The following is a 72,089-nucleotide window of genomic DNA, read 5'->3' on the forward strand; positions in this document are numbered from 1 at the left end:
CGGCCATTGTGGAGATCACTGCTAAAGGGGCGGGCACTGTTAAAGGGGCGGGCAGTGTGAAGGTCACTGTTAAAGGGGTGGGCACTGTGGAGGTCACTGTTTAATGGGCAGGCACTGTGGAGGTCAATGTTAAAGGGGCGGCCACTGTGGAGGTCAATGTTAAGGGGGTGGCCACTATGGAGGTCACGGTTAAAGGGGCAGGCACTGTGGAGATCACTGTTAAGGGGGCAGCACTGTGAAGGTCATTGTTAAAGGGGCAGGTACTGTAGAGGTCACTGTTATGGGGAAACTGTTGATATCTTTTTATGACACACAGAAACATAAAATGAAATAGATGAAATATACCAGTGCGAAGCCAGGTCCTTCTGCTAATATATATATATATATATATATATATATATATATATATATATATATATATCTTATATTATAAAAATGAGTTTCTGTCTGTCTGTCCTGGTGTCTGTCTTTCTGTCTGTTCTTTATGCGCGACCAAACGACTGGAGCGGTCTTCACCAAATGTGACACACAGGTACACCAGGTGTCCGTGAAGGTTTTAGATCAGGTCACAGCTCTCTAAGCCATACCGTTCCTGAGATATTCCCAAAATATGAACTGCATTAGCCAATACAAGCCTGCAAGTCTTTCTCTTCATATCCCAACTGCCATACACACGGTCACATGTCCCTTATCAGCCAATAGAAGCTTGCATGGATCTTAGTCTCCACATACACACAGTTTTACTCCAGGTTTCCATAACAACCCAGCAGGGGCGTTACTACCATGCAGCTGCTATGGGGCCCATGGCAAGAGGAGGCCCAGTTGGGATCATCTCCCCTTCTACTGGGGGTGAAAACTTGGTCAGGACTCTACCCTCTAAAGCAGGGGTGGCCAACCTTAAAGACACAAAGAGCCAGAAAAAAAAAAAAAATGTATGACTGCCAGGAGCCACAAGCTATACATTTACACAAATATGTGTGCACACGACAGTATTACTGCAATTGAGTTTTCAAACATTTCAAAGTGTATTTAAACCACTTTTCCTACTTGTAAAGTAGACAGCTTTAGTGAGACTTCTGGCAATCTTTGTTTTTCACAATGTGTTTCAAGATTTCTCAGATGATCACCCCATGCACAGATGACCGCACCATGCACAGATGACGGCCCATGCTCAGATGACTGCCCCATGCACAGATGACTGCCCCATGCACAGATGACTGCCCCATGCACAGATGACCGCCCCATGCTCAGATGACTGCCCCATGCTCAGATGACTGCCCCATGCTCAGATGACTGCCCCATGCTCAGATGACGCCACATGCTCAGATGACATCAATGGTGGATTACTATTGATCCTTCTCCTCACACATGCCCAGCCCACAGAGTTTTTGACCATCAAAATGGTGGATTATTAATCCTTGTATCATACAGGGATTAATAATCATCATTTTGATGTTCAAAAACTTGGTGTGCTGGGCTAGGCACCTGTGAAGAGAAGGATTAATAATAATCCACCATTTTGATATTCTAACTAACACTTGGAGTCCGATTAATAATCCTCCATTTTGATGGTCAAACACACTTAGTGAGATGGGCAGTGGCCCCTGTGAAAAAAAAAAAGGCAGAGCAGCAGTGGCAGAGAGACTGAGGCCAGCAGCAGCCATTTCAGTCAGATTAGAGGCAAATCTGCAGAGTGGCTGTGATCTGACTAAAATGGCTGCTGCTGGCCTCAGTGAGTCTCTCTGCCACTGCTGCTCTGATTGAGTGCCCACTGCCATGCCCTGCTGCTCATCATTAGCATTCATAAAAATTTACTATGAATGGAGGCTTGCTGCGCCACTTCTTGCCACCCTCACAGACCCAGCCTGCGGTCTGATGAATCTGGCTGCTGGACTGGCACTAAGAAGAAGGGGGCGGACATTAGATCACACACAGACACACTCACAGATGGGGGCGTGGGGCCGTGGGCGGGCACATGGGCAGCTGGCGGCAGGGGTAAGCACTGCAGCTTCGCCTTCTGTGCCGGAGGAGGAGGCGGAGCTGCAGTGACTTACGCGCCCGCTCTCGGTGCTCTGAGTCCTCTGCACTCTTCCGCCTTGTTCCAGCTTTCCACCGTGGCGCTGACGGGGGTGGGACCTGGGCCGGCTGTTACTGTCTGCAGCAGGCAGCGCGCAAGTGAAGCACTGCTGCTGCAGTTTATTAATTTGCTATATGTTACTGGTGGCACAAAATGGGGTGTTTGGGATGGCAAATCTGCATGGGCCCTTCACTCACCATGAGCCCGGGGCTGCCGACCCAAATGCCCCAGTTATATTCTGACACTGATGTAGACAGAACACTGCAGAGCGAGACGCAAATGAAGGTGAAAGGAGCCGAATGAAGCTCGCGAGCCGCGTGTTGGCCACCCCTGCTCTAAAGGAACAACTTTTAGCAAATGAGGCAGTAGAAAAAATGGCCCAAGGGTCATTGAAAGGGGTTTAAGTGGAAACCCTTCTGTCCTGTGTGGGTGGCCTGGTTTGATCATTGCTATGGGGCCCTTACTTTTTTATGTACACCACTGCAACCCAGCCATTTTTCTTGACTGCTGTAGGTCAGCTTTAGGCTGATCTACAGGGATACAATAAGTCGCACGACACATAGTGGAGGTCACTGTTAAAGGGTTGGGCATTGTTGAGGTCAGTATTAACCCCTTAAGGACACAGCCCTATTTCACCTTAAGGACCAGGCCATTTTTTCCAAATCTGACCAGTGTCACTTTAAGTGCTGATAACTTTAAAACGCTTTTACTTACCCAGGCCGTTCTGAGATAGTTTTTTCGTCACATATACTTCATGACACTGCTAATATTGGGTCAAAAAGTTAATTTTTTCGCATAAAAAAATACCAAATTTGCCAAAAATTTGGAAAAATTAGCTTTCAGTTTCAGTTTCTCTACTTCTGTAATACCCCCAAAAATTGTGATGACTTTACATTCCCCATATGTCTACTTCATGTTTGTATAATTTTGGGAATGATAATTTATTTTTTGGGGATGTTACATAGCTTAGAAGTTTAGAAGCAAATTTTTTAATTTTTCTGAAATTTTCCAAATCCCACTTTTTATGGACCAGTTCAGGTCTGAAGTCACTTTGTGAGGCTTACGTAATATAAAACATCCAACTACACCCCTCAAGGTATTCAAAACTGATTTTACAAACTTTGTTAACCCTTTAGGTCTTCCACAAGATTTCATGGCAAATGGACATAAAATGTAAGAATTTAGATTTTTGGGGAAAATTTTCCAATACAATCAATTTTTTCCAGGAACAAAGCAAGGGTTGACTGCCAAACAAAACTTAATATGGGTTGCCCTGATTCTGTAGTTTACAGAAACACCCCATATGTGGTCGTAAACTGCTGTACGGGCACACGACAGGGCACAGAAGGAAAGGAATGCCATACGGTTTTTGGAAGGCAGGTTTTGCTGGACTGGTTTTTTGGACACCATGTCCCATTTGAAGCCCCCCTGATGCACCCCTAGAGTGGAAACTCAAAAAAATTTACCCCATTTTAGAAACTACAGGATAGGGTGGAAGTTTTGTTGGTACTAGTTTAGGGTACATATGATTTTTGGTTGCTCTATATTACACTTTTTGTGAAGCAAAGTAACAAAAAATAGCTTTTTTGGCTCCATTTTTTTTTTTGTTATTTACAACATTCATCTGACAGGTTAGATCATGTGGTATTTTTATAGAGCAGGTTGTCACGGACGCGGCGATACCAAATATGTATACAATTTTTTTTATTTATGTAAGTTTTACACAATGATTTCATTTTTGAAACAAACAAAATCATGTTTTAGTGTCTCCATAGTCTGAGAGCCATAGTTTTTTCAGTTTTTGGGCGATTATCTTACGTAGGGTCTCATTTTTTGTGGGATGAGATGACGGTTTGATTGGCACTATTTTGGGGTGCATATGACTTTTTGATCGCTTGCTATTACACTTTTTGTGACGTAAGATGACAAGAAATGGCTTTTTTTACACCGTTTTTTTTTTTTACGGTGTTCACCTGAGGGGTTAGGTCAGGTGATATTTTTATAGAGCCGGTCGATACGGACGCAGCGATACCTAATATGTATACTTTTTTTTATTTATGTAAGATTTACACAATGATTTCATTTTTGAAACAAAAAAAATCATGTTTTAGTGTTTCCATAATCTAAGATCCATAGTTTTTTCAGTTTTTGAGCGATTATCTTGGGTAGGGTATGATTTTTTGCGGGATGACTATTTTGGCATACATGCGACTTTTTTGATCACTTTTATTACCTTTTTTGGGAAGCAAGGTGGGCAAAATTTCTATTTCCTCATAGTTTTTATTTTTTTATTTTTATGGCGTTCACCATGCGGGGAAAGTAACATGACCGTTTTATAGATCAGGTCGTTACAGACGCAGCGATACCTAATATGTGTAGTGTATTTTATTTTTTTATTTTTTATTCAGTGATAAATGTGTTTTTTTTATCTATACTTTTTTCACCTTTGTTTTACATTTTTTGACCCAGACCCACTTGGTTCTTGAAGATCCAGTGGGTCTGATGTCTGTATAATACAGTACAGTACACTATATACACTATGTACACTTTGTCTGAACAGATCTATGCCTTTAGCACAGATCTGTTGCCATGGGAACCTTCCCCGTGTGCCACAACTGAGCAGATGGGGAAGGGGAAGGAGGGCTCCCTCCCTCTGTGACACTATCCTGTCTGGGGGCTGCAAAGGCACAGCAGCCCCCCAATGGGAGAGGGAGGGAACTCCCCGACTGTTAACCTTTTCCATACAGCGGTCCGCACGGACCGCGGTATGGAAAGGGTTAAACGGCTGACATCACAGCACAGATGTCTGCCGTTTATACCAGAGTGTCAGCAATGTGCTGACACTCTGGTATACCCACTGGACACCATTGAATATTGAAGAGGAGGCAGGCGGGGGATCGCGATCCCGCCTACCGCACCACCCGCCTCCTGCACCGCCCGCACCGCCTGCAACCCCCCCCTGCACCACCCGCCGGCATAAAATCATTCAGGGGTGAGGGGGGGGGGGTGAAAATTCTTTATTTTGGGCATTTTAAAGTTTCTGATCAGAAACTGCAGAAAGCGCTGCAAACCGCAGGTCTGAGTTGACAAGACACCCCCCCCCCCCCCTTCGCGCATTTAGCCGAGGTGCCTGCTCAATGATTTGAGCAGGCACCTTGTTCCGATCACCGCCCGCCGGGCGGCGGTGATCGGAACATTACATGACGTACCGGTACGTCATGTGTCCTTAAGGACTCGGCAAACATGCAGTACCGGTACGTCATGTGTCCCTAAGGGGTTAAAGAGGCGGGCACTGTGGAGGTCACTGTTAAAGGGGCGGGAATTGTGGAGGTCACTGTTAAAGGGGCAGGGCGCTGTGGAGGTCACTGTTAAAGTGGCGGGCACTGTGGAGGTCACTGTTAAAGGAGAGGGCACTGTGGGGTCACTGATAAAGGGGAGGGCATTGTGGAGGTTACTGTTAAAGGGGCAGGTGCTGTGGAGGTCACTATTAAAGAGGCGGGCACTGTGGAGGTCACTGTTAAAGGAGTGGGCACTATGGAGGTCACTGTTAAAGAGGCGGGCACTGTGGAGGTCACTGTTAAAGGGGCGGGTGCTGTGGAGGTAATTGTTAAAGAGACAGGCACTGTGGAGGTCACTGTTAAAGAGGCGGGCACTGTGGATGTTGCTGTTAAAGGGGCAGGGAGCTGTGGAGGTCACTGTTAAAGGGGCAGGGGCCACTATTAAAGGGGCAACTGCTGTGGAGGTCACTGTTAAGGCAGCAGGGTACTGTGGAGGTCACTGTTAAGGGGGCAGGCTGCTGTGAAGGTCAAAGTTAAGGGGATGGGTTGCTGTGGAGGTCCCATTTTAAAGTAGAGGGGCTTTCCGACATTGAGTTCCGTCATAGGGGTTCAATACCGGGAAAAAAACGCATCAGTTTGTCCTAATGCATTCTGAATGGAAAGCAATCCGTTCATTATGCATCAGGATGTCTTCCGTTCCTTTACAGTATTTGGCCGGAGAAAATACCGCATGCTGCGGTTTTTTCTCCGGCCAAAGTTCCAAATTTCCGCATTGACGAATCTGGTTTTCCGGTCTGCGCCTGCATCGGGATATAGGGGGATCTGGTTGCGCAGCTTCCTGTTTGCCTATTTACTCGAGCCTGCGAGTGAGAAGGCAGCACGACATTGAAGGTGAGTATTACGTTTTTCTTGGTTGTGCAACAGTAGAAAAATGAAATATAAGCAGCTCCTATGTACTTATACATGGGAGCTGTATGTTATAAGTACATAGGTGATGCTAGGAGTAGTAGTACCTAGGACTACTACTGCTTGCATCCACTATGTACTTATACTACCTGCAGTCCCTATGCAAAAGTACATAGGGACTGCAGGTAGTAGAAGAACATAGTGGATGATAGTAGTTGTCCTAGGTACTGGTACTCCTAGCATCCACTATGTACTTATACTACCTGCAGTCCCTATGTACTTTTGCATAGGGACTGCAGGTAGTATAAGTTAATTGTGGATGATAGGAGTAGTAGTCCTAGGTACTGCTACTCCTATCATCCACTATGTACTTATACTACCTGCAGTCTCTATGTAAAAGTACATAGGGACTGCAGGTAGTATAAGTACATAGTGGATGCCAGGAGTAGTAGTCATACGTACAAGAATATGACTACCACTCCTTTTATTTAAAAAAATTGATAAAAATTAAAAACAAACCTGGCATACAGCCTACCAGCCGGTCACATAACACGACCGCCCGCCTGACAGCTAGACCACCTGACAGCCCGCCTGCCTGACAGACAGCCTTCCAGCCTTCTAGATAGCCTGCCTTTATTCTTTTGGCAAAAATGACAAGTAAGTAATATTTACGTGGGTCTGTTGTCTTGTGTAAAATTCACTTTTTTTTATTTTTATATAGCCATATCTTCTTCAAGTGAGGCTGGGAGCTCTCCTCCTCGACAACGTCGCCGACATAATATGGTATGTCAAGTTGGATAGCATTCCCAACTTTAATATTATTCTAATTATATATTTTTTTTCTTCTCAGTCATCAGTTGTGGAGGAGATGCATCCCGGCCAAGAAACTGCTACAGAGGAGGAAATCGGGGGTGGAGGACAGCAATCGGTAGATGTTAAAAAAAAAATTCTCTCTCAAAAATACATTTATTTTATGTTGTTAAATTATATATTTTTTTGTATTTTACAGCCATCTCGTCCCATTGCCTCTCAGAGAGGTCGTCGAGCCTATGCCAGAGGAAGTCGGGGAGCACGCGGTGGTCGGAATCGTGTGAGTATTTTCAATCAAAGTCTTTGTAATTTAAAAAGTTTCAAACATTATGTTAATGTTTTATTTAATTTTTTTAGGGTTCCCGAGTATCTACCAGAATGGATGAGGAGGACGTCGGCAGTTTTTTTTTATCGACAATGACCTCCTCATCCAGATGGTGGAGGAGCATCCACCGTTGTGCGATCACACTGACCACCGCCACGCAGACCACCAAGCAACCCAGCTCCTCTGGCACGAAATATGTGAGGCAATTGTGCCAAATTGGGAGGACCTCAGTGACAGGCAATGGGATCAGTGCCGTAAGTATACAGTATTTCTTGCTCAGAAGTAGTTTACCGTCTTGTTGATATGGATCACTGCCACCGATAGTTTAACAACAAATTTATTGTTGTTGTGGCTATATCAATTAAATAGTAAACCATTTTTGATGTCAACAAATAATGTATTTTAAAGACTAACCTTTATTTTTTGTTGTTGTTTTCTTTGTTCCAGGGTCGACAATCATGGTTCGGTGGTGGTCCATCAGGGACCGCTACAAGAAAGACTTTAACGAGGAACTTCGGAGCCTGAGTGGTTCGGGAGGAACCTCAAGGCGGGCATATCGATATACTGCCGCTTTGGGGTCCCTACAAAGAACCCTAGAGCTGCGAAGGTAAGATATTTTGTTTATAGAGATTCTGAATTATGTTATCCAATCTATGTGTATGGCCCAGGCAGACTGTCATTTGGCACTCTGTCTTGGACATCAACATAGTATTTTGAGCGAAGCGTGATTCAGATTATACATCTGAAGTTGCTTTCACAAAAAAATTCATACTGTACATAGAAACTTCTCTGTACACTATATATATGGGCTCTATCTATGTACACTATTTGTATGAAATTTTTTTGCAATGCAACTTCCTATGTAGCATCAGAATTCGCTTAGCTCACCTCTATGCAAAGGTTCTCCACTGAAATACAATTGTTAATTGTGTTTTTTTTTTTTTTCTTTGCTTTACAGAACATCAAGCAGTGCTCGGGCGCCCAAAGTTCCCCAGGAGGCGGTCCCTGATGAGCCGGACACCGTGGGTCCCTCTCATCCAGATCAAGCAACTGGTCAGGACTTCAATGTTCCCCTAATTGTGCCCTCTGGCAATGCAACGATGGCCCAATTAGTGTCGCCATAGGACAGGTAGGAGTCATCAGGCGGACTACCAGGATCTCACAAGGCTCATTTGCGAGTCCTTGATGGGATTCACAAATAGCGTTGCCACTTTAAAGGATAATTTGCAGGCATCTTCAGGAGGGGGCGGTGTTGACATCGCAAATGAGTCCGGTGCATCACTATTTGATATCGTTACTCCCAACGACTGTTGAGGCCAGAAGACAAGTGAACTGCGTCTTGTGGCAAGTGCAACACATCCCTTCCCAGACACCCCATCCCCCTTCCCAGCCTACCCATTCCCCTTCCCAGCCACTCCATCCCACTTCCCATACCCCATCCCAGTCCCCATCCCAGTCGCTCCTCCAGCGTGGGGAGATTATGTTGACAAGCAGTAGTGTGTAGAATAGAGGTCTGACATAATCTCCCAGCGCAGGAGGAACGACACAAGTATTATTCGCTTCTCCAGCGCGGGGAGAGTATGTTGCCAAGCAGTATGTGTAGATGAGAGGCCTGACATAATCTCCCAGCGCTGGCGGAGCAACACAAGTGTTTGTCGCTCCTCCAGCGTGGGGAGATTATGTTGACAAGCAGTAGTGTGTAGAAGAGAGGCCTGACATAATATCACAGCGCTGGCGGAGCGACACAAGTATTTGTCGCTCCTCCAGTGTGGGGAGATCAATATATACAACAAAACTCAATGTATGGTTTTAAAAAAAGTTTATGAAACAAACTAATTTTACAAAAAAGGATTTAAAAAACAATACACAGTACTGTATCCACCCACCAACATAACCACGCAACCAAACTGCAACAAGAATATATTCAAATTGACTTAATTTTTCATGAAAAAAAAAAATTGTCATTTAATTAATTTGGTCCTACCATGCCACTCTTCCTGCATCAGAGCAGAAATATTCAGCAAAGGTGTCTCTCACCCTGGAAACTGCTACAGTGGTCCGTGGTCCAAAACTTTCAATACTGGACAACTCGCTGTCTTCAGGAATCTCCTGGACATTTAGCGGTTCTTTTATGAGGAGGTAGTTGTGTAACACTACACATGCCTTTACTACCTCATCAACAGTTTCTATTTTCAGTTGAATTGGTTTGGTGAAAATCCGCCATTTAGCTACCAGAATGCCAAATGTGCATTCCACCATTCTTCGAGCCCTAGTCAGGCAGTAGTTAAATACTCATTTGTTCCGGTTTAAAGGGTTTCTACCACTTCGTTTTCACATAATTAGCTTTCAGACACTAGCGATCCGCTAGTGTCTGCTCTACCAAACCATCCTAATATAATAGCTTTTTGTGCAGCCGTTTCGCTAAAAAACGAACTTATATTGATATGCTAATGAGCCTCTAGGTGCTATGGGGGCGTCATTAGCACCTAGAGGCTCGGTCTACCTTCACAAAATGCAGCCGCCCAGCGCGTCCCTCCAGCCCACCCATCTCCTCCAGAATGCGATCCTCCCTGTGAGCCAGCGGACGAATTCTCGCGCATGCGCCGTGCGCGTCTGTATTCGGCGCATGCGCAGTGAATGTTTGACCGCTCCCTGCTCAGACATCTCCACTGCGCCTGCGCCGATGACGTCATAGTACTCCGAGGAACAGGCGCAGTGGAGATGTCTGTGCAGAAAGCGGTCAGACATTCACTGCGCCTGCGCCGAATACAGACGCGCACGGCGCATGCGCGAGAATTCGTCCGCTGGCTCACAGGGAGGATCGCATTCCGGAGGAGATGGGCGGGCTGGAGGGACGCGGTGGCGGCGGCATTTTGTGAAGGTAGACCGAGCCTCTAGGTGCTAATGACGCCCCCATAGCACCTAGAGGCTCATTCGCATATCAATATAAGTTAGTTTTTTAGCGAAACGGCTGCACAAAAAGCTATTATATTAGGATTGTTTGGTAGAGCAGACACTAGCGGATCGCTAGTGTCTGAAAGCTAATTATGTGAAAACGAAGTGGTAGAAACCCTTTAAGCCACAGCTGGAATAAGGTTTAATTAGATTGCCACACATCTGAAACGCCTCATCACCAACCAACACAAAGGGCATGGGGGGAGCATCAGTACCTGGTAGAGGTTGAGGTGGTGGAAAATCAAATTGTCTATTGTATAACCTTCGCCCCATGGAATCATTGGTTCGGCCATAAGCCCCAACATCGATTGCCACAAAACGCTACTGGGCATCAGCTATGGCCATTAATATAATTGAAAAATATTTTTTAGAGTGAAAGTACTCAAAACAAGTGCCTTGGGGCTTGATAATACGTACAGTGGATATAAAAAGTCTGCACACCCCTGTTAAAATGTCAGGTTTCTGTGATGTAAAAAAAATGAGACAAAGATAAATAATTTCAGAACTTTTCCACCTTTAATGTGACCTATAAACTGTACAACTCAATTCAAAAACAAACTGAAATCTTTTAGGTAGAGGGAAGAAAAAATATAAAAATAAAATAATATGGTTGCATTAGTGTGCACACCCTTAAAGGGCTTATGTCACCCCACTAAACATTTTTATTTTTTTTTGGTTACTTATAATCCCTATACTGCGATTTTTTGCATACATACTGTAATTAATCATTTTGGTTCAGCAGATTATGTTAAAAACGTACTTTTAAAATATGCAAATTACCTACTACTTGCTGGTAGCAGCCGCATCCTCCTATCCTAAAGACGCCCCCTCCGCATGTTGATTGACAGGGCCAGCGGATGGGATCTCTCTCTGCTGGCCCTGTTTGCATTCAAAATCTGGCGCCTGCCCCGTACCTGTCTTCAGTTGGTGCAGGCGCACTGAGAGGAGGACGCTCTCTCGGCCGCTCCATCCTCAATGCGCCTGCGCCGATGACGTCACATCTACACCCGGCGCAGGCGCATTGAGAAGGGGGACGCTCGCTCGGCGCTTAACATAATCTGCTGAACCAAAATGATTAATTACAGTATGTATGCATAAATCGCAGTATAGGGATTAAAAGTAACCAAAAAAAAAAAACTGTTTAGTGGGGTGACAGAAGCCCTTTAAACTAATACTTTGTTGAAGCACCTTTTGATTTTATTACAGCACTCAGTCCTTTTGGGTATGAGTCTATCAGCATGGCACATTTTGACTTGGCAAGATTTGCCCACTCTTCTTTGCAAAAACAATCCAAATCTGTCAGATTGCGAGGGCATCTCCTGTGCACAGCCCTCTTCAGATCACCACACAGATTTTCAATCCGATTCAGGTCTGGGCTCTGGCTGGGCCATTCCAAAACTTTAATCTTCTTCTGGTGAAATCATTCCTTTGTTGATTTGGATGTATGCTTTGGGTCGATGTCATGCTGAAAGATGAAGTTCCTCTTCATGTTCAGCTTTCTAGCAGAAACCTGAAGGCTTTGTGCCAATATTGACTGGTATTTGAAACTGTTCATAATTCAGATGTGTTTTTGCAAAATGTAGCCTGGCTTGGATGTTTTTCTTCGTAAGAAAAGGCTTTCGTCTTGCCACTCTACCCCATAGCCCAGACATATGAAGAATACGGGAGATTGTTGTCACATGTACCACACAGCCAGTACTTGTCAGATATTCCTGCAGCTCCTTTAATGTTGCTGTAGGCCTCTTGGTAGCCTCCCAGACCAGTTTTCTTCTCGTATTTTCATCAATTTTGGAGGGACGTCCAGTTCTTGGTAATGTCACTGTTGTGCCATATTTTCTCCACTTGATGATGACTGTCTTCACTGTGTTCCATGGTATATCTAATGCCTTGTAAATTCTTTTGTGCCCTTCTCCTGACTGATACCGTTTAACAATAAGATCCCTCTGATGCTTTGGAAGCTCTTTGTGGACCATGGCTTTTGATGTGGGATGCGACTAAGATATTTTCAGGAAAGACCAACTAGAGCAGCTGAACTTTATTTGGGGTTAATCAGAGGCACTCTAAATGATGGCAGGTGTATGCTGACTCCTATTTAACATGATTTTGAATGTGATTGCTTCATTCTGAACACAGCTACATCCCCAGTTATAAGAGGGTGTGCACACTTATGCAACCACATTATTTTAGTCTTTTTTGTTTTCTTCCCTCCACCTAAAAGATTTCAGTTTGTTTTTCAATTGTAAAGAGTTGTACAGTTTATAGGGTCACATTAAAAGTGGAAAAAGTTCTGAAATTATTTATCTTTGTCTCATTTTTCTACATCACAGAAACCCGACATTTTAACAAGGGTGTGTAGACTTTTTATATCCACTGTATATGCTTCCCGTCTACTGCCCCAAGACAATTTGGAAACTGGCACACCTCCCCAAATTTTTCTGAAATTTCAATCCACTGTTGCCTATTTGGATGTGGGATAAATTCCGCATGCAACTGCTCCCACAAAGCAATGCACGTATCCTTAACCACTACAGGACCGCCGTACGCAGGATTGCGTCCTGGCGGCGGCCCTGTCATTCCTCCTGGACGCGCCGGCGCGTCCTCTCACGAAGGTAAACGAGTGGATCTGCAGCCTGCCAGCGGTGATCGTTCGCTGGCAGGCTGTAGATGCGATTTTTTTTAACCCCTGAAGGGTATATTAGACGCTGTTTTGATAACAGCATCTAATATACCTGCTACCTGGTCCTCTGGTGGTCCCTTTTGCTTGGATCGACCACCAGAGGACACAGGCAGCTCTGTAAAGTAGCACCAAACACCACTACTCTACACCCCCCCTGTCACTTATCAACCCCTTATTAACCCCTGATCACCCCATATAGACTTCCTGATCACCCCCTGTCATTGATCACCCCCCTGTAAGGCTCCATTCAGACGTCCGTATGTGTTTTGCGGATCCGCAGATCCACGGATCCGCAAAACACATACGGACGTCTGAATGGAGCCTTACAGGGGGGTGATCACCCCATATAGACTCCCTGATCACCCCCCTGTCATTGATCACCCCCATTTCTCTCACCCAGCATGGGTATATGTAAAAAGACACCCCAAACACATTGCCCAACTTCTCCTGAGTACGGCGATACCACATGTGTGACACTTTTTTGCAGCCTAGGTCGGCAAAGGGGCCCAAATTCTAAAGAGCACCTTTAGGATTTCACAGGGGCATTTTTTACACATTTGGAATTCAAACTACTTCTCACGCATTAGGTCCCCTAAAATGCCAGGGCAGTATAACTACCCCACAAGTGACCCCATTTTGGAAAGAAGACACCCCAAGGTATTTTGTGATGGGCATAGTGAGTTCATGGAAGTTTTAATTTTTTGTCACAAGTTAGTGGAATATGAGACTTTGTAAGAAAAAAAAAAAAATCATCATTTTCCGCTAACTTGTGACAAAAAATAAAAAGTTCTATGAACTCACTATACCCATCAGCGAATACCTTAGGGTGTCTACTTTCTGAAATGGGGTCATTTGTGGGGTTTTTCTACTGTCTGGGCATTGTAGAACCTCAGGAAACATGACAGGTGCTCAGAAAGTCAGAGCTGCTTCAAAATGCGGAAATTCACATTTTTGTACCATAGTTTGTAAACGCTATAACTTTTATCCAAACCAATAAATATACACTTAATGCATTTTTTTTTATCAAAGACATGTAGAACAATAAATTTAGAGAAAAATTTATATAGAAATGTCTTTTTTTATTTAAAATTTTTTTACAACTGATAGTGAAAAATGACATTTTTTTTTCAAAAATTTCGGTAAATTTCGATTAATAACAAAAAATTAAAAAATGTCAGCAGCAATGAAAAACCACCAAAGGAAAGCTCTATTAGTGAGAAGAAAAGGAGGTAAAATTCATTTGGGTGGTAAGTTGTATGACCGAGCAATAAACCGTGAAATTAGTGTAGTGCAGAATTGCAAAAAGTGGTCTGGTCATTAAGGGTGTTTAAGCTAGGGGAGCTGAGGTGGTTAAGACCTCATGCACACGGCCATTGTTTTGGTCTGCATCCGAGCCACAGTTTTGACGGCTCGGATGCAGACCCATTGACTTCAACGGGGCCGCAAAAGATGCGGACAGCATGTGTGCTGTCCGCATCCGTTGCTCCATTCCGTGGTCCGCAAAAAAAATATAACCTGTCCTATTCTTGTCCAGGCTTTGCGGACAAGAATAGGCAGTTATATTAAAGGCTGTTGGTGCCATTCCACAAATTGTGGAACGCACACGGACGCCATCCGTGTTTTGAGGATCCGCGATTTGCGGACCGCAAAACACACAATGGTCGTGTGCATGTAGCCTAACAATCAAGAAAACTGTGGATATTCCGAGACGAAACTGATAATAGAGGGACATCAAACTTTCTCCTGTTGCCAGAAATCTATCAGAAGAAAAAAAAAAAGTGTAAATAAAGATGAGCAAATATGTAAAAAAAAATGCACAAAAAAACAATACAAGCTATATTATTTGGATGGCCTTGTTTGGGACCTTAAAACTCGACATACCACCGTTAAATGCTCAAATGCTTTACTTTGTTCTGTGGTCATTTTCACAGGGCAAAGGACATTTTTTTTGAAAATCCAGTGATGTAACGGGCTCACCATGGAGAACGATAGGCGTTTTGTTCTGGCTAGCATTGCTCACAGTGCTGTTAACGTCTCTAATGGTCGAGATAGGGGTAAATCCTGACCATAGGAGTCGGAGAAGTCACAGTGAACAATACTAATGTAGAGCCTCCAAACCTCTTGGCCTGCACAATCAAGAGCTGCTCTTGAGTACAGTATCAAATAAAGAAAATTTTTGTACCATGGGGTATGGAAATATATCAGGTTTCAGCTTTGAACCCAGAAAAGCTACATTAAAAAATTATACAAAAATAACAGCTAACATCAAAATCAAAAAAAATTTAAATGATTACCTTATGGTTAGCATTAAGCGTTCTGCAGGTGAAACACTTTGACGAAAGTGTTGTCCTGTCTTTCGATGAGATGAGACACCCTTTGTAGCAGATCGTCAAAACTGTCGACGCTCATCCGTAAGTAGTTATGAAACTTGTCTGGATAATTCCGCAGTTCGGGAAGCAGAACTTCAAATGCCCTCCTTCTCATTCTGGCAGAAGTAATCGGATGCACCCAATAGCGATGGTGCCATCTGGCTTGAAGACGTCTTCTCCAGCGGGAAACAAGGATTAGAACCTGAAATCCAAAGCGAATGTGGTCCGGCATCATCTTTGCTATCTTCTGAGGCAGCATCTGAGGGGTATGTGACCTTTGTTTGTCTTTTATAGCCACTGTACAATTTTCATGTGAAATTGGTTCTTTTGATGTTTGAAAATTTAAATACCGGATCCGTTATTCTGTCTGAAACCGGATGATAACGGATAAGACGGATCCGTTATTTCACTGGATCCGTCAGATGGATCAGACAAAAAAGATTTCTGTTTACATACGGTTTGCCGGATCCAGCAGGTATTTCCGGCAACGGACTAACAGATACAGGGGGGAAAAACTATCCGTTTGCATGCGGTTTGACTGATCTGGCAGGCATTTCCGGCAACAGAACTGCCTGCCGGAATCCAACAACGCTAGTGTTAAAGTACCCTTAAAGAGTGGGGGACTGTGGAGTTCACTGTTAAAGGGGCGGGGTGCTGTAGAGGTCACTCTTATGGGGGATACTGGCGATATCTTTTAAAGACACACACAAACATGAAATTAAATAGATGAAATATACCCGTGCAAAGCTGGGTCCTTCTGCTAGTTTCTTCTCTTATATTATAAAAATGAGTTTTGGTCTGTCTGTCCCAACGTCTGTCTGTCTGTCTGTCTGTTCTTTATGCGCGACCAAAAGACTGGAGCGATCTTCACCAAATTTGGCACACAGGTACATCAGGTGTCCGGGAAGGTTTTAGACCTTTTAGTCACAGCTCTCTAGGACGTATCGTTCCTGAGATATTCCCAAAATATGACCTGCATTAGCCAATAGAAGCCTGCAAGTCTTTCTCTTCCTATCCCAACTGCCATACACACGGTCACATGTCTCTTAGCCAATAGAAGCTTGCAGCCCCTTAGTCTCTACATACACACAGTTTTACTCCAGGTTTCCATAACAACCCAGCTGTAGGTCAGCTTTAGGCTAGGGCTACAGGACGACAATAGGGCTACAGGACGACAATAAGTCGCATGACACATAAGGCACAACTACGCTCCTACATGCATCCATCTTGAATGGATTTTTTGCAACTGTCGTGCCGCAGTCACAGCATGTCACATGTCGCAGTGCGACACCATAGCCTATCACTATAAAAATTGTTGAGACAAAATGTTGCGCGACACATGTCGTCGTGTAGCCCTAGCATTAAAGAGGCAGGGCGCTGTGGAGGTCACTATTAAGGGGGCAGGGGCCACTATTAAAGGGGCAGCTTCTGTGGAGGTCACTGTTAAAGGGGCGGGCACTGTGGAGGTCACTGTTAAAGGGACGTTCACTGTGGAGGTCACTGTTAAGGGAGCAGGACGCTGTGGAGGTCACTGTTAAAGGGGTGGACACTGTGGAGGTCACTGTTAAGGGGGCAGGGGCCACTATTAAAGGGGCAACTGCTGTGGAGGTCACTGTTAAGGCAGCAGTGTAATGTGAGGTCACTGTTACGGGAGCGGGGTACTGTGAAGAGGTCACTATTAAGGGAACAGGGTACTGTGGTGGTCACTGATAAAGGGACAGGTGCTGTGGAGGTCTCTGTTATGGGGCAGGGAACAGTGGAGGTCACAGATAAGGGGACAGTCAGTCAGTGTTAAGCGGCAGTGTGCTGTAGAGGTCACTGTTAAGGGGACGGGCCCCTGAGGAGGTCACTGTCAAGGGAGTGGGGTGCTGTGAAACTCATTGTTAAAGTGGGGGGGGTGCTGTAAAGTTCTAAGTTAAGGGGATAGGCTGCTCTGGAAGTCCCATTTTAAGGTGGCGGGGCACTGTGGGGGGCTCAGTGTTAAGGGGTGGGGGACTGTGGAGTTCACTGTTAAGGGGGCGGGGTGCTGTAGAGGTCACTGTTATGGGGGATTCTGTAGATACCTTTTAATGACACACACAAACATTAAATGAAATAGATCAAAATATACCCACTAGTATATATATAACAAAAGCAATTCAAAGCGGCACCATCAGTAAAAAAAAAAAGAGAAGGAAGGAGTGCCAGCAGTCTAGATGTACCCAATGATCGATTCATCAATAATAAAGAAAATGTCCACGGCACTTCCACTAAGTAAAAAAAAATGTGTAGTCCTTTATTCACCCGTGCGACGTAACGTTGCAGGGATGAATAAATGACTACACATTTTTTCACTTAGTGGAAGTGCCACGGACATTTTCTTTTATATATATTGTGGCAATGTGAACATTGATGTGTTGTTTGCACCAGGAGCGTGTTACCAAGGGGTCCGGCCTTGGTGGAGTAAAAGCCCTAGTCCAGGTGTCTACTAAAGTAGTTGGGGGACACCATATAGATAGTGTAGCTGGTTCAGCTATTTCAGGGCGGGCTTTTACTGGGAACAGGCAATGTGTTGGGTGGGTACCTGTTCCCCATGCTCCAGTCCGGGACTTAGGGCATGCTCATGTCCAGGGATCCTATTTAATCCTGCTACTGGATCTTGGGTGTGGCTCACTCTGGAGTGTCTTGTGAAGCAGAGTCCTGGTGAGGCTCTGTGTGAGTGGTCTCAGCCGGATGGGCTGAGGGGCCACGAGGCTAGGCGATAGCCTGAACTTTGGGGGACGCGGTGACGCCTGTGAAACGAGGATCACGAGGCCAGAGTCGGGAGGACTACTGGACCACAATCCCCCAAAAGGTATTAAAGTGTCACAGCCTGGAGGTTGCTGGACTGAATGGCTGAGGAAAGCCACATTTGTGTTCCATGTGTGAACAGGGCTCTCTAGGTGAGTCAGGGATACGCTTATGTGTTTAGTTAGAGCCTAGCCAGGCAAGGGTTTGTTATTTTGTGTGGATGTCACACGTGATAAGTTGAAGCTGCGACTTCTTAACCTGTGCTTTGCTAAAGTGTCTGAAATAAAGCAAGAGTTTGGACATTATAATCGTGTCTGCGAAGATATCTATGAGTGTGATCCCCTACAATTGGTGTCGGATGCGGGTAAGTTGTCCATGAGAGAAGGGCAACGGTCGGTTGCTAGGGGCAATGCTGAGACTGCAGGTGCTGCTAAAAGCAGTTTTTTTGGCGTGTGTGGAGTTAAAGGGCCGGAAGCTTTTTTTTTGTCCAGTGGAGCAGGTGCTGCTCATAAGAGTGTGGACTATTTTGCTGTGGTGCAAGTAAAACTGCAGTGAATTAAAGGGCCAGTAGCCCAGCAAAAGTGGACTTGTTGCTGAAAGTTTTTCCTGCTACCATGGGTCTCGGGGAAGAGTACGTCCGGCGGCGCTGGCGCATACAGCAGGCAGAAGAAATGGCCATAGCAATTGGCTACACTAAAAATGAATTGGCGAAATTTGATGCAGAGCGAGAGGCTTTGGAGGCACAGTTGCAGCTGGCCTTGAGAAATGGGTTCTCAACACTGTATGGACCCTGTACAAAGTTCGAAGAGGTTGGTGGTGTGCCGGTACTATCGGGGGAAAAGCAAAGATATGCCGTTGCCAAGGGCAACCGTCGGGAAGATGAAGATGGGGAGAGCTGTTCAGCTCTCAGGAGGTCGAATGTTCCCTACCAGTGGAGACAGAGTCCTAGAGAGGATATGCCGAGGATCTGCAAGGCTGTTGCTAAGGGCAACCAACCACAACAGTGTGTGGCTGCCCAGCAGTTATGGAGCGGAGCAAGTGGCTCATATTCTGTGGCTGGAGATCCCAAGGACAGGTCTCCCGAGAGTTTGACTCTCCATCTGGAAGGAGGATGGAGTCACGGCGTTTCTCGTAGCAACCACTGCAGTCAGGATGTAGTGTCCCACTAGGTAAAGGTGGGCACTACACAAGGGTTAACATGTCTTTTGCATTAATGTGATGTTTAATATGTATTTCCCTGTGTTATCTGGTTGTCAGGCCTGTTAGGGTGTAGTTTAGCCTCCTAGACGTTAGAGGGAGCTAGAGAGCCCTAAGTATATATAGGTAGGCCCAGACAGGGGGAGAGTTAGTTCATTCCAGGTGGCTAGAAGAGTAACCTAGTCAGCCTGAAGCTCCTGAGGCTAAGCTTAGTTCAGTAGAGTCACCCCAAGAGAAGAGATGTACCTCCTGGGAGAAACCTGCAGCTTCCCTCACAACAGGAACAATACAACCAGCTCAGATAAGTAAGCTGAGGGGCAGAAGTGCTATAACATAAAAGCAAGGGTCAATACGGGAGGAAGATTTATTTACCAAGGATTAAAGCCAGCATTTAGGCATCTGGGCCTTGGGATACAGCCAGCCAGAATAGCTGTGGAGATAGTGCAGCAGGGGCTGTAAAGCATTAATTGTATTACCCTCCAAGTATCTTGCAAGATTATACCTGCCATATTAAGAAATAAGCCTGCTTGTGGAATATTGTTATAAGGGACTGCACCATCATTATCTACTGTATGTACAAAGTTGGACTGTTCAAAGTAAAGCAACGTTTGGTTCACTATACCACCTGTGTACCTCACTTATTGCTCCTACAAACCGGTGTGCCACCGTTACAGGCACTGGAGTCACGATCCTTAAAGGGACCTTGCCCCAGGCACTCAAAATACCTGCAACATCCAGGGCACCTCATCCACCATCAGGTCTGGTCCCTACATCCAGAGTGTGCCCCAGAGGAACTTGTGTCTACCTCTCCTTCACTGCCGCATGCCTGCCCAGGGTTCTCCTCCAAAAAGTGAGTAACCCTCGATTGCCCATAACCGTGACCTCACTATCGCAATACCCTGCAGGTCTGGCGTGCTGCAAGGAGGCTTCAGGTGATTTTGTAATGGAGGATGCTGGAGTAACCTTGGATTCTGGGACTGCCGAACCCGTGACATCGCTGGGTAAGATCGCTCCTGTTATTAATTATGTGACAGACCCAGTGACAGTGAGCCGGCGGCAGGTGATACCTGCTGGGACGGTGAGTGATAAATCACAGAGGCGAGGAACTGTCTCGGAAGTGTGTGACATTGGAGAAAACGCAGGGTCTGAACAGGCGGGTAAGCCTGTTGCGGTTGTTCCCTTGCAGGACTTTGTGGGGGAGAAGGTTGTTGTGTTGCCCAAAATGCCCGTGACCAAGGCTAGGCATGGGGTGGAGAAAATTAGAGACTCTATGATGGCCCAGGTAAGAGGTAGCACAATATGGAAACCTGAGATAAATAAAGTGATAAATATGCTGGACAGACATGCGGTTAATGAGGACTGTCAGGTAGTTCTCACTGAGTGTGAGGCTATAGTTACAGCTGGGACTGATGGACTTGCTGCCGTAAATTCGCCCTTACATGAGAGAAGGTTGTTCCGTGATTTTTGGGGTAGAAACACTTCTGCGGTCGGTCACGTAACTCCCGCAGAACTGGTACCTAGCCCATTAAATGAAGTGACCATTAGAAACAGTGGAGCTGATAAGGTGCAAAGTGATGGTACCATGTTTGCCGAAATGCATAATGGGAATGTGATGTCATGTGAAATATGTGATAATAATGACATGCCTTTTCCTTTGCAGGTTGTGATTGGTGAAGAAGCTCCCCCTGTTGGTAAACATGTGTCTGATGTAAAAGTGTTGATAAATGTTGAAGGAACACCGCTAGTAGACTCCATTCTAGAAAATATGGCGGGGCTAGAGTATGTACCACGCGTACCAGAAGTGGGTATGCAGTCTCCACGGGGTTCTATGGTTACTATGGAAATGTCCAATGTGGGGATTAGCTCGTGTGTGCCCCTAGAAGTCAGGGATGATAATGACAAGAGTGGGACACATGATATATGTAATGTGGCTGATAGCAGCTCAGAGAGTGAGGCTGCCATGTCAGTTTCTGGTGAAACTAAGGTGGTTACTAGTAGCGACCAGATGACAGTTATACCTGACGGGACGAGAGCTGACTGGGGAGACAGCAGCCTATTGTCTGAGACCCATACCCAGGCAAGGGTAGATGACCTGACAGGTCAATACAGCTACAAACTTGAAGATGTTTTCCCTCGCTTCACACAGTCCCTAGATACACTAGAGAAGGGACTAGCGGCAATCGCAGAGCAACTGCAGAAAGCTCCACGGGAGTCACAGGAAGAGACTCAGAAAGAGATGAATGAACTGAAGGATCTAGAGTCACAAATAGAAGCGGAAATTCTCCAACTTCAAGAGGAACTTGTAGCTTCTGAGTGATCCAGACGTCATGCAGAGCAGGAAAGGGATGAGCTGGCTGATGAGGTCTTAAACAGCGCCTCAGAAAAATCTGCTCTCTTGGAGGAAAAAAGACATTTGGAAGCCAGGAGTTGCGTGATCGGATGGTGGACCTGGACCACCAGAGACAAACTGTGTCTAGATTGAAGAAGAAACAGAAGAAGTTTGACCAGCTCCTGGTTGAAGAGAAATACTTATCGGCTCGATATACCAAAGAACGTGACCGAGCGGAGGCTGATGCTCGGGAGAAGGAGATCAAAGCCCTCTCCTTGGCCAGAGCCCTTGGAAAAGTGCTTGAGGAGCGAAATAAATTTGGGAGGCTGAACAGGCAACTCAGAGCAGAGATGGAAAATCTCATGAGCTCAAAAGATGACGTCGGGAAGAACGTCTTTGAGTTGGAGAAATCTAAGCGTGCTCTCGAGCAACAGGTGGAAAATGAGAAACCTGAAGAGGAGAGTCCTCTGAAAGACATCAAGAAGTATAAGCCAGAGCCTGTTAAGAATGGGACTGGAGATGGTGGCGCCGTGGTGCCGGCCGAGGCAGAGAAGAAGATAGAAGATGTATCTGCTGAACCAGTTGATGGGGCTGATGTGGATGCAGAAGACAAGAGATTCATGGCAGTGTGAGGCCAGGACCTGGTTATGAAAGACATTTCCTCTGCTGTCAATACCCTCCAGAAAGCCAGCAGTCTTCTGGGGAAGAAATACGGGGAGATGGATGACCAGTATGAGGATCCTGTCTACTACAATAGACTGGCTCTCCTGAATCCTGCCCGAAAGGAGAACAATATCCTGGGTGATGAGCCTATGGAGAAAATACCAGAAGACGACGAGTAAGTCTAGTGAAGACCCTGGTGTCCCCAGTACCTCCAACCTTGATGAGAAAGAGGAGGAGGGGTTTAAATTGGAAGTATATGATGCCATGTCTGAGAAGGATGAGAAAGCTAACAAAGTGAATGAAGACTCCAAAGGAGACTCAAAGGCTGAAGAAGCTAAGGCCGATGAGTTGGAGTGGGAGAAATCCTCAGATGTTCCAAAGACCAAGGATAAGACTGAAGAGGGGTCTGCCGAAGTGGGGAGAGCCACTGAAGAAGCAGAAGACTCTGATACTGAAGCCAAACCTGAGGTAACCCCTGTGGGGACTAAAGAAAAAAGAGAAGTACTATCTGGTGATAGATTAAAGAAACAAAGTGAGTGGGAACACCAGGTGACATTAGAGCGGCTGAAGGGTGGTTTAAAACTGACCAACCAGATCTCCAACAAAAGGAGGAGGCGGGAGCTCCCCGTGGAAAACGCGGCTGTAAAGGTTGCGGAAGTTAAAGTTTGTGGGCCTATGAAGAAATCTAGAAAAGAAGCAAGCCAGAAAGCTAAGTTCTCCAGCGGAGAGGAGACGGAGGAGGCCCTTAGACACTGTAGTCTAGGTAGGAAGGCAGTGTTAATGACAAACCAAGCTCTGATAGCCTGGGTCTGGCAAAATAAAGTGAAGCATGTGACGCTGGCCATCTCTTCTAGGGGGAATGTTGAGCCGGAAGATGGCAGTATAATGCGGATGCCATGTCACGAGCATCCAGTTGGTACATGTGTTCATCCCCACAGGTTTGAACAGAGGGGGGGAATATGTGGCAATGTGAACATTGAGGTGTTGTTTGCACCAGGAGCGTGTCACCAAGGGGCCCGGCCTTGGTGGAGTAAAAGCCCTAGTCCAGGTGTCCACTAAAGTAGTTGGGGGACACCATATAGATAGTGTAGCTGGTTCAGCTATTTCAGGGCGGGCTTTTACTGGGAACAGGCAATGTGTTGGGTGGGTGCCTGTTCCCCATGCTCCAGTCTGGGACTTAGGGCATGCTCATGTCCAGAGATCCTATTTAATCCTGCTACTGGATCTTGGGTGTGGCTCACTCTGGAGTGTCTTGTGAAGCAGAGTCCTGGTGAGGCTCTGTGTGAGTGGTCTCAGCCGGGTGGGCTGAGGGGCCACGAGGCTAGGCGATAGCCTGAACTTTGGGGGACGCGGTGACGCCTGTGAAACAAGGATCACGAAGCCAGAGTAGGGAGGACTACTGGGCCACAATCCCCCAAAAGGTATTAAAGTGTCACAGCCTGGAGGTTGCTGGACTGAATGGCTGAGGAAAGCCGCATTTGTGTTCCATGTGTGAGCAGGGCTCTCTAGGTGAGTCAGGGATGCGCTTATGTGTTTAGTTAGAGCCTAGCCGGGCAAGGGTTTGTTATTTTGTGTGGATGTCACACGTGATAAGTTGAAGCTGCGACTTCTTAACCTGTGCTTTACTAAAGTATCTGAAATAAAGAAAGAGTTTGGACATTATAATCGTGTCTGCGAAGATATTTATTTTATATATATATATATATATATAATATATATAAGAAATAAATTAACCATTTGAAGTTTGGTTCGGGCTGAACCAGATTGGCTCTAATTGCACTGATTGGCTCTAATTGCATTAACGAACAACATGATTAAAAATATACCACTGGCACGCGTTCTGCTTTTCCATATTCCAAAGTTCCAAAAATTGTCCCTTATCGGGGGCAGATGGTGTTTAAACACACATGGTATTATATGATAAACAAAATTTAAAGCTTCCAAAAATGATGCCTTGACAGGGTCAGAATGCCTTCGCATACGATATAAATGTTAATTGTCAGAAGAAAAAGTGGCTTGTTGTGAATGGGCCTAGAAAAATTCTCCCTTTTGAATGGAAGTAGCAACAATGCAGTGTGGATTTGGAAAGTATATGGATATGGGGGGGTCATTTATCAAACTGTTGTAAAGTATAACTGGCTTAGTTGCCCATAGCAACCAATCAGATTCCACCTTTCATTTTGGACAGTTCTACTTTACACTAGCTTGATAAATGACTTCCATAGTGACACGCGGCCACAATAGTAGTAGCAGCAGAAGCAGCATAGTATGGAACATACAAGGTGTAAGGAAAATTTACTCTCTTCCCTAACGGTGTGTCCCTAACACATGATTTCAGTGGCCAGCTTGAATTAAGCCTTACCGGTACCGGGAGAATGAAGAAGATAGACCACATGAACACATGTCTATTTCCAATCCATTCTGGTTTATTCACAGCTGGCAAACAGTTTTAAAAGAGGGGGTTGAGCTTCCTTTACATCCAATCATATGTTAGCATTAGTATTTGACCAATAGTATGGTCACACATAAGCTCTGCATTAACATCATAGCTGACTCATAGTAACAGCATTTGACCAATCAGGTATATACACATAAGCTAGCATACAGTTGAACGAGATGTCCTTTTATGGCTAGAAGGCTGTTCATACTTTCAAACTGTATGGATTTCATGAAACAGTTTAAGGAAGTGTCTCACATTCCATAGGGGGGAGGGAGGTTTTGTAGTGCACTAACCAAATGTAATACACGTGGCTAAATGAGACAAAATGGAGTCACATATATCCCATCAAATCCCCTCTTAGAACCTTATATATATACCTTATACTATATGGTTCTTTCTCTGCTCTTCCTTGGTTTGCTTATAAGCCTTTAGGTATTCCATGTACCCTTCAGCAGTATAATCCTCAGGTTTTGTTGAGGTTGGGTTTACCTCTTCTACCTCTACCGGAGTATAGAGGAATGTTGAGTGTACCCCTCTTTCGGCCACATTTTTTTACATATGGCTAGAAGGGAGGGCACACACTACAGACAACAGCAGAGACCCACTATTGCAGCGACCACGGCGAGTGCCACTCCTAAAACATATCTTATTTGACCAAAGTCAGGTATTCAGCCAAAAAGCCAGTCCCACCAACCTTGGTCAACATCCTGTTTTATATGTTTCCTCATCTCCTCTAATTGGCCTATTTTATCTTTTATTCCACGGGAGTGATCTAATAAATTGAAACAACACATCCCTGCGAACGCTGAGCATCCTACACCATGTTGGGGCAATAAATAGTCAATAGTTGCCCTATTCTGCAAGATAGCCTTTTCATACGATTGTATATCCAGCAGCATATCTTGCAGAACTGCACTAGTGACATTTATCTGTTTTATCATAAAACAGGCAAGTTTTGATATTGTCCTGTGGTTATATATGGCCAACCCTGGTACTCCTATCAAAGATACCCCTAAACTCATATATTCTAATCTAGAGAGGAGATTCACATTATAATCACAATTTTCTGGTAGCTGTAGGAAAGTGTCTCTCGTGTGTCGTGTCTGCATTGCTGGAAATAGTGGTAACATTGCTAATGTCAGCCTAGCTATTGTACAGGGTCCCTCTGTAATATTGGCCGGTATGTATGTGTAACTAGTATTCCCACAGGCCAATACCCATCCTGTTGGTAGAGGTACATGTTTGTCTAGGGATGGTACTGTTTTTGTAATATTACATTGCATATTCTTTCCTGATATTATCTTTTTACAATTACCTAAATCTCTATCACAAATATTTGGCTTAATCTTATTCTGCATTTTTGCTTGTATGCAGGGAGGCAATAGTGTCTCATCACAGGTGAAGTTATAACATATTTCTGCTGCTGTGACAAGACCTGTAATTACTTCTATCATATTACTCTGCAGATTCTCATATGTAGGACAGTCATAACAAGCATGATAAGGATTTACATATCCATATTTAACATCATGATCCTCCATATCTGCGTCATTCCATTGGGAACGTAGGAGCTCCGTCCATACGTCTAGTGGGGTGGGGACTGCTACCAGACATGTCTCCAAAATGTTAGATGCCGATAAAGTGGTTTGGAGACAAAAGTCAGTTAAGTTCAGAGTTTTGGCCAGGTACAGCCATAAGTTCTCCTTTGTCTTGCATAGACTGTCTTCCCCTCTGCATTCTGTTTCCAGGTATATCTGTCTCTGGGCCTCGTTGGAGGTCAGGGCTGTCTGCCCCCGTTAGTACCTCTCTTTTCTTCACCAACTTAATCCTTGTGGCGTGGATCCACGTGGGCGATTGTTCAGTGAGGACCGCTGTTCTGGTGATCGCGACTACCTCGGTGGGTTGTCCGTAGGTGAAACTTCCTGGTTCCTTTCCCTTCTTTAAGATCTTGATCATCACCTGGTTGCCTATCCGGAATGGACGGGTTGATTCCTGTGAAAGAGAAGGAGACTTACAAGCAACTTTTTCTTCAGTTTTACTTAGGACTTTGATCAGATTAGTACTTCTCTCTGATCAGGTCCAAGTCCCCTTCCTGTACCACCAGGGGGCGTCTTGCCCATGGTGTGGGGAAAGGCCTACCCATGAGTATCTCAATGCTGTTTATGTCCTACTCTGTGGAATGTCCCACTCTGTGGAAATGTGCTACTTAAGATGGAAGCACTGTGTTGGGGTGTTGGGGAATGCATAACTTCCCCTCTTCGCAGACTAATCCTATCTCAGGATTTTTCTGCAATACTGGATAACACCAGTCCTGCTGTTCCTGTTCAGTGACATACCACTGAAGATCAGTAAGTATTTGCAGCATCTCAGGGGTTGGAGATGCCAAACATGGCATCTCCCAATGGTTATACAAACCTGTGAGGTTGCTTTTGGCAACTCATTTCGCCATCTTAACTGCCAGCGCATTGCCCTGTGAGACATGATCCTTACCATCTGCTGCCGTAAATCCTCTCCTCTGCCAGATAATACCATGGTCCCACACTACCCCATGTGTGTACCTACTCTCAGTATGAATGGTGACAGGTCTATCAGCATGTAGAATACATGTCCTAGTGAGTGCAATAAGCTCAGCTGCCTGCTGTGTTGAGTGCGGATGTCCTTGAGTAGGCCTACAACATCATGAGTGGTGTGCAAAATGGTGTAATGTCACATTGTGAAAGAATTTGCCGACTCTACCATCATAGCACAGGCTGCAAGAGAACGCAGACATGCCGGCATCCCCTGGACAGAGGTGGGCATTACCTTCGAGAAAAACACACAAGGACGCAACTTGCCTCCGTTTTCTTGTGTCAGTACACCCGCCATGGTTTTACAATTTTGGCGTGCAAACATGTGGAAGGGCATATTATAGTCAGGGAGGCCCAGCCCTGGACTCGACATGAGCGAACATTTCAGATAATCAAATGCATTGTACATTTCAGAAGACCATTTAATCAAATCTGGATTTCCATCCAGAGTGGCTTGCCTCAAAACATTGTCAATAGTGGGAGCAACCAGTAATCCATTGTCTACCGTTTATCATACCAAGGAAAGATAACATTTCTTTCTTGGTGTGCGGGGCGACCAAACCCGCAATAGACTGGACTCTTTCTGCGCTGATTCTCCGTTCACCTTTTGTGAGTACAAAGCCCAAGTATTCAACCTGCATTTTACACCATTGCATTTGCTTAAGTGTCACTTTGTGACCACATCCTGACAACCATTATAACAGTGATAAACCATCCTGAATGCTGGCCTCCGCTGACATGCTACACAGTAATAAATCATCGACATATTGCAGCAGCACAGAACCTTGGGGGGATGTACCATGACTCTAACATCGCTCGGAGGACTATGCTGTACACTACAGGTGAATCAGCATATCCCTGGGGCATCTCTGCACCAGGTCAGTTGGCGTCTGTCAAAGGAAAAAGCAAAAAGTAGTCTGGTTATCTTATCAACTGGGATAGAAAAGAAAGCATTTTTCAGATCTATCACACTGAACCAAACAGCGTCTGCTGGAATGGCAGATAATAATTAAGTGACATCAGGTACAACAGGGGCTATAGGCACAATGATGTTGTTGATGGCCCTTAAATCCTGTACAAAGCGGGCAGCACCATCTGCCTTTGTCACTGGATTCACGGGCGTGCTGTAGGGTGAAATCACCTCTTCCAGGATTCCCTTTTGTAGGAATTCTTCTATCATTGGCCTAAGCCCATCAAGTTTCTCTTTTAACAGCAGGTATTGTTTCTGGAACACTGAGATGACACCTGGTTTCACAGTAGCTGTGTAATGTGTGCAATCTATGAATCCTGTGTCATATTCATTTGAGGACCATAATGCAAGGTTAATGTTATTCTGGGTGGTCCTGTATGTTTGCAAGAATCAGTGGCACTGGTGTAGAGACTGGAATGAGACCTGAGTGTACTCTTATGTCCTGATTCTTTGCTGATACCTGCAAGTTAAGCCTAATGAACAAATCTCTCCCTAATAGGCTGACTGGGCAATCTAGTATAATGCTAAATACATGACATGATGTATTCCCTGTCCATGGTTTCTACTGGTAAGGAATCTGTTCTGTATGTCCTTGTCAGTACCCCATTTATTCCCATAGAGGGCTCACATTTCCTTCCTGACACTCTGAGTCACCTAAGTCCGCCCCTTTTGGTGGACGCTTTGGTCTGTCTTCTGTTCTGCCATTAGTATCTTAGCTGTCCATACGAGCAGAGCTCTGATGTTAAGCACAACACTGAACATGTAACATGTAACTGCAAACATTGAAACAAACAGATCTGACAATACAGACATGAGCACACAAAGGGCCCATAAAAACTTTTCATTGAAATAAAAATGTACAGCTTGATCAATGCTGTTGGTACCAATAAAAAACCCAAAAACTTCCAATAAAATAAAATAAAATTCTTAATGCGCATATTTAAAAACAAATACCGTATTCCATACGCATTCATATACATTTTCATGTACTCATCTTCACAAACCAGCTCATAACCACGCCCTTATACATAAAATATGAATTACACACACAGCTCTGCTACGTACATATAACTCAGAGCCACACCCATTCACATTCCACTGAATCATGTAACTTTCACCCAATCACACAATCTCTTTGTTACATCCCAAAACTTGCAGCACAGACAAACACAGCAATTGCTGATGGTCTGTCGCTGTAAAACAATATACATGTTAATCATACAGTCATTTTGTTAAAATTAACAAATCATCTTATATGCCATGTCGTTTTTTTTTTTTTTTTTTTTTTTTTTTTTTGTGTTACACACATCGCCACTTATTGTATATAACTAACACTTCCCCCATTTCCTCTGCCTTGCGTCTCCTATTTCAGGAGTGTTGAAACAGGGGAAGTAAAGCAATACATCAAGGACATTCAGCTGTACCACATGTTCCTCAAACTTTTACTCACATCTGAATAAGAACTTATTGGGTGCAACCTTAGATTGATACGAGTGGACACTTCTAATTAGCATCATCACTGCAGGCACATTTTAAACCATCGGAACATACAATTTGGAAAGATACAATCAATACTGGAGCCCTGTCTGGAATATCTTATAGATAACACAGGTTAGTATCTTCACATTGCTGCTTATGCATTACCAATTAGCAGCCCCCCTCCCCCCTCAACCCCCATATGAAATTCCTGAGCAGAGGAGAGGGGTGAGATGGGAGGGAGTTCTCTCTGAAAACACATCTCAAACAGGACAGGAAGAAGTTTTTTTTTTTGTAGTACTACAAGTGACATTTTGGAATGTGGTGGGGGGGAGGGATGCCTCATGGCAACCTTTGTTCTCTATAGGATTCAAAATCCTCCATCTTGAAATAAGAAATGCTGCTCATTTCATTTCTCTAACTTCAAGTTCTCTCAGTCACTTCCATATACACTTTTTCACCATTACTCAGCTTGCACCAGGCTATTATTATCCTTTAACAACTTCTCTCTTCAACTATCAATACACTTATGCATTAACTGTCCATCTTTTAGTGCTGTAATCTCTAATTCTAGGACTATAAATCGTCACTATTTAAACACACACAGATCATTAGGGCAACAAAACTTAACCAGTTCATTTCTGAACGTTTAACACAAGCCCTTTCTAATTGCAAACACTGAGACACTTTTTCCCTTGCCATGAATTAACTTCCTGACTCTGCTGTGTCTTGTCACTCACTATAGCCCCCCTTCACAATCACAGGAGCTCTGATGTACACTGTCTGTAAGCTTCTAACAGATTTTTTCTTTTTTTGCAGCCTTTCATCCCTGCCAGCCTAGCATAACATTCTGTTTCACATTTTAACTGTCAATTCTCACATCTTGCCCAATTGTCTACTCATGTGTTAACTAGGAAATAATTTGTGGGACTAGACCGTGCAACAAAGTTTACATGTTGGCAGTGATAGAAACAGAATGATTTCAAAGCGGGATGCGACCGTAAACTTACCACCCGGCCAACATCTCACACAGACAGATAATCTTAATACTTCTAAAATACTTATACTATATATACATAAGAGTTAATTCAAGCTTGTATCCTTCTGTTCCCGGAACAGATATCCTTATATAGTGCACTATCTCTTAACGATATGGACTTACTAAGCCTCTTATAATCAACATTTTTACCTAACGATATGGACCCTATAATATGAGCCGCTTAAAATCAACAAGCTCCCTGAGCTTTTGCGCGTGTCCCAGACATCGCAATCCACTGAAATCATAAATAGATGGTTCGACTTACTTGAATGGGATTTTTGGTCATTGCTCGCAGGTCCAAGGCGGACAAAAATTGATGTCTTTCACGGTAGACCTGAAGAGTTGACCCTCCCAATCCCGGACGGAGTCCCCAAATCTGTAAGGAAAATTTACTCTCTTCCCTAACGGTGTGTCCCTAACACATGATTTCAGTGGCCAGCTTGAATTAAGCCTTACCGGTACCGGGAGAATGAAGAAGATAGACCACATGAACACATGTCTATTTCCAATCCATTCTGGTTTATTCACAGCTGGCAAACTGTTTTAAAAGAGGGGGTTGAGCTTCCTTTACATCCAATCATATGTTAGCATTAGTATTTGACCAATAGTATGGTCACACATAAGCTCTGCATTAACATCATAGCTGACTCATAGTAACAGCATTTGACCAATCAGGTATATACACATAAGCTAGCATACAGTTGAACGAGATGTCCTTTTATGGCTAGAAGGCTGTTCATACTTTCAAACTGTATGGATTTCATGAAACAGTTTAAGGAAGTGTCTCACATTCCATAGGGGGGAGGGAGGTTTTGTAGTGCACTAACCAAATGTAATACACGTGGCTAAATGAGACAAAATGGAGTCACATATATCCCATCACAAGGCAGTAGGACGGCTGTCTATGGGAAGTAGTAATAGTGGTAGCAGTGGCAGATGCATTGCGTTAGAAGTGGTGTCAGTAGGGGATTAGCAGCGAGGAGCAGCAGCTGAGGCGGAATATAATGGTAGGCAGGCAGCAGCAGTCTCATGATGGCGGTAGTGGCTTGATGTAGGTAGCAGCATCAGTGTTATGGAACATGATGGTAGGCAGGCTGCAGCTGTGGCATGAAGAAAGCAGCAGTTGTACGGAACATATTGGTAGGCAGGCAGAAGCAGTGACATGAAGGCGGCAGTTGCATGATGCAGGTAGCAGCAGCCATACAAAACATGATGGAAGTTAGGCAACAGCAGTGGCATGAAGGCTGCAGTGGCATGATGGAGACAGCAGCAGCCGTACAGAATATGATGGTAGGAAGGCAACAGCAGAGGCATAAAGGCAGCCTTACGGAACATGATGGTAGGCAGGCAACGTAATGGTAGGCAGGACAGCAGGGAGACAGCAATAGTGGCAAGATGGGCCACAATCGGCACGGCCAGATCTCTTCATTGGCCTCAGCTGAAGGAATGTGAAAATCCTCCCCAATCCAGGCTTGGTTCATATTGACAAAAGTGATGTTTTGGACCCTGGCAGAGGACAACTTGGTCCTTTTGGGGGTCACCACGCAGGACCAGCCCACTTCTGCCCAAAAGGGGGATAATAGAATGTTAAGTTCCATTCTATCTAAAAATCTCTCTCTGTCTCTGCCAGATACCATGCCACCTGCTGGTGGAACAGGCACATTGCATGAACATAACTGTTTCATCGCCCTTATGATATTGATCTAGGTGTGCAGGTCCACCCAAGCCATCCAACAGATGTAAAAGAACTTTGAGGTTTACTGGTTCTCAGTCAGATGAGAGCTGGTTTGGAATATCTCATAGTGCACAAGGCTGCCATTGTAAGGTATGCTGACTAAGCCTGTCACCTGTCTCATGGATAGATTGATGGCTTGCACATACTTGGCTTTTGGCATACAGCCTTTGTGTGGTTGTCTATTGTATACAGACATAATAGGAGTCTAAGACACATCCAGCTATCCTCATAATGCTGTTTCCAAACCATTTTAATGGGGTTTTCATCAATTTCTAACCTTTTTTTATGGACCAGGCCCCCTCCCTTCTTCCGAGCAGGGCGTGCCTGGTTGTCTCCCATTGCCTTCTATTATACTCGGGTGCTCGGCTGAGCACACGATTATAGCAATGTGTTCGGGCTGAACACCCGAACACCCAAATACTTGGGTGCTTTCTCATCGCTAGTTATTTCCTCTAGGTTTTTGCGCCCATTTTCGCTGACTCCTTTTGCCTAGCTGGAGTCGGCGGGGTGACAGCCAGAGGGATGTTTGCTGTCTGATGTACTTTACAAACTTGCAACGCTTGACTTGACACATTTGATAAGAAAGAGGGCGAATGGGAGCAGGAGCAAACCTGTGCCTTGCTGCTGTTCGGGACAGGAGAGTGCCTGGTGTGGGAGCCTGATCAATGCAAATCTTGTGGGGGTCAAGAGGACCTGGCCTTTAGAGATGAGTAAATCGAGGTTGATGAAGTGGAATTCGATCCGAATTTCAGGAAAAATTTGACTGTTCCTGAAGTCGCATTTCCTCGCGCTTCGTGGTAACGAATCACATTTTTTTCTAAAATGGCTGCTGCACATGTTACAAAGTAAAAATAAGAAGCCCGGGAACGAGGGAGCACCCACAATACCATGCAGACAGCTAATCAGACAGACAGCCCCTGTGATGTCACAGCCCTATAAAAAGCCTCCTCATGCCCAGTCTCATTTTACAGTGAACTTAGTACAGGGAAGAGACGTTATAGGCATTAGGGACAGTGTTTAGAAAAGACTTTAATAAAAAAAAATAAAACAATGATTGAGCCAATCCCCGGCACCCGCGTCCCTCCGGATCAAAACATCTGGAGGGAGCAGCCAATAACAGACCGCGACAGTGACCAGCCTCCCTAGCATCTCGGGAAGCTGGTCACCGTCTCAACCTGCTATCGGCTGGACGTGCAGCAATCCGGAGGGACGCAGTGCTGGGGACCGAGTAAGTATCGTCTATAGAAGGGACCCGAGATATTTTTTTTTTTGGGGGGGGTAATTTTACTACTGGATAACCCCTTTAATCCAAAAAAAAAAACTGTCTAGAGATGCCCTGACACTGATTTCGGACTAGTAATTCATTTTTTCATTGAGATTTCAAATGCTGTCTATCTTCTGGTCTGGAGGGTAAAACACGTGTTGTACATTTTGAAGCCCCCCCCCCCCCCCCTTCTCCCATTGCCCCAAAAAATGTATTTCTGTTAAAATGGCCAAAAATGAAAAGAAATGTCCTTGCAGGTAGCTGCTTTTGATGTCCTGCAGCAGCAGCAGCTGTAGCTGTGTTAATTGGCAGTAATTGCAGCTAGAACATACTGACAGGCACACCCAGCCTCAGCATCTCACTCCCTAGCTGACAGCTTTCCTTGCCTTTCCCTATTCTACAGAATTCTTTTTTCTTCCTTCCCTATTCTACACAATTCTTCATTCTAGCCTTTCTTCAGTGTCCCTGACAGCAGAAGAGAAGTTACACTGTCCCTAGGATCGTTTTCTGTCACACACTGCAAGACCGATCCACCCTCATTCTCAGCCCAAAACACAAAATAACGTTCTGCTCATCTAGGCTGTCTGTCAGCCTGTCAGCCAATCAGGGCAAGCCCTCCCCCCACCACATCCTCTAAGGGTCATGAGAGCATACTTCTTCTTCTTCCCTAGTGCTTTTTTCCATCAACTTGTGTGGTTACTGGATTTTTCCAAAACAAACAAACACCAATGACAAAGTTAGAGGTAGGTGGAGCCACACAAGAAAGGCAGCGGGAGATTAGGGAGGCTAACAAGTGGCTCAAGAACTGGTGTAGAAAGGAGGGTGTCACAGACGTTCCCGTGGCAGGTACTAGGAGATCGGAGAGACTGGCAACTCGTGGGTTAAAAATACATTCCTGTATTTGCTATTGATTCTGCCCCTCTTACTCAGAGGTGCTTGTCGCAAGTTTTGCATGATATCAGATTAAGAGTGGGTGACTCATCAAGAAGTTATCTCGTCTTTTGTCTTGGAAGGTCTCCCTGCACCTATGGTTCTGGGTTTACCGTGGCTTACCAAGCATTATCCAACTATCGATTGGCAAGCTAGACAGATTCTGGATTGGGGGGACTATTGCATTGATAATTGTCCCAATACATCCTTTTCTGTGCTTACTACTAAAGCTGTACCCTCTTTTATATCCGAGTTTGCCAATGTGTTTTCTGAGAGTGAATGTCAGGATTTACCTTCCCATCGGGAATATGATTGCCCTGTCAATCTTATTCCCGGGGCTAAATTGCCTAAATCTAGGTTGTATAATCTTTCTGAACCTGAAAGGCAAGCCATGAGAGAATATATTGCCGAGAGTTTGAAGAAAGGACACATAAGACCTTTCAAGTCTCCAGTGGCTGCAGGGTTCTTTTTTGTAAAAAAAACAAACCAAAAAAAAACGGATGGAGGTCTTTGGTCATGTCTGGATTTTCATGAACTCAATCAGATTACTATCTGTGATCCTTACCCTCTTCCTTTGATTCCCGATTTGTTTAACCAGATTATTGGTGCCAAGGTGTTCTCCAAGTTGGACTTAAGGGGGGCATATAATCTGGTTAGGATCAAGGAAGGGGATGAATGGAAGACGGCTTTTAATACTCCTGAGGGGCACTTGGAGAACCTGGTCATGCCTTTCGGGTTGACCAATGCCCCGGCGGTCTTCCAATATTTTGTGAATTACATCTTTCATCACCTGGTGGGGAGGTTTGTAATCATGTATTTGGATGACATTCTTATTTATTCTCCTGACTAGTGTTGAGCGAGAATATTCGAAAAGCAAATTCTCAAATATTTAGAATATAGTGATATATATTCGTAATTTCGAATATTCTAGATTTTTTTTTCCCCATCAGTGACCTCCCTTCTTGTTGTAGGCCAATGAGAAGGCTGCAATGTCTTTGTCTGAGCTTAGCAACATCCCTAGCAACCAATTGAAAAGTTGCCTACTCCTTACTATATAAGAACCTCCCCAGCAGCTTTTTTCTAAAGTTTATTGCAGTTATGAAAGAGACAGCAGTGGCATTGCTGTGCTCTGTGCGTTGCTGTATTACATTAGACAGTTAACATATATATATATATATATATATATATATATATATATATATATATATAAGTTATCATTCAGATAGTTAGGGGGAGATAGTAAGTGTAGGTTAGATTGATCTATAGTGTAGTTGATAGGTTCCAGTGCAGGGTGTTAGACAGAGTGATAGGTTCTGCTGTCCATACATGCATGCTTCAGACATAGTGCTGTGATGTCACAAGTTGCACGTATTGCAAAAAAATATGTGCATCATTAATTGCTGAAAATTCGCAAGAGCAAATATATTGGAGCACTCTATCTGCATATAAAGCTATTCTAATGTTCTGCCGTGCCAACCACTTTCTCCAGTCTCAGGAAACATATACCAGCTTGAAAAATGTAGAATAAGTGACCCACGCCTGTATTTCACGCACATTACGCGAATATTACATTGCCGTTTTTCGCAAATAAGAATATAATCTTGAATTTGCTAATATATGACGAATATTCGCAAAATATCACAAATTCGAATATTGCCCCTGCCGCTCATCGCTATTTCTGACATGGAAACACATCAGAATCATGTGAGACAGGTGTTACAGATCCTAAGGAATAATAAATTGTTTACAAAATTAGAGAAGTGTGTTTTTGCGGTACACAAGGTGCAGTTCTTGGGCTACCTGCTGTCATCTTCGGGTTTTCGAATGGATCCTGAGAAAGTCCGTGCTGTATTGGACTGGGATCGATCCGAAAATCTGAAGGCTCTTGTGCGGTTTTTAGGATTCACCAACTATTACCGAAAATGTATTAAGAATTATTCGACAATAGTAAAACCCTTAACGGACATGACTAAGAAAGGGACGGATGTCTCTGTATGGTCTGATTTGGCGTTGCAAGCCTTTTCTGCGATTAAGGAATGCTTCTCTTCTGCTCCCATATTGGTGCAGCCAGATGTGTCACAACCGTTTATTGTGGAAGTGGATGCATCCGAGGTGGGGGTAGGAGCAGTTTTGTCACAGGGCCCATCACCTGGTAAATGGCAACATGTGCATTTTTCTCGAAAAAACTATCCCCCGCTGAGAAAAATTATAATGTGGGTAACAGAGTTCCTGGCCATTAAATTGTCTTTTAAAGAATGGCATCGTTGGTTGGAAGGGGCGATTCACCCGATCACGGTATTCACTAATCACAAAAATCTGGCTTATCTAAAGTCGGTGAAATAACTGAACCCAAGACAAGCCAGATGGGCCCTGTTTTCCACCAGATTCAATTTCACTTTGACAGATTTAAGTCACCTATCGTCCTGGGATTAAGAATGTCAAGGCGGACGCCTTGTCACGTTGTTTACCTAGAGGTGGTGATTTTGAAAACCTGAGTCCCATACTGTCTAAAGGAGTGGTGATATCCGCTTTTTACCCTGACCTTGAGGTGAAGGTGTTAAAGGCTCAGGGAGATGCACCGGACTCATGTCCCTCTAGGAAACTATTTGTGCCATCGGAATTGCGTCACAAGGTGTTGGAGGAACATCATTGTACGGTTCTTACAGGACATCCTGGGAGTAGGTCCACTACCAACCTCATATCTCATAGATTCTATTAGCCGGGGTGGCGTAAGTGTGTCATGGACTATAGGTCAGCCTGTACTACCTGTGCACGTGCCAAGGTGACATATACTCGACCTTCTGGATCTTTTCTTTTACCCTGGATCAGTTTGCCTCCGCATCGTGAGGCGGACACCAAAGCGGAATGGAGGCGGAACAGAGGCAAACTGATGCATTCTGAACAGATCCTTATCGGATCCATTTTGGACCGCTTGTGAGAGCCCTAAAAAAACGGATCTCACAAACGGAAACCAAAACGCCAGTGTGAAAGTAGCCTAATTCTTCAGGAAAGACAGTTATTCTGGTGGTAGTTGATCGCTTTAGTAAAATGGTACATTTTATTGCATTACCAGGCCAACCTAATTCTAAAACCCTTGCACAGGTATTTGTTGACAACATTGTGAAACTCCATGGCATTCCCGCTGGCTCTCTGGATCGCGGCACTCAGTTTGTTTCCAGGTTCTGTACTTGTCTGGAAATTCAACTGTCCTTTTCTTCGGCTTTTCATCCTCAGTCGAATGGACAGATGGAATGCACTAATCAGAGTCTGGATACTTACTTGAGATGTTTTGTATCTGAGAACCAGGAGGAGTGGTCTTCCTTTTTGTCTTTGGCAAAGTTTGCCATAAACAATCGTAGTCAGGAGTCCACTGGTGGGGTCGCCGTTTTTTGGGGCCTATGGATTTCACCCGCAGTTTGGCACATTTTCTGGTTCTAATACTTCTGGTATCCATGAGGTAGAACGTTTTTCGTCATCATTGTCATCGATATGGTGAAAAATTCTATATAACTATATAAAAACTATATATAACTATATAAAAATATGGGCAACAAATATAAACGTGTGGCTGACAGGTCCGGACCATTTATACGTTTCCTAAGTGTGGTTGATTCTGTGTGGCTGTCCACAAGAAACATTAAGTTGAAGGTACCTTCCTGGAAGTTGGGTCCAAGGTTTTTCGGCCCATATAAGATCACAGCCATTATTAATCCTGTAGCTTTTCGTCTTGAGCTTCCTCAGGCCCTGAAAATTCATAATGTGTTCCATAGGTCTTTGTTGAAAAAATATGTGGAACCTTTACAGCAATCCTCCTTGCCACCTGCTCCGATCATGGTGGATGGTATTTGGGATTCAAGATCGCGAAAATAGTTGACTCTCGAGTTCTCCGTAGATCCCTTTAATATCTTGTCCACTGGAGAGGTTATGGACCGGAGGAGAGGATGTGAGTGCTGGCATCCGAAGTTAATGGCAATCATTTAGTGAATGCCTTTCATAGATCTCACCCGGATAAGGTCGGGCCTGGGCGCCCTGAGGTTACCCGTAGTAGTGGGGTACTGTCACGGACATTCCCGTGGCAGGTACCAGATGATCGTAGAGACTGGCAACTTGTGGGTTAAATTGACAAGTTCCCTGTGGATCTTATTTTGTCTGTGTTTTGGTGAATGCCACACCCCTTGCTTCAGGTGTTGCTTGTTGGTTATTTACCTTTCCCATAAGTATCCGCTTCTCACTCTTGGAGGTGCGGTTTATAGATTTTCTTCCGTTCTTCTAACTAGCTGGTCGGTTGTACTCTGTGGTGCTTCTGGAGTTGCCAGTTTTCTACTTTCAGCTAAGTCTTGTCTTTTCTTATTGGATTGTGTTTGTTATATTCCCTGTTGTTTATATCTGGGCCTGAAACAGAGACTTTCATTCGTCCATCTGGGGAGGAATTGGTTGTCTCTGGTCCTAACCTCATTCCAGGGTCTTATAAGGATATAAGTGCCTAGGTATACAGCTTATGAATATTCCTACCTTCAAGGTCTATTCATATTGATAGGTAGCTAGGGCCCGGATTAGGGTTGTTTAGGAGGTGACCTGTTCCTTCCCTAGTTTCCAGGCCCAGTTACTGTTCCCCTTCGCTCCTGTGTTCAGTGTGGAGTTTTACCCCCACACTGATTGTGACAGAGGGGTTTTGGTTTCTGGAGAACTGGGCTGACTTCTCTGTCGGGTACAGGCTCTATCGTAGGAATGGGCTGCACCTCAATGGGGAAGGGGCAGCTGTGTTGGGGGAGAATATAGCTAGAAGGTTGGAGGAGTGTTTAAACTAGGGACTGGGGGAGGTTAACTACGTTACAGGATGGGAAGATAGTGCAGATAGAGACTGTGTGTGAGGTAATGGAACTGGGGGAGGAATGGAAGGAGGGACTAGAACAGTTCAGAAGGAAAGGTGTAGGGTAAAAAATATATATATATCTCTTAATTGTATGTATACTAATGCCAGACGCCTGACTAATAAAACTGGGGAACTGGAATTAGTGATGTGTGAGGAGAACTATGACATAGTGGGAATAAATGAGACATGGCTGGATGATAGCTATGACTGGACAGTTAATGTACAGGGTTACAGTCTGTTTAGAAAGGATTGCCAAAACCGGAGAGTGGGAGGGGTCTGCCTTTATGTAAAGTCCTGTCTAAAGCCCACAGCCGGAGACGATATAAGTGAGGGACATGAACATGTGGAGTTACTGTGAGTAGAAATGCATGGAGACAAAAACAATAATAAAATACTAATAGGATTTTATTATAAACCACCTAATATACCAGAGTCCACAGAAAATCTACTACTAAACGAGATAGACGAGGCGGTAGATCATAATGAGGGCATTATTATTTGGGACTTCAACTACCCCAATATAGACAAGGAAACTGAAACCTGTATATCTCATAAAGGAAACAGGTTCTTGGCAATAGCCAAAGACAATTACCTTTCCAAACTGGTTCAGGACCCTACTACAGGGACAGCCATACTGGACTTAGTATTAACCAATAGACCTGACAGAAAAACAGATGTGCAGGTCGGGGGACACCTGGAAAATAGTGACCATAAAGTAATAACCATCTAATTGTCATTCAAAAGAGTGTTTCTTCAGGGAGGAACAAAAATACCAAACTTCAAAAAAAGCTAAATTTAGCCAACTAAGAGAGGCCATAAGCCTAACTACTGTAACTGGGACAAAGTCCTCCAAAAATTTAAATACAGCCACAAAATAGGATATTTTTAAAAGCATCCTAAAATCTAATTGTGAGATTCCTTAATGGAATAAAAGATTAAGGAACAAGAAGAAAACTATGTGGATAAATAGAAATGTAAAGAAAGCAATAAATGACAAAAAGAAAGCATTTAAATCACTAAAACAGGAGGGTAGCGAGGAAGCACTGAAAAACTATAAGGAAAAAAATAAAATATGAAAAAACAAATAAATTTATTGCCAAAGAGCGCAAAACTAACCCTAAAATGTTCTTCAATAAATATAAATGGTAAAAAGTATAAATCTAAAGGTGTCGGCCCTTTACAGAGTGATGAGGGGGGAGTTGCAGAGAGCGAAGAGGAGAAAGCACTGTATTCACTAAGGAAAATAAACTGTCAGATGATATGCAGAATGTAAAAGTAAATTTCCCATTAAAAGTGCCCTGTCTGACCCAGGAAGAAGTACAGCAGCGTCTTAAAAAAGATTAAAATAGACAAATCACCAGGACCGGAGGGCATACACCCCCGTATCCTAAGAGAATTAAGTAATGTCATAGACAGACCCTTATTTATAATATTTAAGGACTCTATACTGACAGGGAGTGTTCCACAGGATTGGCGCATAGCAAATGTGGTGCCAATATTCAAAAAGGGTCCAAAAACAGTGCCCGGAAACTATAGGCGAGGAAGTTAAACATCTGTCGTGGGTAAACTATTTGAAGGTTTTCTAAGAGATGCTATCTTGGAGTACCTCAATGAAAATAACCAAATAATGCCATTATAGCATGGCTTCATGAGGGATCGGTCATGTCATAAATCACTGCGAAAGGTGCACCGCAATGATATGCAACTGACAACACTGGCTAATCCCTCAAGCTGATGTTAAGAACTGAGATTTTAGCCGATGTATTCCAGTCAGGAACACATTGGGCTTTTTTGCACCACCGTCAAGGTATCTCCGCGTGGCATGGGTTCCTACCACTAAACTACCTACGGAGTGTGAACACGGTCTGAGAGGTGCTAAGATACAACCTACAGCCAAGCTCCCACATACCTCCATAGTGAGATCACTCTGGCAGTGGGAGAGATGATAAGGCTGTAAGCCCCACCTATAACAAGCCATGTGACACAGGCTACCAGGTGCAACAGAATGCTACCAGCAGTACGCAATGGCACATTCTAAACATATCAAGAAAAATAACTGTAATAAAGTGGCCTAAATAGGAGGAAATGCTCAAAAACCCCAAACACTGTGGCGTGGAACCCATGCCACGCTGAGATACCTTTACGGTGATGCCCTGATGTGTTCCTTGTGTAGGATGCCATTGTGGTGCATGTGGTCCGCTGCCGACATCCTCCATTGTATGCATTTTTGCTGGGGATTACTGTTGGCAACGGATCACATGCGGAGGAATTGCTCCCCCGGTTATAAACACACCACAGTGTATGGTGTTTTTGAGCATTTCCTCCCATTTAGGCCACTTTATTCAAGTAATTTTTCTGGATCGGTCATGTCAAACTAATTTAATCAGTTTCTATGAGGAGGTAAGTTCTAGACTTGAATCAATGGATGTCGTATATCTGGACTTCTCCAAAGCATTTGACACTGTACCACATAAAAGGTTAGTATATAAAATGAGAATGCTTGGACTGGGAGAAAATGTCTGTATGTGGGTAAGTAACTGGATCAGTGATAGAAAACAGAGGGTGGTTATTAACGGTACACAGTCAGATTGGGTCACTGTCACTAGTGGAGTACCTCAGGGGTCAGTATTGGGCCCTATTCTCTTCAATATATTTATTAATGATCTTGTAGAAGGCTTGCGCAGTAAAATATCAATTTTTGCAGATGACACTAAACTGTGTAAAGTAATTAACACGGAAGAGGACAGTATAATGCTACAGATGGATAGATTGGAGGCTTGGGCAGAGAAGTGGCAGATGAGGTTTAACACTGACAAATGTAACGTTATGCCTATGGGAAGGAATAATGCAAGTCACCAGTACATACTAAATGGCAAAACACTGGGCAACGCTGACATGGAAAAGGACCTAAGAATTTTGGTGAACAGCAAACTAAGCTGTAGAAACCAGTGTCAGGCAGCTGCTGCCAAGGCCAATGAGATAATGGGTTGAATCAAAAGGGGCATAGATGCCCGTTATGAGAACATAGTCCTACTACTTTACAAATCACTAGTTAGACCATACATGGAGTACTGTGTACAGTACTGGGCTCCTGTGAACAAGGCAGACATAGCAGAGCTGGAGAGGGTTCAGAGGAGGGCAACTAAAGTAATAACTGGAATGGGGGGGACTACAGTACTGTGAAAGATTAGCAAAATTGGGGTTATTCACTTTAGAAAAAAGACAACTGAGGGGAGATCTAATAACTATGTATAAATATATCAGGGGTCAGTACAGAGATCTTCCCCATCATCTATTTATCCCCAGGACTGTGACTGTGACGAGGGGGCATCCTCTGCTCCTGGAGGAAAGAAGGTTTGTACACAAACATAGAAGAGGATTCTTTATGGTAATAGCAGTGAGACTATGGAACTCTCTGCCTGAGGAGGTGGTGATGGTGAGTTAACTAAAAGAGTTCAAGAGGGGCCTGGATGTATTTCTGGAGTGTAATATTATTACAGATTATAGCTACAAAAGATGGGTCGTTGATCCAGGGAGTTATTCTGATTGCCTGATTGGAGTCGGGAAGGAATTTTTTTTCCCCTTAACCCCTTAAGGATTCAGGGCGTACCGGTACGTCCTAACTTGAAATCGGTATTCCGGCGCCCCAGGGGTTAATCGGAACGGGATTTCGGCTGAAATCATTCAGCTGGCATCCCGTAACAATGCAGGGGGGGGGTCATTTGACCCCCCCCCCCCCCGCATCGACGATCGCAGAAAACCGCAGGTCAATTCAGACCTGCGGTTTTCTGCGTTTCCGGTCCATTCGGGTGTCCTGTGACCCGATGAACCGGAAAAAGGCTGCGATCGGTGGCGTAATTATACACCACCTATCGCAGTCCGAGGATTTGGAGAGGCGGTGCTGGCCCTGGTGCTGAACACTGCTGTCCAGGGTGCTGATTGGTGCAGGGGAGAGAGGCACGAGATTCAAACTTCCTGCGCTCCTCTCCCCTCCTCTTCCTGTCCAGCACCCTGACCGTGCAGCACCGTTCAGCACCAGCTCCTGTGTCCCCCCTAATCGGCATCCATCACCCTCCTGCACCCATCGCCATCCAGGTAGGTTAGGGTCAGTGAGGGAGAGGCACCGTTAGGCAGGGAAAGAAGGGAAAAGTTAGTTAGGAAAAAAAAAATACTTTTATTCCAAACTTTCTTTGATCCATCCATCAGACCCCCAGACCCCCCCTGCCACTTGCCCCCCACCCACCCCCCTTCCCCACCACCAGCCCCCCCCCCTCCCCTGACCACCAGCCCCCTTACCACCACTTTTTTTTTTTCTGCGTGCGCTGACTGGCCGGCACTTTTTAGCGTCCGTCCACTGTTAGCGCATCGCCCGCCCCACCACCCCACCGACCGCTGATCAGCGTTGTACCGCTGATCAGCAAGTTTGAACTTTTTTTTCCTAACACTTGCCCTTTTCTTTTTTTGCCTTTTTTAGTATGCGAACACCCGTTGCCCCCACACACACGCACATATAATAAAGTTTGCCACACACGCACACATACACGCACACACACCCATGGCCCGCCGGATGTTCTCGGCCGAGGAGGCATACGCCCAGATTGCCTCCGACTCTGAGAGCCCCAGTGAGGATGAGGATGACCCCACGTTCCTTTTATCATCCGCATCCTCCTCATCATCATCTGATGACGATGAGCCACCAAGCCAGGGGCCCCACATGCTAGGGATCATGTGGCCCACCCTAGTACGAGCCGCCCTGGGGTTCGTACTGGTTTCCCGGCCCACCAAATAAGCCCACCGGAGCCCCCTGCCGATGAACTTAGTTGGTGTCCCCCAGTGGACTTTGAGCCTGAGATTCCGGATTTTGCTGGCAATCCTGGAATCCAGATTCCCACAGTGGGGTTTACTGAAATTGACTATTTTAGTTTTTTTTTCAGTAACCCACTGGTGAATCTGATGGTGGAGCAGACGAATCTGTACGCCCAACAGTTCGTCGCTCAAAACCCAGTGCAGCCTAGATGAGGACATTTTGGGGCCTCGTGCTGCATATGGGTCTAGTCCAAAAACCCAGTGTCAGGCAATACTGGAGTGGGGACGTCCTATACCAGACCCCACTGTACAGTATGGTCATGACACGTCCCCGGTTTGAGGCCATCCGGAAATGTCTGCATTATTCCGATAATGCAGCATGTCCACCCCAAGGTGATCCTGCCTATGACCGGCTGTATAAGATACGGCCGGTCATCGATCACTTTGGGGCCACATTTCAGCAGGCCTACGTACCTGGAAGGGAGGTCGCGGTTGATGAGTCTCTCGTTGCGTTCAAGGGGAGACTCCGTTTCCGCCAATATATTCCCACAAAGCGGGCGAGGTATGGCGTGAAGCTATACAAAATTTGTGAGAGTACCTCAGGGTACACTTACAAATTTCATGTGTACGAGGGGCGAGATTCCCGGATTCAACCCCCAGAATGTCCCCCACTCTGGGTGTTACCGGGGAAACTCATGTAGGACCTTATGTACCCACTGCTGGATAACGGTTACCACTTGTACGTGGACAACTTTTATACCAGCATTCCCTTGTTCAGGTCCCTTGCCGCCAGATCCACGTTCGCTTGTGGGACCGTGCGGAAAAATCAACGCGGCCTCCCTGCCTACCCCCTCCAGGTACCTATCCCCAGGGGTGAGACCCGTGCCCTTACCAGTGGAAACCTGTTGCTGGTCAGGTATAAGGACAAGATGTCCTTATGCTGTCCACGGTAACAGCACCACCCCTGTCCCTGTGCGAGGTACCGCGGCAACAGTCCTCAAGCCCGATTGTATTGTCGACTACAATCGGTATATGGGAGGAGTTGATCTCTCTGATCAAGTCCTCACGCCATATAATGCCATGCGCAAAGCCCGGGCATGGTACAAAAAAGTTGCGGTCTACTTGGTGCAGGTTGCCATGTACAACTCTTTTGTACTATCCCGAAGCGCTGGCAGCACAGGGACATTCCTCCAATTCTATGAGGCAGTCCTCAAGGACCTGATCTTTTCGGACCGGGAAAGAGCAGGCCGGAGTACCTCGGGAATTGGAGGCGCCCGGATCGTCCCTGGCCAACACTTTCCAGGTGTGGTCCCCCATACTGGAAAGAAGGGACGAACCCAAAAAAAGTGCAGAGTGTGTCGCAGGAGGGGGATACGGATGGACACCACCACTCAGTGCGACACTTGCCCCGATCATCCGGGCCTCTGCGTTATCGATTGCTTCAGGGAGTATCACACTTCCATGGAGTACTAAATTTTTATAATCCCCAACAGTCCACTAGAGAACATAAAAAACTATGGCTCTCAGACTTTGGAGACACGGAAACAATTTTTTTTTCCCCCACAAATATTAGTTTTAGTGCAGGCATCCTCAAACTGCGGCCCTCCAGATGTTGTAAAACTATAACTCCCAGCATGCCCAGACAACCTACAGCCATCAGCAGGGTATGGTGGGAATTGTAGTTTTGCAACATCCTATCCTGTGTGATACTGTCTGCTGAGATGTGTATTTAATCTTTGCTGAGCTGTCTGCTGAGCTGTGTATCTAATCGTATGTTGTCTGATACTGTCTGCTAAGCTGTGTATCTAATCCTATCCTGTGTGATACTGTCTGCTGTGTATCTAATCCTATCCTGTGTGATACTGTCTGCTGAGCTGTGTATCTAATCCTATCCTGTGATACTGTCTCCTGAGCTGTGTTTCTAATCCTATCCTGTGTGATACTGTCTGCTGAGTTGTGTATCTAATCTTAGTATCAAAAAACATGTCTGCTGAGTTGTGTATCTAATCTTATGTAGTGTGATACTGTCTGCTGAGCTACAGTATGTATCTAATCCTATCCTTTGTGATGCTCTCTGCTGAGCTGTGTATCTAATATCCTATCCTGTGTGATACTTCCTGCTGAGCTGCATATCTAATCCTGTCATATTTGATACTGTCTGCTGAGCTGCGTATCTAATCCTATCCTGTGTGATACTGTCTGCTGAGCTGTGTATCTAATCCTATCCTGTGTGATACTGTCTGCTGAGCTGTGCATCTAATATCCTATCCTGTGTGATACTGTCTGCTGAGTTGTGTATCTAATCTTATCTTGTTTGATACTGTCTGCTGAGATGTGTATCTAATCTTATGTTGTGATATTGTCTGCTGAGCTATGTATCTAATCCTATCCTTTGTGATACTATCTGCTGAGATGTGTATTTAATCTTTGCTGAGCTGTGTATCTAATCCTATCCTGTGTGATACTGTCTGCTGAGTTGTGTATCTAATCTTATCTTGTTTGATACTGTCTGCTGAGCTATGTATCTAATCCTATCCTTTGTGATACTATCTGCTGAGATGTGTATCTAATATCCTATCCTGTGTGATACTTCCTGCTGATCTGTGTATCTAATCCTGGCATGTGTAATACTGTCTGCTGAACTGTGTATCTAATTCTATCCTGTGTGATACTGTCTGCTGAGCAGTGTATCTAATCCTATCCTTTACAATACTCTCTGCTGAGCTGTGTATCTAAAATCCTATTCTGTGTGATACTGTCTGCTGAGCTGTGTATCTAATCTTATCCTGTGTGATACTGTCTGCTGAGCTGTGTATCTAATCTTATCCTGTGTGATACTGTCTGCTGAGCAGTGTATCTAATCCTATCCTTTACAATACTCTCTGCTGAGCTGTGTATCTAAAATCCTATTCTGTGTGATACTGTCTGCTGAGCTATGTATCTAATCCTATCCTGTGTGATACTGTCTGTTGAGCTGTGTAACTAATCCTATCCTGTGTGATACTGTCTGCTGAGCTGTGTTTCTAATCCTATCCTGTGTGATACTGTCTGCTAAGCTGTGTATCTAATAACCTATCCTGTGAGATACTGCCTGCTGAGCTGTGTATCTAATCCTGACACGTCAAATGACTGAATATTTAAGGACCTGCGAACTGCTAAAACCTGTGATCAGTTGTTATGGAAACCCTGGAGTAGGACCTGTTAGCTTCTTTTGGCTGATAAGGGACATGTGACCGTGTGTATGGCAGTTGGCATATGAAGAGATACACTTGCAGGCTTGTATTGGCTAATGCAGGTAATTTTTTGGGAGTATCTGAGAAACGGTACATGCTAGAGACCTGAGACCCGCTCTATAACCTTCCAGGACACCTGATGTACCTGTGCGCAAAAATTGGTGACGATCGGTCCAGTCGTTTGGTCGCGCATACAGAACAGACAGACAGAAACTCATTTTTATAATATAAGATATATATATATATATATATATATATATATATATATGTATATATTTGTACACACACACACATATATACAGTACTAGCAGAAGGACCTGGCTTCGCACGGGTATATTTCATCTATTTTATTTTATGCTTCCGTGTGTCGAAAAAAGATATCGACAGTTTCCCCCATAAGTGACCTCTAGAGTACCCGCCCCTTTAACAATGACGTTCACAGTTCCCACCCCTTTAACAGTGACCGCCCCTTTAGCATTGACCACCCCTTTAACAGTGACTGCCCCTTTAACAGTGACTTCCACAGTGCCTACCTCTTTAACAGAGACCTCCACAGTACCCACCCCTATAAGTGACTTTTACAGTGACTGCCACTTTAACAGTGACTGCCCCTTTAACAGTGACTTTCACAGTGACCGCCCCTTTAGCAGTGACTATCACAGTGAACTCCCTTTTAACAGTGACTTTCACAGCGACCACCCCTTTAACAGTGACCGCCCCTTTAACAGTGACTTTCACAGTGGCCGCCCCTTTAACAGTGACTATCACAGTGAACTCCCTTTTAACAGTGACTTTCACAGCGACCACCCCTTTAACAGTGACCGCCCCTTTAACAGTGACTTTCACAGTGGCCGCCCCTTTAGCAGTGACTTTCACAGTGACCTCCCCTTTAACTGTGACTTTCACAGTGACTGCCCCTTTAACAGTGGCTTTCACAGTGGCCGCCCCTTTAACAGGGACTTTCACAGCACCCGCCCCTTTAATAACAGTGACCTCCACAGTGCCCGCCCATTTAATAACAGTGACCTCCACAGTGCCCCGCCCCTTTAATAACAGGGACCTCAACTGTGCCCGCCCCTTTAAAAACAGTGACATCCACAGTGCCTGCCCCTTTAAACAGTAAAGAAAAATGGCTGGGTTGTTATGGAAACCTGGAGTAAAACTGTGTTTATGGCAGTTGGGATTTGACTTGCAGGCTAGTATTGGCTAATATGGGTCATTTTTTGGGAAAATCTCAGGAACGCTCCTAGAGAGTGGTCTAAAACCTTCCCGGACACCTGATGTACTTGTGTGCCAAATTTGATGAAGATCGGTCCAGTCGTTTGGTCGCGCATAAAGAACAGACAGACAGACAAACAGAAACTCTTTTATAATATAAGAGATATGTCAAGTTGTATCACAGTATACAAATTAAAGTGCTCACTTTGCTAGACTGGCTCTGGGACCAGGACTACTGACATACATAAGCTGTTTCAACAGCTAAGGGACAAGTGAAAGCTATTAGAGAGGTCTGACCTAAGAGGGTTTCTTATTGTGAACAGTAATTAGTTGTAGAAAAAAAAATACACTTCCAAATCTGAATTCCCAGTATCCAGATATGTTTATTCACACAGAAATAAGATTTATTTTCACAGTCAGATGAAAGGCAAGGTCCTATAGACTTCACAACATTGCTGGCATGTTTTAGGTTTTATACTAATAATTCATTGAGTTTGTATTCAACTTTTAATTGTGCTTTGAGAATAGAAGTGAATGCAAAAATCCCACAAGTAATTTGGACGACTCCAAAGTCAGTCACTCCTATTATTAATTTATGGCATAAAGCATGGTTAACCAAGTACTACTTTGAAAGAAAAATGGAAATGTTTCATGTAGTGAATTAGAAAAATAGAATGTGTGTATTCAAGGGGCGCCCAAAAAATACTAACAATGACATTGTCATTCTCCTCTTTCTTTATTCTCCTCTATCCCATAGCACAGCCCCAAAACTTTTGTAGGTTGAGAGCCATTTTCAAATACCACAGATGCTGATCCACACTGAAGAGAAATACAGTCAGGTCCATAAATATTGGGACATCGACACAATTCTAACATTTTTGGCTCTATATACACCACCACAATGGATTTGAAATAAAACAAACAAGATGTGCTTTAACTGCAGACTGGCGCAATACACAACCCAGTTGAGGATACGAAATATTTGAAATTTTTTTGGTATGCAAAGACGACGCGTTTCGGGGTACGCAGACCCCTTTATCAAGTCTGTATCCTTGTCACCGTAGGCTAAATGGAGGTCACTCTTGTTGGAGATCCCTTTTGGGGGGTGTATGGCGGTCCGCACTGCTTGATGATGCGGCCGATGAGTGTCCTCCTATGGTAGCGCTTCTGCACGTGTAGCCTGTGGGGTCACCAAAGGGATCTCCAACAAGAGTGACCTCCATTTAGCCTACGGTGACAAGGATACAGACTTGCTAAAGGGGTCTGCGTACCCCGAAACGCGTCGTCTTTGCATACCAAAAAAATAAAAAATATTTTGTATCTTCAACTGGGTTGTGTATTGCGCCTTGTGTCCATCCGCTCACCGCACGAACCTAGTGCAGACGAGCTATCCCCCATATACCACAATACGCACCAAAGTGGCGGCTTGGCTCCCGCCCATGGTCAACTTGGACGATATTCGGCTGCACCAACCCAGATCACCCCTACGATTTTACCTCCACCGGAATTGTACTACATAAAGTACAACCAAACCAAGGTGAGTAGCAACCACTCACCCTGGCTAGGAGCAGATAACAACATATCTTGTCCACCACCACCTATGAGCGCCTTCTCCCCTTTTCTCTTTGGCTATTTAATCACCATAATCAACTGCAGACTGTCAGTTTTAATTTGAGGGTATTTACATCCAAATCATGTGAACGGTGTAGGAATTACAACAGTTTGCATATGTGCCTCCCACTTGTTAAGGGTCCAAAAGTGATGGGACAGAATAATAATCATATATCAAACTTTCACTTTTTAATACTTGGTTGCAAATCCTTTTGTAGTCAATTACAGCCTGAAGTCTGGAACGCATAGACATCACTAGACACTGGGTTTCATCCCTGGTGATGCACTGCCAGGCCTCTACTGCAACTGTCTTCAGATCTTGCTTGTTCTTGGGGCATTTTCCCTTCAGTTTTGTCTTCAGCAAGTAAAATGCATGCTCAATTGGATTCAGGTCAGGTGATTGACTTGGCCATTGCATAACATTCCACTTCTTTCCCTTAAAAAACGATTTGGTTGCTTTTGCAGTATGCTTTGGGTCATTGTCCATCTGCACTGTGAAGCACCGTCCAATGAGTTCTGAAGCATTTGGCTGAATATGAGCAGATAAAATTGCTTGAAACACTTCAGAATTCATCTTGCTTCTTTTGTCAGCAGTCACATCATCAATAAATACAAGAGAACCAGTTCCATTGGCAGCCATACATGCCCACGCCATGACCCTACCACCACCATGCTTCACTGATGAGGTGGCATGCTTAGGATCATGAGCAGTTCCTTTCCTTCTCCATACTCTTCTCTTCCCATCACTCTGTTACAAGATGATTTTCATCTGTCCGTAGGATGTTGTTCCAGAACTGTGAAGGCTTTTTTAGATGTTGTTTGGCAAACTCTAATCCGGCCTTCCTGTTTTTGAGGCTCACCAATTGTTTATATTTTGTGGTGAACCCTCTGTATAAACTCTGGTGAAGTCTTCTCTTGATTGTTGACTTTGACACACATACACCTACCTCCTGGAGAGTGTTCTTGATCTGGCCAACTGTTGTGAAGGGTGTTTTCTTCACCAGGGAAAGAATTCTTCGATCATCCACCACAGTTGTTTTCCGTGGTCTTCCGGGTCTCTTGGTGTTGCAGAGCTCTTCGGTGCGTTCCTTCTTTTTAAGAATGTTCCAAACATTGGCCACGTTTAATGTTTTTGCTATCTCTCTGGTTTTTTGTTTTTGTTTTTTCAGCCTAATGATGGCTTGCTTCACTGATAGTGACAGCTCTTTGGATCTCATCTTGAGAGTTGACAGCAACAGATTTCAAATGCAAATAGCACACTTGAAATGAACTCTGGACCTTTTATCTGCTCGTTGTAATTGGGATAATGAGGGAATAACACACACCTGGCCATGGAACAGCTGAGACGCTGTGGGAGGCACATATGCAAACTGTTGTAATTCCTACACCGTTCACCTGATTTGGATGTAAATACCCTCAAATTAAAACTGACAGTCTGCAGTTAAAGCACATCTTGTTCGTTTCATTTCAAATCCATTGTGGTGGTGTATAGAGCCAAAAATGTTAGAATTGTGTCGATGTCCCAATATTTATGGACCTGACTGTAGCTTAGTAATATACCTTTTACCATAGTGTTAACTTCCGGTGATATAGTTTTGACCACAGAAAAGGATGCTTTGGCGCCCCCAGGACCACATAGTGAGATCTAAAGGGTGTGCATTAAAAATGTTATGTATTTTACTTCTTAGAAGGAATCCATCACTCCCTCCCTCAAGAAACAGTACAAGGGAAGAAATACATTTGGATACCGTTCCGTCTTTTTTTTTTTTGTGGACCGTATGCGGAACCATTCATTTCAATGGGTCCGTAAAAAAAACAATGGAATTTACTCCAAGTGAATTTCGTTTCCGTACATCCGCATGTCCGTTCCAAAAAAGAATAGAACATCCTATCATTGCCAGCATAAGTGACAAGAATAAAAATGTTCTATTAGAGGCCAGCTGTTCCGTTCCGCAAAATACAGAATGCACACGAACGTCCTCCGTATTTTCTGTGGATTCATGTTTTGCGGGCTGCAAAATACAAACGGTCGTGTGCATGAGCCGTAAGGCTGGGCGAGATCAGCAGCTTTCAATCAGCAATATACATTGACAATGATTTTGTGCAAATAACTTTAGGGATCACTAAGTAAATGCACTGTAGATTATTATGTCCAAGAGCAATATTGGAAATATAATTTAAAAAAAAATATGCCACTTAAATGATGGACAAAAATAATTATTGCTTTATTATATTCTTTTCATAAAATAGCTACTTCTATTTTGTGGTATAAAACCTTAATGGAATAATTTAGTACTTATAGGAGCATAAAAACACAGTAAAAGAAAACAGCAAAATTCCAACAACACAGCCAATCTGCTGCTGGCTAAATTCCATATATAGCTGGCTAGCAACAAAACAATTCACTGTCTCCTTAATTTAACTGCATTAAGTAAATGTAATTTGATAGTAATGGCCCCGGCTGTCCAATAAATTAGGATTAATAGTAATTATTGTTATAGCTGGCCTGTTCCAAATCTATACATAATGCTATCAGAAATAACAAATTGTAGATAGTTTAGAGCCACAGACTAAACTGATTATTAGCAATTACCCTTTTATTATGCTCATGTTTGATGGCCTTTACTGAAAAAAATATTGGAGTCAATAGCACAGAATTGTAAGTGGTCTGTGAATCTGGATGAGCGCTCATCTCCTTTACTGCCTCTGTGAAATGTTAAAGACATTTTTCAAATGTTATAAATAGAAATGAGCGAATTTCATGTTATGAAATTCATTCATGCTTCGTTTGGTGGTAAAAGCAGAATTACGTTATGGATTCCGTTACCATGGACCATAATGCAATTCTATGATGGAATGCATAACGGAATGCCTTTAGAGGCATTCCGTTATTCATTCCGTCATAATAGAAGTCTATGGCCTGCATAACCTATCCATCCCGTTTCAGTTATGCAGGAGAGGACTCCCCTGCATAACGGAAACGGGACGGATCCGTTTTGCAGCCCATAGACTTCTATTATGACGGAATGAATAACGGAATGCCTCTAATGGCATTCCGTTATGCATTCCATCATAGAATTGCATTATGGTCCATGGTAACGGAATCCATAACGCAATTCTGCTTTTACCACCAAACGAAGAGAGGACGAATTTCAAAATATGAAATTCGCTCATCTCTAGTTTTAAACCTCAACTAGCAATGCAAAATCTACATGTTATGCTTGATTATACATAAAGGGGGAGATTTATCAAAACTGGTATAAAGGAAACTGGTTGAGCTGCCCATAGCAACCAATCAGATTTCATCTTTCATTTTCCAAAGGAGCTCTGAAAAATGAAAGGTGGAATCTGATTGGTTGCTATGGGCAACTAAGCCAGTTCTAATTTACACCAGCTTTGATAAATCTCTCCTAAAGTATGCTATTGCAGTTGTACACTAGAGAAACAGGATCCTTGTCAATCACAGTCATAGACACATTTCTCTTATTAAGTTTTATCTGCATTTTCTGCATAAGTATTGAGTAGGAGTACAGTTTCTCTACAACTTGCACCACTTTTCAAAATTGGAGAGAAATGTGAAAAGTTGCAAATTATAACTTGCAACTTTTCTATGCCATAAAAGTGACATAAAGTCAATGATAACTTCCCCCAACATCTTATCTCTGAGCTGTGTCTGGTATTGTAATTCAGATTAACCTCCACTTCATTGTTCGCATGTACAACAGTGTGCTGCCATCAGGGGTGCGTCTAGCCTTTCTGCTGCCTGAGGCGGAAGGCGCCCCTCCGTCTCCAATGCTAATATCTTAACCTAACCCTTTCCCTTCAGCCCATGGCTCTTCGGCTGCCCCTCTCTTGCCCCTACCTGGTGCTGCCTGAGGCGATCGCCTCACCTGGCCTCATTGGTGGTGCACCTCTGGCTGCCATGTACTGTTTGTTTGCTGTGACTGCAGTTATGCCCCATTTAAAGGGGTTTTCCTGGAATGTGCATTGCTGGCTATCCTTAATAAAGATGTAACCAGTAGCGGTATGATCAAGTTAGATAAAGAGCTAGGTTTAGCTTTTCTACTATAAAGCAGTTTTTACTTACTATGCAAAATTGTCTCCCACAAAGGATGCTTTTCAATTTGCATAAAAAACTGACTAAGCATAAATTCAAATAAATGAGGAAGGAACTCTTTTAATTTAATCCATTCATTTATATCAAATTTATGATGTTTTTCATCAGCTTCGGGTTATTATGTGAGAACTAATTTTATTTTCCATCTGTGCATTAGCCCTCGTGGATGATCTTTTTGATGATTTTGTTACATTAACCCATGGTAAAAGCAAGCATTTAATGATGATGATCTGCAGTCAGTTTCATACTGAATAATAAATTAATCATATAATTATACATAGGTTCCATACCTAGTATATCATCGTTACTGTACATAGGTTGAAAAACGACACCATTCCATCAATTACAGATCATTAATTGTTAGATTAATTATAATTGTCAATTTCATTTGCTCGTAGATAAGCATCTGGGCCCTTTTTTTTAATGCTGACATAGTTTCTGCCTTTAGTACCTCTTGGGGTAGGGCATTCTATAGTTTGACTACTTTAACTGTAAAGAATATTTAAGATTATATATCTTATATAAATGTATAAATCATCCCCTGGTCCTGGTCCCCTGGAAAAAAAATGATATGCCACTTGTAAATGATGAATAGCTTTTTGGAATTCCACTTGCACAGCAAGTTTCATTGCCATTATGATTTCCATAATTATATATCTCTATGATTTCTTATATTCCAACAAAATGTAACTGATATTAGGAAAACACACCTTGTTTAATACCCTTCCAGACCTCTGCCATACTTGTATGGTGGAAGTCCGGTCTTTAAAAATGGCGCCCACTCCTGAGTACAGCGAGGCCATAGCAGATACCTAGGGCTAATGTCTGCAACAACACCATGATGCCATGGTCAGTTGTGACTTTCACTATAATAAAAATATAAATAAATAAACAATCAAAAAGATCATTTGCACAGCTGTGTCTATTAACCCATTCACTACCAGCACTGTAGCTAAGTGCAAACACAGCTCCTTATCGCGCGTGCAGTGGGCATTATGGCCATCCGGTCTCCGCTGTTTAAAACAGCAGAGACCCACGGCTAATGACCACAACCAGCAATAATGCCGATCACGGTCATTAAAACCTTTTAGATGCCGTTATTAAGTGTGATCATGGCATCTAAAGGGTGAAAAACTCTGCAGCCAATGAGGATGCCGATAACTGAATTCAATACACTGGGTCTCTCTAAAAAGACCCAGGGTATTGAAGCTTCAATTCTTATTTTGGCCAGCAGTTGCAGACCAACATAAGAAATTAGCAATTCTGTACAAATCATGGGTCTAAAAGACCCATGAGGATTCAGAATAAAAAAATAAAAAAAGTTTTGTAGGCTCAAATATGAGCTTCGAAATCATTAAAAAAGTTAAAAAAAAACTGTTAAATATATAAATAATTAAAAAAATATATAAATCACCCCCCATTCCGCAGAATAAAAAAAATACAAATAACAAAAAATATAAACATCATGGGCATCACCACATCTGAAAACATCCGTACAATTAAAATATAAAAATGTTTTTCTAATGGGGCGAATGACATAACCGGAAAAAGGTTCAAAATAGCCAATTTTCTATTTTTTCATCACTTCTCTTACCCCCAAAAAATGTATTAAAATGTGATCAAAAAGTCACAGACACTCCAATATGGTATCAATAAAAACTACAGATTGACCTGCAAAAAATTTGCTCTCATACAGGTCAGTAGATATAACTATAAAAAAGTTCTGGAAGTCAGAATATGGTGATGTAAAAAAATAAAAATAATTTTTTCAAAGTTTGAATTTATTTTTACACTATTTGGACATAAAAACCTATACATACAGTATGTGGTATTGTTGTACCTGACCATACCATACTGACCCAGAGAATAAAGGGCACAGGTCAGTTTTGCCGCAAATAAGAACACCATGGAAAATAACCCGTAAAACGTTGGAGGAATTTTTATTTACAATTCCAACCCATTTGGAATTTTTTTCCTGCTTTCCACTACATTGTATGCCATATTAAATGGTGGAATTAGAAAGCACAACTTGTCCCGCAAAAATTAAGCCCTCATACAGCTATGTGAAATAAAAAATAAAAAGTTACAGCTCAAGGAAGGTAGGGAAGATAAATGAAAATGCAAAAACGAAAAAACCTCCGCTTTTACCCATACCATTAAAATGCATTTATCCCATTCAGTGAATGCCATAACAGAAAAAATATCAAAATAGAAGAGTCAACATTTTTTGTGGCTTCACCTCACAAAAAACATTAATGAAAAGTGACCAAAAAGTCATATGCACTTTAAAATGGTATCATTAAAAACTACAGATTGCCTCCCAAAAAATTACCTTACATACAGCTCTGTAAACATAGCTATAACAAACAAAAAAATAAGGGTGTCAGAATATGGGAACACAATCTTGTGTTTTTTTCTGTATTAAAACACAAGAAAACTAATATAAATATTGCTGTAGTCATACTGACATTAAAACAAAACTCATAAAACTATAGCGGAATTGCATTTTTTTTCCAATTCCACCCCATTTTGATTTTTTTTCCAGTTTCCTACTACAATTTATGCAATATTGGTGTCATTAGAAATAAAAAAATGTTATGCAAAACACAAGCCCTCAAACGGCTAAGTGAACAGAGAAATAAAAAAGTTATGGTTTTGTGAAAGCAGGGAGTAAAAAAATAAAATAAAACAGAAAATTGCAAGCTCCTGAAGAGTTTAGCGCTACTGCTTAAAAAAAAAAAAATTACAATTACAGTGCTTAATTTTAATGTAGGATTCAGAAGTTTACACTAAGCACCAAAATAACCTGCTGCCCTAAGAGCATGACCAGTGCACAAAGTTAACAGTGTGGTGTGCAACGGTGTGCTCATAAGGCCTCATGCACATGGCCGTTCCGTTCATTGGTGACCACAATTTGTGGTCCCCAATGCACGGGCAACATCCGTGCGGCGGCCAGGACGGATCAAGACCCATTCAACTTGAATGGGTCCGAGATCCGTCCACACAGTAAAAAAATAGAAGATATTCAATTTTTTTGCGATGGAGAGGCACAGAGTGCTTCCATGGGGTTCCGTGCCTCCGTTCTGCACCGCAGCTCCGGATTGCGGACCCATTCAAGTGAATGCGTCCGCATCCGTGATGCGGGGAGCACACGGCTGGTGCCCACATATTGCGGACCCGCTGTTTGCAGGCCGCAATACGGCGATGACCAGGCAACGGCCGTGTGCATGAGGCCTTGAAGTGTCCCAATGCAAAATCTAGACCAGGGACCCCCACCTAACTTGTGCCATTCTTATGTGGCAAAAGAGCATTTGGACAACGTCAGATACTATGGCTTGGGATAGATAAGACCGCTATCACTGCAATCCTATAGCTATGCTTGTGTTTAGCTTTCTGTGATTACGGCAATCTAACTGTGTCGAAAGGAGGAGATTCGGAGGACATAGGCGGTGCTCGGCTCCTTCACAGGGGGGCGTGGCTGGGCACCAGGTAGGTTCATACAGCCCCTTGGGCACCTTACAAGACTCATTTACATATCTCTAAAATCATTTTTTAAACAAAATAAAAGCACACAGCCCTATAGGACCGGTATATTGCGGATATGCTAGCGGCGATCTAGCCGTGCATGTCCGCAGCTCTATAACCGAAAACGAGGTGACAGAATCCCTTTCCCTCTTGTATTTTGTTTTGGTTATTTTGCGTGTTGCATTTCCCTGTCATTTGTATTAAGGCCTGAGGGAGACTCCTGTTCGTGCTTCCTTTTGGAGTAACAGGTTGTTTCAGTCCTGACATTAGTACTATAGAGTGAGTTAGGACAGTAGGTATTCCGGTGTATGAACTCACCTACCTCTGGGGTCTGTTCATACTCGTAGTTAGTCAGGACTTTGATTAGGGTTTTACTAGGAGGTGTCCATCTCCTTTCCCTATTTTCCAGACCTTATTCTCTCACCCCTTTCCCTCCTATGTTCAGTGTGGTGTTTCCCTCCCACACCCGAACATGACAGCCATATGTGGGAGTGTCTCTTCATCCATCTTCTTTTTTTATGGAACTTAATGGACATGTTTTTTTATTTTTTATTGTGCTATGAAATGACTGTCTATTTTTCTGTCTCCCTTGGAAGCAATCAAAATGGTGTAGAGATGGGCTACAGAGTGGACACGTCTTGTCATTGACACAATCGGCAGATAATCACCAAGAGTGGGTGGATGTACGTTGAGGTATACGAGAACTTCCTAAAGATACCCCTCTCCGCAATTGTTCTCATGTTGTAAATGCAATATTTGATCAGACAGAATTAAGGGGGTTTTCCAAGATTTTTAAAATGATGACCTTTCCTCTGGATAGTTCATCAGTATCTGATCTGTGAGGGTCTGACACCCAGAACCCCTGCTGATCAAGTATTTGAGAAAGCACCAGTCCTGCAGCCTTCTTGCAGCTTAACCTAGGTCATGTAACATCAAGTTCATCGGTCACATGGCCTAGAAGTGAATGGCGCTGAGCTGCAATACCAAGCACAGCTGCTATACAATGTACAGTGCTGTACTTGGTGACCTGAGAGAAGGTTGTGGTACTACAGCGAGTGCCAGTGCCTTGTCACACAGCTGCTCGGCGGGGGTCCCAGATGTCAGACCCCCACTGATCAGATACTGATGACCTATCCAGAGAATTGGCCATCGTTATAAAAGTCTCAGAAAACTCCTTTAATCTAAGCCACTAATGCTGATAGATATTTCCAGGGTGCGAGATAACTATTGAACATTATAATGTATGTAATTACATGAAGACAAATTAACAAGCATGTGATAGCTAAAGCTTTGCTGAACTATAAGGAATACCGGCTGATTAATGACTTGGAAGTCATCTGTCTGACATACAAAATACATGAAAGTAAAGACATTAAGGTTCTTCTACTTTGAAAATTACTGCAAAAAATGAGCAGGAATAATATGAAAAAACATATTTTGCAAAGAAACGAACTGCATATCTGGTTCATTGATTTGGAAAATAGTTGTATATATCCTATTGGTTTTCCAATAATTAAAGAATGTCTGTCTAAAAATCCAATCAAAATCCCTAAGAGAATTCTTAGTTGGCCTGGAATATAAACTTTGTTCCATTTTTGCTGCCTTGTTACATACATCATACACTCATATTTTGATTGGAACAGTTAATAGGGTTTTAGCAAAAATGTTTTGTGGTCACAGTTTGCCATTCATAATAACTGTTCAATGTACATCTATCAAAAATTATGTGGCTGTAGAGATATATGATACCTGTGACCCATGTGCAAACATTTTAGTGCTTGTGGATTAGCAAACAAGCATTACGTGTAGCAAAACACCGCTTTAGGTTCTAAGACCTATTTCTGCAAAATTTACTGTCCATAGAAATTCAGGTTCCTTCCACTTATTTTGGTTTGGCCAAGTGTGCATGTGTTCTCAGTTGGGAGAGGGTGGCAAGCCAAACGGGCAGTAAATGATCTATATACAGTATATAAACTAATACCACATCTACCATACAGTTAAATATGAGGTTCCTAGCAAATATATTTTGATTAAAAAAAATCTGTGCCCATCCATTACACCAAGGTGACCTCAGAAAAAATTGGAATCTACTCTACTACATATCTCTATGTCATATATAGACATCTAAATTCAAGAAGAGCAGAACCCACATACTGTATATACTGTGACTGCTACAACTTTTAACTCTGTGTTAGCAGGCCATGACTTTTTGCATCCAACTGTGCCTTCAAACCTTCTCTGAGCAGGGATAGTAGGTTCCCATCCATACTAAGGTCACCTTGATATGGTGGAGGGTGTCACGGATGAAGTTGCAGATAGCTGGAACGTATAAATAAATGACCGACTGGCTTGATCCCAAACTAAGGAGCATATAGGCGAGCCCTTTAAAACCCTAAGAGCTCTCCCTGACTGCTATGCATATACAAGGGTCTCAATGGTAGACGATTGCATGCCCACGTACCTAAGACTGTGTGACACCTGAAAACCATATAATAGTGAGGGGACACAACCACCAGCTCCCTGCACTTAATACGGACGGAGTCAGGGTCACCTAGAATCAAGCCAGCAAGGAAACACAATTAAGGAAAAGACTTATCTGAGCAAACAGTAGCAGCAGCCTCCAGCAGTGAACACTTCATCCAGGAAGTAGTATAAACCTCAAAATGAGGCAGTATGGGAGGGAATATAAAGGAAGACGATTAGTCTAAATAAGTGACACCTGGCAGAAGGAAAGCCGATGACAAAGTGAAACCAAAACAAAGATTGTCATACAAGAGGTAGAGAAGAACGTCTACCTGACCTTCTCACAGAACTGGCGGTGACAGAGGGGCACAGAATTTGTTTTGAATTTTACCCTGCCGGATGTACTTTTTTGGGATTAGCAAAAACTACAGATCTTCCCGCAAAAAATGAGCCTTCACATCTCCGTAGACATAACTATAAAAAAATAAAAGTTATGGTCAGAATACAGAGATAACTACACATATCCCCGTAATCGTACTGACCTGGAGAATGGATAGCACAAGTCAGTTTTACCGCATTGTGAACACTGTAAAAAACAAAACGTGGCTGAATTGAGGTTGTCCAAGGACTTTGGTCACACGTCATAATTTAAATTCTGGCCTTTCAAATTAAAGTCCAAAAGAAAACAGTCAGCACTCAGTGTTTCCAATGTTGTTGCGCACCTGTCTTGAGTCGGCATCCCCGGAACAAAATGTGAAGACAAGACCGTCACTCACTGGTAAATTGCAATTTCTTTTGTCTTTGTCACATAATAATACAATAGTGACGCGTTTCGGCTCTGTGCCTTTCTCAATACTTAGAGGCAAAACGCGTCACTATTGTATTATTATGTGACAAATAAAGACAAAAGAATATGCAGTGTCGGTCTTGTCTTCACATTTCAAATTAAAGGTCATCCAAACACCATAGGATAAGCCAGATTACCCAAAAATGTATTTTATTCTTTATTGTAGTTCAGATCTTTGCTGCCTGGGCTACACTGATTGATTGATTTTAAGGCCTCTTTCACACGAGCGTGACTGATTAGGTCCGAATGCATTCAGGGTGCGTTCAAGGAAACTCGCACCATTTTGACAACAAGTTCAGTCAGTTATGTCTGCAATTGCGTTCAGTTTTTTTTTTCAGTTGTTGGTCGCTATTACTGACTCATCCTTCCCACAGGCTGTTTTTAATTAGCGTGTTATGTATGAGTCTGCTTTCCCTGCTCAGAGAAGGTTTGCTGGTACAGTGTGATGCAACAGGTCATGACCTGCCAACCCAGAGAGGTAACAATTGTAACAGTCACAGTATATACATGGGTTTGGCTCTCCTTGAATTTAGATCCCCAGATATAAGTATTAAAATAAGTTCCAATCTGTATTGAGGTCACCTTGCTGTGGTGGATGGGCACAGATATTTTTGATCAAAATATATTTACTAAGTACCTCATGTTTAACTGAATATTAGATTTGGTATTTTATATAGATTACATACTGTAAGTTTATAGAATGCTGCCAATGGGGGGCTGGGGGGGGGATGATGAGCAAGACACTGGTGAGAAACACAGATCAGGCAAAAATGTATTCTGGGACAAGTTGTGGTCAGGGCAGGTAGAGTATGAGCTGTCCGATAAACAGTCCAAGGATATTGGTAGGTCAAGTTTGTGCAATCCAAAGTAAATCTGAGGGTCAGGGCAGGCAGCTCAGGGTCAGTATGGAGACACGGCAGAGGTCAGGCAGTAAAGGGTCAAATTTGGTGTCAGTCAGAAGTCGGTACACGGGAGAGTGTGCAAAACAAGTATTGCAAAAACCAAAAAATCTGTAGCTGGAATTAATACACAGGTGATATTTAAAACATTTTATTATTAAAAGTGTCAATGCACATATGACAATTAAAAACTATTTGGAATAATATATACTAAATCCATTGAACAAAACATACAATGCAACAGCACTCTGCAAACCAAATAAAGTACAAAAATGAATTATATTGCTAATGCTTATAAATTAGAGATGCTTGGCAAATCATTTTGTACAAAATTATTTGAGCCCGTCTGCCGCACGTCAAGGCGATCTCTGTAAGACGGGAACCTAACACTAAGTTCAACCTGTTAAGTGCCATGACAGCGACCATGAAGTTCAGGGGATGTAGGTTCCGCATGCATGCTGGGCCCCCTTTTGATTTTTATCATTTTCAGCGCCAAAATGGCCTCCATTGAATCCAGGGACTACAAGTACCAACATGCATGCAGAGCAAACTAAGCTTTATACTCATACTAATTTAAAATCAGCCTATGAGGCAAAGAGGCTATTCCGGAGTCCAAGACCAAACATGAGAGTCAGCCACACCTCCAATACAATCTGCAAACAAAGGGGGTTAGTCAGCACATCCCAATGCGCAGGTGCACGTTGCTATGGCTGAAAACATAACATAGAACAAAACAAACAATGCAACAGCACTCTGCAAACCAAATAAAGTACAAAAATAAATAATAATGCTAATGCTATGCTTATAAATTAGAGATGCTTGGCAAATCATTTTGTACAAAATTATTTGAGCCCGTCTGCCGCACGTCATCCATATCCTAAATCCATTAATATTATTAAAGCTTTATAGTTAAAGTATCTGTATATTAATGTCTGCACAGTACGAGTTATAACAATACTGTAGCTAATAAAGTGCAATAAAACTACAAGAATAATAATAATTAGAGATGAGCAAATTTTTAAAAAATTTGATTCGCCCGTTCGCAGAATTTTTGGGGCAAAATTTGCTTCAATCCGAATAAATTCACTGCGAATTAAGTTAAAACTTATATTTCCTGGCTGCAGAGAGCCTTTTTAGTGGTGTAGAACACTGTGCCTTGCAGTAACACGCATAGGGAGTCTGCTTTGGTAGTAAAATAATACTGTGAGTCCATATGACATGCAGAAGACTGCATACTTCACTTATTTGGGCAGTCACTGGGGCCAAAATAACCAAATGACCAAATAACTGAAGTATCAACTCAGCCTTACAGGTCGATGTTAGCGTCAAGAAGAAGCGCAGTCCTTTTACACCCTCGTCAGCTGATTCCACATAGATGTCTTTAGAACCTGTTCTATTAAAGGCTTATACAAGTAGAGCCCCACTGACAGTGGAGAGGGTGTGAGCAGTAATTTCATGTTGACGTCACTGATTAATTTGCCTTTCCTCTGATCCATCAGAACAATAACCCCCAAAAAAACGGATCCTGTCTGTGGAGCATACGCCTTCACTCGGTCAGCATTTGCTCAATAATCTATCAGTATTGCTAATGCCCAAAAAAAACTGGAGTGGATCTAAAACAGAGATGAAATGTAAATGGAATATTTGCATGTCTTTTCTTGCTTTTGGCTACCAAATCATAAGCCAATTCTGATGGGACCATACAGGCCTTATAGCTGTTGCACAGACAGAATCCGTTGTGCGTCTCATTTTTCCTTCCTACAGACAGATCAGAAGAAAGTTCAAATAAATGATGATGTCAGCCAGGCCAAAAGGCTAAATAGTGGCTCAGTCATGAAGTGGGGAGGGTGGGAACAGCATGAGAAGTCCATAGAGTGGACATATTGATGAGGTGGAAGCAGCATGAGGAGACCACAGAGTGGCCCTATGACAGAGTGTGGAGGTGGCGGCAACAGCAGCATCAGGAGGATACCCCTGGGTGGCAAGGTGACATAGTGTGGAGATGGCAGCAGCAGGATACCACAGAGTTGCAAAGTGACATAGTGTGGAGATGGCAGTAGCAGGATACCACAGAGAAGCAAGGTGACATAGTGTGGAGATGGCAGTAGCAGCAGCATCAGGAGACCACAGATTGGCAAGGTGACATAGTGTGGAGATAGCAGCAGCCTCAGGAGACCACAGAGTGGCAAGGTGACATAGTGTGGAGATGGCAGCAGCAGCATCAGCATCAAGAGACCACAGAGCGGCAAGGTGACATAGTGTGGAGATGGCAGCAGCAGCATCATCAGACCACAGAGTGGCAAGGTGCCATAATGTGGATATGGCAGCAGCAGTAGCAGCAGGAGGATACCACAGAGTGGCAAGGTGACATAATGTGGATATGGCAGCAGCAGGAGGATACCACAGAGTCGCAAGGTGACATAATGTGGATATGGCAACTGCATCAGAAGGATACCACAGAGTGGCACGGTGACATAGTGTGGCGATAGCAGCAGCAGGATGCCACATAGTGGCAAGGTGACATAATGTGGATATGGCAGCAGCAGCATCATCAGACCAGAGTGGCATGGTGGCTTAATGTGGATATGGCAGCAGCAGGAGGATACCACAGAGTGGCAAGGTGACATAGTGCGGAGATGGCGGCAGCAGCAGCATCAGGAGACCACAGAGTTGCAAGGTGGCATAGTGTGGAGATGGCAGCAGCAGGAGGATGCCACAGAGTGGCAAGGTGAAAATGTGGATATGGCAGCAGCAGCATCATCAGACCAGAGTGGCATGGTGACTTAATGTGGATATGGCAGCAGCAGGAGGATACCACAGAGTGGCAAGGTGACATAGTGTGGAGATGGCAGTGGCAGCATCAGGAGACCACAGAGTTGCAAGGTGACATAGTGTGGATATGGCAGAAGCAGCCTCATCAGACCACAGAATGGCAAGCTGATATAATGTGGATATGGCAGCAGCAGCATCATCATCAGACCACAGAGTGGCAAAGTGACATAATGTGGATATGGCAGCAGCATCAGGAGACCACAGAGTGGCAAGGTGGCATAGTGTGGAGATGGCAGCAGCAGGAGAATGCCACAGAGTGGCAAAGTGACATAATGTGGAGATGGCGGCAGCAGCAGGAGGATACCACAGAGTGGCAAGGTGACATAATGTGGATATGGCAGCAGCAGAAGGATACCACACAGTGGCAAGGTGACATATTGTGGAGATGGCAGTAGCAGCAGTAGCAGCAGCAGCAGCATCAGGAGACCACAAAGTGACCAGGTGACAGTGTGGGGCGGTGGGTGGCAATACCAGTGCCCGCTGATGAAGGTGGCTGAAAGAAGAAGCACTTGGCATCAGATGTGTGGCATCAGGCGGGTGGCAGCATCAGAATAGTAGTTGAGGCAGGTAGTCAGAAGAAACCGGTCTCTTTCTAAGTGTTGGTGTGGCACCATGGATGATCTAGTCTGATGCATCAGGAATTGGTGGTTGGAAATCTTGGCTGATCCACGTCTGATTTATCTTGACAAAGGTCAGTCTCTCCACATTTTGGGTGGACAGGCGAGTTCTCCTTGGGGTAACTATGGCCCCCGCCGCACTAAACACTCGCTCTGATGCCACACTACTGGCCGGGCAGGACAGCTTTTCAAGGGCAAACTCTGCTAGAAAGCTACTTATCAGCGACTATAGACTCAGGCTGCTGTTAATGGAGCTGGTACTGCTCCTGCCACCCCACTCCTCCCCAGCAGCCATGGCAGAAGAACATGAGTGCAGAGGACACCCTGTTCAGACCTGCGAGAGGATGGCGCAGATAGGCAGCGGCTAACTGACTACATAGGATGTCTCTGTAGTAGTTCAGTTTGTCCTCCCTCTTGATGGGTGTAAAAAGAACCCCATTTTGGACCGGTAGCGAGGGTCCAACCAGGTGGAGAGCTAGAAGTCATCCCTATGCCGAATGGTGACAATTCGGCTGTCACTACGCAAGCAAGTCAGCATGCATCGGGCCATTTGTGCAAGTGACTCGGATGGACTCCCTGCCTCCATCTCCACTGCATACTGCCATGGTGTGTCCGGGTCCTCTGTCTCGTCTTCCTCATCGCCCTGTAGCTCCTCTGGCTGCTCCTGCTCCTCCTGTCCTGTCAGCTGAGTAGAAAAACGACCTATTTCACTACACATTGCCTGTGCTGCAATGTCCTCCTCCCCCTCCTCCTCCTCTTCCAGTTCAGCCCCCACAGGGCTCATGTGGTCGTGAGATCTAGGCGCCACGTCTCCTGTCCCCTGACCAGCCATTGTTACCAGCATTTGTTCCAGGACATGAAGCAGTGGAATTACATCGTTCAGCCCGTAGTCCTGGCGCCAATAACATGGCATCCTCAAAAGGCCTGAGCAAACGACAGGTGTCACGCATGAACTGCCACTGGCTGACATCGAAGTTACACAGGGGAGTACTATCCGCTTGCATCATCAAGAAATCGCTGATGGCCTTTCTCTGCTCATATAGTCGTATACATATGGAGGGTGGAATTCCAACGGGTGGAAACTTTGCATATCAGCCTATGTTGGGGGATGCCGTTCTGCTACTGCAGCTCAAGGAGGCTTTGCGGTGTACGAGTGGCTGAAGTGCATGCAAAGTTTCCTGGCCATTCTTAGGATGTCTTGTAGATAGGAGGAAGACTTCAGGAACCACTTGACAACCAGATTGAACACGTGTGCCATGCAGGGCGCATGGCTCAGCCCTCCTTGACGCAGCGCCGACACCATGTTCTTCCTGTTGTCGGTCACCATGGTTTCGATTTTCATTTGTGGGGGAGAAAGCCAGGATTCGATTTCTTGATGAATCACATGGAGCAGTTCCTCCCTTGTATGACTCCGTTCGCCCAGGGAAACGAGGTGCAGAACAGCGTGATACCGCTGTGCCCTGCAATTGTGGTATGCTGTAGGAGCACTGTGACTTATCCCTGCAGTGGAGGCTGAGGACATGATGGAAAATGAGGAGGCAGAGGGGGACATTGTCGAGGGACCAACGGCGTGACCACGTGGAGGCGGAAGCGGCCTGACCTGCTGGTGTGGCTGTGCAGGAACCACATTCGTCCAGTGAGCCGTAAAAGGAAATGTATTGTCCCTGACTGTCCACACGTTGGCGCTGCTGTGCACTTTGGCAGACACCGACAGGGTCAAGGATAGGCCCACCTTCTGTTCTACATGTTTGTGCAGGGCTGGTACTGCTCTTTTCTCAAAGAAATGACTGCTTGGGACTCTCCACCTCAGCTAAGCACAAGCCATCAGTTCTCTAAAAGGTGCAGAGTCCACCACTTGGAAAGGGAGGGACTGAAGCACCAGCAACTTGGATGGGAGCATGTTCAGCTTCGGCGCCGTTTGATGTGTGCACGCTTACTGTTGTCTCTTGGCAATTGCTTCGGTGATCGAGTGCTGATGGAATGACTGACTAGGAGTAGGATCAGGAGCATCTGGACCAGCAGAAGATGGGAAGGACAGACAGCTCCCTTAACTCCTTAAGGACACAGACTTATTTCACCTTAAGGACCAGGCCATTTTTTGCAAATCTAACCAGTGTCACTTTAAGTGGTGATAACTTTAAAACGCTTTGACTTATCCAGGCCATTCTGAGATAGTTTTTTCGTCACATATTGTACTTCATGACACTGGTAAAATGAAGTAAAAAAAATCATTTTTATTTATAAAAAAAATACCAAATATACCCAAAATTTCAAAAAAATTGCTAATTTCCAAGTTTCAATTTCTCTACTTCTATAATACATAGTCATACCTACAAAAATAGTTATTAGTTTACATTCCCCATATGTCTACTTCATGTTTGGATCATTTTGGGAATGATATTTTATATTTTGGGGATGTTACAAGGCTTAGAAGTTTGGAAGCAAATCTTGAAATTTTTTAGAAATTTTCAAAAACCCATTTTTTAGGGACCAGTTAAGGTCTGAAGTCACTTTATGAGGCTTATATAATAGAAACCACCCCAAAATGACCCCATTCTAGAAACTACACCCCTCAAGGTATTCAAAACTGATTTTACAAACTTTGTTAACCCTTTAGGTGTTGCACAAGAGTTATTGGCAAATGGGGATGAAATTAGAAAAAAAATTTGCCAAATTTTCCATTTTAACCCATTTTTTCCACTAACAAAGCAAGGGTTAACAGCTAAACAAGACTGTATATTTATTGCTCTTACTCTGCCGTTTACAGAAACACCCCATATGTGGCCGTACACTACTGTACGGCCACACAGCGGGGCGTGGAGGGAAAGGAGCGCCGTTTGGTTATTGGAGGGCTGATTTTTATGGACTGGTTTATTTACACCGTGTCCTGTTTCAACCCCCCTGATGCACCCCTGGAGTAGAAACTCCCTAAAAGTGACCCCATTTTGGAAACTACGGGATAAGGTGGCGGTTTTGTTGGGATTATTTTTAGGGTACATATGATTTTTGGTTGCTCTATATTACATTTTTGTGAGGTAAGGTTACCAAATATTAAAATTCTGAAATTTAATCTCCATTTGCCATTAACTGTTGAGGAACACCTAAAGGGTTATTACAGTTTGTAAAATCAGTTTTGAATACCTTGAGGGGTGTAGTTTCTTAGATGGGGTCACTTTTAGGGAGTTTTTACTCTAGTGGGGCATCAGGGGGGCTTCAAAAGGGACATGGTGTCAATAAAAAGGCCATCAAAATCGGCCTTCCAGAAACCATGTCGGTCCTTTCCTTTTGCGCCCTGCCTTTTAGTGATACAGCAGTTTATGACCACAAATGTGGCGTTTCTGTAAACTGCAGTATCAGGGTAATAAATATAAAGTTTTGTTTGGTTGTTAACCCTTGCTTTGTTACCGGAAAAAACGGATTGAAATGGAAAAGTGCCAAAAATAGCTGTTTTGGCACCTTTTTTTTTTTTACCGTGTTAATCTGGGTGGTTAGGTCATGGGGTATTTTTATAGAGGAGATCCATACGGACGCGGCGATACCTAATAAGTCTACTTTTTTACAATTATTTAGGTTTTAGACTATATTATCCTTTTTGATACAAAAATCATTTTTTTTTTTAGCCGTTTATCTTATGTAGGGGCTCATTTTTTTGCGGGATGAGAGGACGGTTTTATTGGCACTATTTTGGGGGCTATATGACTTTTTGATTGCTTGCTATTAAATTTTTGTTATGTAAGGTAACAAAAAAAGTTCTTTTTTTGCACAGTTTTTTTTTTTTTGGGACCGTGTTAGTCTGGGGGGTTAGGTCATGGGGTATTTTTATAGAGGAGATTATTACCGACGCAGCGATACCTAATTTGTATACTTTTTTAAATTATTTTAGTTTTTACAATTTTTTTGGTGTCTCAAGTCTGAGAACCAGTTTTTTTATCCGATAGTCAGTGGCTAAATTGGGATATAAATTTAGTACTCCATGGAAGTGTGATACTCCCTGAAGCAACCGTCAAAACAGAGGCCCGGATGATCGGGGCACGTGTCGCACTGAGTAGTGGTGTCCTTCCATGTCCCCCTCCTGCGACACACTCTGCACTTTTTTTGGGTTCGTCCCTTCTTTCCAGTTTGGGGGACCACACCTGGAAAGTGTTGGCCAGGGACGATCCGGGCGCCTCCAGTTCCCGAGGTACTCTGGCCTGCTCTTTCCCGGTCCGAAAAGATCAGGGCCTTGAGGACTGCCTCATAGAACTGAAGGAATGTCCCTGTGTTGCCAGCGCTCCAGGACAGCACAAAAGAGTTGTACATGGCAACCTGCACCAAGTAGACCGCAACTTTTTTGTACCATGCCCGGGTTTTGCGCATGGCGTTATATGACTTGAGGACTTGATCCTCCCATATACCGATTGCAGTCGACGATACAATCGGGCTTGAGGACCGTTGCCGCGGTACCTCGCACAGGGACAGGGGTGATGCCGTTACCATGAATTGTGGACAGTACAAGGACCTTATATCTGACCTTATATCTGACCAGCAACAGGTTTTCAGTGGTAAGGGCACGGGTCTCACCCCTGGGGATACTGGGGATAGGTACCTGGAGGGGGTGGGCAGGGAGGCCGCGTTGATTTTTCCGCACGGTCCCACAAGCGGACGTGGATCTGGCGGCGAGGGACTGGAACAAGGGGATACTAGTATAAAAGTTATCCACGTAAAGGTGGTAACCCTTATCTAGCAGTGGGTACATAAGGTCCCACACAAGTTTCCCGCTAACACCCAGAGTGGGGGGACATTCTGGGGGTTGAATACGGGAATCTCGCCCCTCGTACACACGAAACTTGTAAGTGTACCCTGAGGTACTCTCACAAAGTTTGTACAGCTTCACGCCATACCTCGCCCGCATACTGGCGGAAAATGAGTCTCCCCTTGAACGCAATGAGAGACTCATCAACCGCGACCTCCCTTCCTGGTACATAGGCCTGTACAAATTTGGCCCCAAAATGATCGATGACCGGCCGTATCTTATACAGACGGTCATAGGCTGGATCAGCTTGGGGGGGACATGCTGCATTATCTGAATAATGCAGACATTTCCGGATGGCCTCAAATCGGGAGCTTGTCATGGCCGTACTGTAAAGTGAGGATTGGTAGAGGACGTCCCCACTCCAGTAATGCCTGACACTAGGTTTCTTGACCAGGCCCATATGCAGCACGAGGCCCCAAAATGTCCTCATCTCGGCTGCACTGACCGGGGTCCAGCCACCGGGCCTAGCCAAAAAGGAGCCCAGGTGTTGAGCAACTAACTGTTGGGCGTACAGGTTCGTCTGCTCCACCATTAGATTTACCAGTTGGTCACTGAAAAAATGACTAAAAAAGTCATATTCAGTGTAGCCCACTGTGGAAATCTGGATTCCTGATTGGCCTACAAAATCAGGAATCACGGGATCATATCGCTCTGGGGTACACCAGACAAGTTCACCGGCAGGGTGCTCCGGTGGATTTAACTGGTGGGCCGGAAAACTAGTACGAGCCCCAGAGCTGCTCGTACTAGGGTGGGCCACAGGGTCCCTAGCATGGCGGTCCCCTTGCTCCGCCGCCTTGGGGGCTCATCATCATGGCTAGATGATGAGAAGGACGCAGATGACAACAGGAAAGTGGGGTCATCCTCGTCCTCACTAGGACTCTCGGAGTCGGAGGCAGGCTGGGCGTATGCCTCCTCGGCCGAGAATGTCCGGCGGGCCATAGGGGAGTGTGTGTCTGCGTGTGTATGTGCGTGTGTGTAAATCTTTATTTGGTGTGCGTGTGTGGGGGGGCACAGGTGTTCGCGTACTTTATCCCTAAAACTAACAGAAAAAAAAAAGACTAACTAAAAAAGTGGGGAAAATGTGAAAAAAAAGTTTTTAAAAAAGTCAAAACCGCTGATCAACCATCTGAAGTTGATCAGCGGTGGGGTGTATGATGCGCTAACAGTGGCCAGATGCTAAGAGTTGTGGAGGGGGAGGGGTGCAGGGGGCAAGCAGCAGCACCCCTGGGGGGTCTAGGGTCACACAGCTGTGCTGTTGACCCCAGACACCCTACTTAGGGTGATGCAATCAAACATTTTTTTTTACCACTAACTTTCTCTTTTATATCCCTGCCTAGCCCAACCTTTCCCTATACTTTCCCTAATTACCTGCTGATAAAGATGGGGGTGCTGGGGCACAGATCGGGTCCTGGGGGCAAGGATGGGTGCTGGGGCACAGATGGGGTTGCGATCCACACGTGCAGGCAGCGCTCCTCTCTCC

Source organism: Bufo bufo, chromosome 2, assembly GCF_905171765.1.
Source record: "Bufo bufo chromosome 2, aBufBuf1.1, whole genome shotgun sequence".
NCBI classification, from domain to species: Eukaryota; Metazoa; Chordata; class Amphibia; order Anura; family Bufonidae; genus Bufo; species Bufo bufo.